The sequence below is a fragment of the Macaca nemestrina genome, chromosome 5 (genome assembly GCF_043159975.1).
Source record: "Macaca nemestrina isolate mMacNem1 chromosome 5, mMacNem.hap1, whole genome shotgun sequence".
Lineage (NCBI taxonomy): Eukaryota > Metazoa > Chordata > Mammalia > Primates > Cercopithecidae > Macaca > Macaca nemestrina.
Window position 1 is genome coordinate 89487803 of NC_092129.1, and position 72089 is coordinate 89559891.

Sequence of the window (72089 nt, forward strand, 5' to 3'; positions counted from 1 at the left end):
AATGGGTGTCGCACACCAACATGGCACATGTGTACATATGTAACAAACCTCCACGTTGTGCACATGTACCCTAGAACTTAAAGTATAATATTAATTAAACAAAAATAATAATAATAATACTCAAAACCCAGTAACATTACTTCATAACTTGGAGTTTGAAACACTCTTCTAAACCATGACAGTACAGGTTTCATTTCTGTTCCTGCAAGTGGCAAGATCTTTTTCCCATCAATGCCTTCTCATTTTGTTTGCTTTCTTGCTTGGAAAAACCTTTCCTTTTTTCTCTGCATTTAAAAAAGACCATCTAATTGCTTCCTCGCTAGAAAGTGTTTCCAAGACTATTCCAGTCCATGGTGTCTCCTTTTCTGATGTCTATTTTTAACACATAAGAGATCATCACACATTTTTTACACTAAATTATATGATATATTGTGATGTTCTATAATTGTCTTATATCTTAGATAGTTATGTCTCTTTGACAGTGACTACATTCTATGTTTTTGCTTCTATATCCTTTGAAATGTCTAACAAAAGCACACGTGTGTTAGACACATCACAGATACTAAAAAACAGCTATGTACCCTACACAAGTCAACCTCTGAGCTTTCATTTCTTCAGCTCTGAAATGTTCTATTATTCTAAAGTCTCTTCCAGTTTATTAGTCTATATTTCTATGATATATGAGGACTTCTATAAAATGCACAAATGAAGAAAAAATACAAAACTGTTTTTTTTTATTAGCAACTACTGTAAAAGAAAAGTTCTTGTATGAGACAAAAAAGTCTGAAACTTTTTGTCACTTTTTGGTAGGCAAAATATAAACACCTTTTCAGAGATAAAGACAACATCTTTATCTCCGAAAAAATAAAGTTACTGAAGTTTAAAAACGTAGCTGGGTTCTTTGGCACTTGGATACTGAAATGTGATTATTTGTAGGCCACTTTTTCCCCCCTAAGTTGAATGAATATATATACATATATGTGTGTGTGTATATATATACAGTGTGTGTATATATATACAGTGTGTGTATACATATGGTGTGTGTGTGTATATGTATCAGGGAATTTCTATGAGCTCTTATCAAACTGAGTTGATTGCAGAACTAAAAAAGGCCTAACAATGAATGTGGGCTTGAGGTACATGGAGGCAGGGTTATTATTTAGGGACAAAAATAATTGAATACAATTATGGTTTATATATCGTTTGTTTGTTTACAGGTGGTTTGTGAAATGTCACAAAAATCACTTAGGATCTTTTCAGTGGCTCTGGAGGCCAAAGGATGTGGCTGGTTGGCTCGATCACTAGCACCTCCATGACCATCTGCATTCTCATTCTTCTGATCCTGAGACTATGGTAAAGGAGCCAGAGAGGTTGTCAGTCCCCTTTGTGACAGTGGTGGTGATGTGTGTATACTGGGGAATGGGGATTGTAGTGGGCATTTATAGTCTTTATCTACTCAACATTCTCTTTCCTTCTTTATTAACAACACTTTAATTTTCCTTTGGGAAACCTTTTTCTTTCTACTCGGTCCCTGTGGTTTGGGTATATATGAGGGGTACATACAGCTATTTCCCTTGACCTTTTTGTAGCTACAGGCAAATGACCCCAGCCTGGCAGTGTGCATTCCATCCCATAGTTACAATGGTTAGTTCAGAGATGAGCGCAGGATCCACATGGGTCTGGTGAAACATTCTTCAACTTGCTCTCTTTCTGATGCAACTAATTGCTAAGGAGGTTGGATGTTAAGACCGGGGATGTAGGTTTTCCCTCTGTTTAGAGAAAGTAAAACCAGTGCAATGAAAGCACAATGAAGACAGTGAGAGAAATTGAGTCCTGACGCTTTTTGAGCATCTGGAGGAGAAAAAATGATTTCTAAGAACATGTTTTTGTGTGTGTTTGTGTGTGTGTGTTTGCCAGTTCTACTTGTGAGATTTATAAACATATGAGCCAATAAATTCCAATACCCTTTGCTGTAGGTTTTGCTAACTCAGTTTGGGTTGTGTGCCGGGCACATCCAACTATCCTGACTTCACTTTTTCTCACTGATAATCTCTTTTTCCATCTTAAAAGTTTGGTGCAGGCAAGATCATGTCTCCTGCTTTTCTAGAGCCCAGGGCTTATTTCCTCTCCATCTGGTTACAGAAGTTTCTCCAACCTTTTGCATAGTCTCTTCTTGCCTTCTTCTTCTTCAAGTTCAACACAAGTGCTTGTTTCACAGCTGTAGGTGGCAGGAGACAAAGAACTGAGATGTTCTAGTCCAGTCTCAGGGTAGTGATGGCCCATGCAAGTGCCTTTGTGTGAATGAAGAAATGCCACTCTCTGAGCTTTGTGCTAGGACTGGTGCTCTGGAACCCAAGCTAGATCTTAACTCCAAATTGCCTGCCCACCTCCTGAGCCAGGGGACATAGTGCAGAGTACAAACGGCACAACACTATGCTGAAGACCCATAGGTCCAAGAAGCAAGGGTTGGAACCATGAGGTAGAAAAACAAGTCCGTGGATAGTAGCAACCCTCTGCTGCTCATGCCCACTGCTGCTGTGGTCTCTTCCTAGGGTGATGATAGCTGCTGATGCTGGGAGCCTCCTGGGCATCACCACCGGAGGCTGTGGCCTCAGTAATGATCACATATGTTGGTAATAGCTGAAAATATCACTTGTCACTGAAAGCAGCATTTCCCACTGTCTCAAGGCGATACTTTTTCTAGGGGGTCTTCCTGAGTTGTTTGGCATCTTTACAGCCCATCTGTTGATGAAAGTGAATCGTTTTAGAAATCCAGTGGGAGGCCAGCTGGCAATTGGCCATTGGAAGAGAACAGAGCACCAGAGAAAGAAGGATACCTGGCAAGTCTCCCCTGCCACACATCACGGACACCTTCAGGGGTCCGTCTAGGGGCCCCAGCTGGCTTTCAGTTATTTCAGTCTTCTGGGCGCCTAGGTGAGACCCTCATGATTGTGTTGGAAATGAGGAAGAATAACCAAGGCAGAAACGCAAGCAGCCTCGGGGAACGCAATTCCACTGGGCAGTCGCCACTGGAGGTGCACTTTGGGGGCCGTGGGAGCGGGAAACCAGGACCCTAAAAGGACTGCCAGCGATTAGGGGCGGAGCGACCCTCTAGGAGAGGGGCGTGGGGTTGAGGGCGCTGGCCAACGGCGAGGCTTGCCTCAGTGCCAGGTGGGCGCACTTGCGGTACCCTCCATGCCTTTGCCCAGGTAGAGGAGCGACGCGAGCTGAGTATAGAGGGAGTCAAGGCGGGGAGCGGCGGAAAGGGGCCGGCGATCCGCCCTAGGGCAGCTGGGGCGTGGCCTCCCGGGATCTCTCAGTCTCTACTTGCCTACTCCCTCTTTACTTGCCTCCTCCCTCTTTACTTGCCTCCTCCCTCTTTCTCCTCTCCTCCCACTCACCTCACGGTCTAAAACCGGGGCCTGCGCCTTTAAGAGGGAGCGTTGGTTACCCTGGGGGCGGGAACCCCTCGGTAGCTCGCGAGGCGGCGGCGGCGCTCGTCCGCGATGCTCCTCACTTTCAGCTCCAGCTCCCGCCACCGCCGCCTCTATAGCCGCCACCACCTCTTCCTCGTCGTCCTCCTTCCTCCTCCGCCTGGCAGCGTTGTTCTCTGCAGCGGAGGAGAGAAGTGCTATGTCAGGAAAGTTCCGGGAGGGACTACATGGGGCCATGCTCCCTGGGCTCTTCCGCGGGCGCCCGCGCGCTGCTTTTCGCTTGAGGTGAGGCTGGGGGTCTCTGGCCCGCGGGACAGGTAGCCGCCCAGGGCGGGGAGCGCTTGCATCCGCCGCGCTGGGCAGGGCGAGCGGTTTGGCAGTGTGCGTGGGGGGAAATGAGGCTGGGGAGACCGAAGTTGTGCCGGAGAAGCTTGGGTTTTCGGGAGGATTTTTGCAGCTGGACTGGAGTTATTTCGGTCGGCGCCACACGGTGGGGGCCCGCAGGGACTCGGTTTCTCCCGGGCCGCCTGCCCCCCTCCCCTGCCCGTCTGAGCGGTTAGGCCTTCTAGGAAAACGGTCGCCTGCAGAGGTGCACCCCGCGCCGGCTCCTTCCCTGCTGGGCTGTTCTGGTCGAGAATTCAGTGCTGGGAGTAAGAGGAAGGAGATGGGCTCCACTTGAACTTTTACACGGTGGTCTCGCTGCTTGAGTGCTGAAATTTACCTTGTTGGCGGGAGCGAAAGGTGCCTTCGCGCTCCAACGGTTAAACGAGAGGTTCCCTCTTCCATGTGGTTCATTCTGCAGCGCTGTGTGTGTTGGCTGGTTTTCAGCGTCACCCTGATTTCAGTCTTCTCTCCTCTGCCTCTTTTCGGAAACATTCTTCTTTTTAATAATAAAATATTCGTGGAGGCTCAGAGTGCTTAAAAAAAAAAACCCAACAACATATCTTTATGAAAATTTCCCCCAGGGCTAGCCCAAATTTTCATTTATTGTTTAGTCTTTGATGGAATGTTTAGACTCAGTCTCGACACTTAGGGAATACAGGCATCCCTGTAGTAGCATGCAGGTTTTTAGTGAGGTAGGATGAAGTTTAAACCATATGTTTTTAAAATAGGATTTCTCTTTCTTTGTTGGTGAGCTTGTTTTTCATTATGTGTTGGATTAAGAAGCCTTCAACCAGTTCTAGGAGTAGTGTTTCTAAGAATCATGGATAGAACCTCATGTTTCTTGCATAAGCTGATACTGCTTCAGACATTCTAATCTATGGACGAGGTATGTAATACGTGTTTCATTTGATGAAACCTAACATAAAAGTACATTTATCGCAGACGTGGTTAAGTTTTTTTTTTTTTTCCCCACATGTCCTGTGGGTAAAGGAAGCCCCATTTTCTCACACCCCCAGGTCTCTGCCACACCACTATTCCTGTTTGCCTTATTCACCACATTGCCAACTACAAATCAAAGGTGCTGATGAAAAGTCCCTATGTTTTGTAAAGTGTTGCATAGCCAAAATGTTAGTGACATAATTGATTTTACATCAATTATGAACATGCAGATCATTTTGAACAATAACAGAATGTGGGAGCTTAAATAAAAGAGTGCCTTGAAGTATTTCTGGTATATGCATTACATACAATTTTGTGTGTGAAAAGTATACTACCAAGGCAGACAGGGGATAGTGTAGGAAACATTGTTTGCAGTGGGAAGTTTTCGAAGAAAATCGTCCCAGAATAACCATTAATACTGTCAAATTTTGTTTGGGATACAGACTTCTCATCTCTAAGTACAATTTTGTCACTTTACTGTAAAATATACCAGTACCAAAACTGAAAAAAAAGAAAACAACTCACCATCTCAAGCATTTTCTGAAATTTTTCAGCAAACCGAGCATTCTTGGAGAAAATTTGCTTAGGAAAAATAAATATAACTAAAACCCGAATGTAGTTACTATTTTACCTTAAGTTTGCTGGACTACAAGCAAGAAAGTAAGAATTTAGTGTTCTTAGGTGGATGTGACTTAGTTTCTAGAGTTATTTGAGCACCTTGAGATTTTGTATATGGTGTATTTAATTTGGGATGATTGTTTTGTGAATGAGTCTTTTGGAAATGATACACACACGTGGATTTATATATGTATATATCCATATCACACATATACCTATATTTATGTATCCATATTATATATAGTATAATTATATATACCATATCTATATATACTATTGAATATATAAAAAACACGAGAACCATTTTAGGAACCTAATAATACGTGTGCACCAAGAACAGCAGGTCTAAAAGATCAGCTAAAAATGGTTATTGCTAGGGCTTGTCATCTTTTCAGCATTTTAGTCAATATCAGTTAAGTTAAAAAGCACTGGTTTTCAATATGTTCTTGAACTCTTAACAAGGCTTGGATCAGGGAGCCATATCCTAACCACATTTATCTATTCAAATGGATTGAATTGCCCCACTAATGGATAATTGAACCAGGTATTTCTTAAGCTTCAGTAGGCAAATTTTAGGTAAAATTTAGTTTGTCAATATAGTGTTTTCTTTTTTTTAACACTTCAAAAATAACCTTTACGACATTCTTCATAGGTCTGGGATTTAGAGAGTATGTCTCAAAGGCATGAGAGGCAAACCTTGGGGAAGTTCTGGTACTCCAAATTTGTGAAATGATGTCTTAAGTGCTTGATTTGAGAGGTGGACCCATTAATGCTTGGAAAAACAATGTGTATAAATACAGTGCTCCAGTTACTGCAAGCAAAACTATTTCATTCACCTTTGGTATATTTGTTACCACATTTCACAGCTGAAGCTGCTACATTTCAGCATATGTATGAAAATTAGAAATGAAATGAAATAATCTATTAGGCTGTTTTTTTTTCTTTAATTTGCTAGCTGTTTACCAGAAATGTGTTTATATTTGCTGCAAATGACCTTTACTTTGTTGCAGGTGGCAGTTTTTCCTTTTTTTGCAACTATGACATATGTATATTTAGGATGAATTCTTAGTGTTTACTTGAAAACATTAATGAGTTTCACAGAGTTTATGTTGTATTTCCTCACCTTTCGAAACATAACATATGACATGTTTGACTATGAGCCTGAGATCATGGACCTTCAGAGCTGATGTGATCCTGGTCAGTTATAGTTTCAGTTTCCTGGGAATTTTCTGTTTAAGGTTAGATGTGCCCTTAATTTGAACTAGATGATCCACGAAATAGGTACTTTTGCAACCACAAAACAAGAGAATATTCCAAATGATTTGAAGTGTGGGCAGCCCAACATGCTTTAGTATTTGGTTGGCTTGAGGCAGTATGCCATACTTGTAAAAATGGTTTCCGAAGCTGACAGCAAGCTGTTTCAGGCTTTGAATTTGACACATAGGATAAAATGCATTCTAACCTCTGCACCAGTAAATATGGACAAGATTTATATTCATTGCTGTTTGTATGACAGAAGATTCAGAAAACTCAAGCATGAAACTCTAGCTTAATATACAGGAAAGTTCATTTATATTTGTTATAAACATAATGAAGAGTTAGAAAAGTTGGATTTTGACACAGCCCTCAGGTCTTGGGGAATAGATGGTATATTTGCAGGTATGGGGGTAATCTTGTGGTTGCCTATTGAAATTAATAATAGGATTATTATTATCAGCATTTCCTTTGAGTGATATGCTAAAGAATTACATCTTCCCAGATCCAATTTAGATTAAAAACACCCCCAGCCAGATACTGTACCAATCACCTGGCATATATATTAATTGATTCTTAGATCTTTTTCAAATTCTTAGATCATTTTCAATTTAAACCTTTATGTGTTGTTATAGTTATAAGCTTTACATACCTTTTAGGGTTTTTGAGCAGACCTTCTTGGTTAACTTCTTTCTCTCAATTGACTTAGCTCAGTCTGTGTTATTAAAGTGTTTGAAAAATATTTAAGGCAAATTCTTTTCTGTGGAAACTTCTAAGGATCTGCCTTGGGGAGGCTGGTGAAGAAGGGACATGATTCTGTATTCTAGCTGTTACCTTTCTCCTAAAGTGAGGCATCTTTACATCTTCCTACTTTATACAATAACAATATAAAACAAAACGAAAACAAATGCGTAGGTAACTTTAGAGAGAGAACATTTGTAGACATTTAAAGAAGCCTGAAGTTTAGATCAGAGTAAGTTTCAACTGAAAATTATATAAGAATCAATTAAATCTATCCCATGTGTTTGGTATGGTATTTGGCTGAGGCTGTCTGGTGCAGGATTTTTTGCTCTAAGTTGATCCTGGGAGGATGTGGATACAAAGGGAGTTGGGTGTAGGCATAACATCCATTGTCTTCCAGAGGGAAAAATGTTCAGATAAGTGTGCTTTTGTAATAAGATCCATTCTTTTCATCATTTTAACTTACTCCATTTCCCTTGTATTTGAAGCACACAGTCTTCCTACTCCATTTTGATTAACCCTGCATAAACCATGATACCTTGTAAAGTTTCACACTGTCTAGCACTAGCAGAAAGTCTCTTCTCTCAACTTGTTCCCACTCAGCACTTCTTCAGATGTTTTTCCTTCTTTTGCATTATTCATTTCTTGAATGATAGGAGATTTGAGTATAAGTTGAGTATCAGGTTTCTCCATTTTCTATAAGTTACATAAATTTGCACCCACTTACAGGTTTGGTAATGTTGGGAACTTCTTGTTTTGTTTCTATAGTTCATGTATAGTTACTATTTCAAGGTTTCAAATCTGTTTTTTTTTTTTTTTTTTAACTTTTATTTAAGTTCAGGGGTATAAGTGCAGGTTTGTTACATAGGTAAACTTATGCTGTGGAGCTTTGTTGTACAGATTATTTCATCACCCAGGTATTAAGCCTTGTACCCATTAATTATTTTTCCTGATCCTCTCCCTCCTCCTACCCTCCACCCTCATGATATAATAGATTTTTTCTTCCTTTATAAGTTATTCTTGTTCATTATAGGAAATTTAGAGGCCAGGCATGGCCACTCATGCCTGTAATCCCAGAACTTTGGGAGGCCGAAGTGGGAGGATTCTTTGATCCCAGGAGTTGGAGACTGGCCTGGGAAATGTGAGGAGACCCTGTCTCTCCAAAAGGTAAAAAAAAAAAAAAAAAAAAAAAAAAAAAGTTAGCCAGGTATGAGTGGCACACGGCTGTGGTCCCAACTACTTGCGAAGCTAAAATGGGAGGATCACTTGAGCCCTGGAAGTTGAGGCTGCAGTGAGCCGTGATCATACCATTGCACTCTAGCCAGGACAACAGAGAAAGACCCTGTCTTCAAAAATAAAAAGAAAGAAAAGAAAATTTAGAAAATCCAGACAAGCAAAAAGAAAAGAAAAGAAGAATTACACCCAGTGATAACTATTATTAGCATTTTGGTATCTATTTTTATATACATATAGAAAAATACTATGATATTTTAATTTCTAAAAATGGCCCTTAGTGTATATCTATTGCTTTGTAATTTTCACATAAAGATGAACCACTTCCCTTGTCATGGAATGATCTGTAACATTTTAAATTCTGAATCATATTATTCTATGGATGTATCATAATTTATTGGGGATATGATTTTTTTTCTTCAGCTCTACAGTAATGACTATCTTACAGCTCAATTTTTTTATATTTATTTATTTATTTATTTTGTGATGGAGTCTCACTGTGTTGCCCAGGCTGCAATGCAGTGGCGCGATCTTGGCTCACAGCAACCTCCGCCTCCCGGGTTCAAGGGATTCTCATGCTTCAGCCTCCTGAGTAGCTGGGATTACTGGTGCCCACCACCATGTCTGGCTAATTGTTGTATTTTTTGTAGAGACGGGGTTTTCACCATGTTGGTTAGGCTGGTGTTGAACTCCTGACCTCTAGTGATCCGCCTGCCTCAGCCTCCCAAAGTGCTGGGATTACAGGTGTGAACCACTGTGCCTTGCTATAGCTCAATTTTTATATGCATCGATGGTTATTCCCTTTGGGTAAAGCCCTAGATGTAGAATTTTTGGGGAGGAATAAAAGAGCATTGATATTTTTCATTGCCTTCAAGGCACTTTATTATTCCCAATATAAAATCTGTAGAGCTAATCATTGTCTTCCCTGTTTATCTTCTACAGTTTTGTGTGTGTGTGTGTGTTTTTGGTAAGTGTAATATGAAAGAGTCAAATCAGATAGGGTTTGAACCCAGACCTGATTGCTTTTTCCAAATGAAGTAACCTAGTTGTTTATAGAGATTTAGCCTCAATCCCAAACCATTCATGAGTGCTCAGTTATAACTATAAATGTGACCTCCAGCTAAACAGGTACAGTAGTTGAGTGTGCCATGAGAATGCCGTCCCTTTTTCAATTTCAGTTTACTGTATTGCCAGCTGCCCTCTTGCCCACATATTGATACATAATTGTGGAATGATAGAGTGAATGAATGTCATTTTCTGTATAGTCATCTCTAAAATGTAAAAATATTCTGTTTTCTGCACTTTGCTGCCAACTCCTGGACTCTTAACATTTAAAATAAATTTGGAAGGTTTAAATTTACAAAATTTAGCCTTGAGCTGTGTGTGTATGTGTATGTGCATGTGTTTGTTTACATCTGTATTTTATCTATATATTTGTATCTTTCTTCCTTTCTGTCAATAATACGAAACTTCTTCTTAGCCAGAAATTCCCTTTTGAAATCAGTTGAGTATCACTCTGGCTACTACAGAAGCATGTGGTCACTTCTAGGAACAAAACTAGAGCTATAAAATGAGCAAAAGTCAGGAAAAGATAGAAACTTAAACACTGACGGCTAAATGTAGAGAGAAATTCTCCCTTTTATTTTTGAAACTAAAATTATCTTTAGCTATCAAACATGATCCGAGTGAATGCAGTTATATTTGCATTTTTCATTTTTAGAATTTGGTTCTGAATGTAGAAGGTAAACACACGTGTACTCCCAAACATGCTTTCTGGGACAATTACTGTTTTCCAGACATTGTTTTCTTCACTGTGGAATAGTTGCCTTTCCTCCTTTAAGTCAGGCTTAGGTTATCTGTTCCCTTAATACCTGGTGCTTACCTCTGTTTTAGCACTTGGATAAGTGCTAAATACATTTTTTTGTTGTTTGTTTAGATAAGTATCATTTTCCTTTTTACTATCTCAAATAACAGGAACTATATTTTCAGTGTGGAATCTAACAGACATGAATAGGTTAAACAGGTAAATTTTTTTTCGTGAGATCTTGTGGATGTTCACTGTTTATAGGAAAGTTCAGAATATCCTTTAGAGACTGATTTTGCCATGTTATTTTTAAAGAGTATTTATTGTGAAGCACATTGTACATTTAAAATTGCATAAAACATGCCTTTAAGTTTAAAAAATTGAATACTCATGGACTTACTACTAAAGTTAAGAAATATACCTAGCATTCCTCTGTCTACTCATTCCTCACATGGAGGCAACTCTTGCTTTATCAACCCTCTTTGTGTGGTTATTTTTGGCCTTTACATAAAGGGAATTTTACTACTGTAAATATTTATACTTTTATGCTTGCTTCATTTGCTCATTGTTATATTTTTTAAGATTCATCAGTGTTGTTTGTAGCTGTAATTTGTTTTTTGTTGTTTAATGTATTGTATATAATATATAATATATAGTAGAGATGATCAGCAAAGCCAAAAGTTGCTTCTTTGAAAATATTTATATATTTGTTTCTAACATGTTTGGTTTTACTCTTTTGTTTCCATGTTTTTATGTTTATTCCTGCCTTTATTCTAATTTTTTAGGTTGAGTGCTTAGCTCAGTTTTGAGTCTTGCTTTTTCAGAGTATAAATTTCTCTTGAATCATCACTTTAGCTGCTTATCAGAATTTTTTATGTTTTCATACAGTTCTAAGTATTTTCTTTGTTTTTAGGACAGGTTCTCGTTCTTTTAGCCAGGCTGGAGTGCAGTGGTATGATCATGGCTCACTGTAGCCTTGACCTCCTGGGCTTAAACGATCCTCTCACCTCAGTCTCCTGAATAACTGGGACTACAGGTGCATGCCACTATGCCTGGCTAATTTTTTTTTATTTTTATTTTTTGTGGAGATGAAGTCTTGCTATGTTGCCCAGGCTGGTCTTGAACTCATGGGCTCAAGCCATCTTCCCATTTTAGCTTCCCAAAGTGTGGGCATTCCAGGAATCAGCCACCGCATCTGCCCTAAGTATTTTCTATGATTTCTTTAATCCATGAGTTAATGAGCATCATGTTTCCTAATTTCTAAGCATATTTTGTTGTGGTTGTAGGTGATCTCTAAACTATTTGTGACATGGTCAGAGGATGTGGTCTGTATCTTACCAGTTCTTTGATTCTTGTTAAGGTTAGCTCCATGGACAATGGCAAGTCTTCTCTACAAATAAGTGTTCCATGTGTAGCTTTAAAACAATATGTATTCTCTAGTTTCTGGATGCAGTTTCATGTGTTCCATAAGATGAAAATTTTAAATGTGCTGTTTAAGTCTTTATCCTTCTTGATGTTTTAATCTACTTGATCATTTAATTACTGAGAGATTATAATTACGGATTTATTATTTTCATCTGGTTAATTCACCTTTTACTTTATATGTTTTTGAGGTTTATTATTAGATGCATACAAGTTTAGATTTTTAAATATTTTTGTGGGAAATTAACCCTTTTGTCATATGTCATACCTTCTGTATCTCTAATAGTATAATTTGAATTAAAGTCTCTTTTTCTTTGATAGTAATAAAATGATATAGAGTCCCCTATAGATTATGATGGGCTTGACACACCTTTCCCTACTTGTTGGCTTTAATGTTGCATCTATATCCTTATGATTTTAGATGTGTCTCTTGTAAATAGCATATAGCTGGATCTTTGCTTTTAACTGGAGAGTTTAGAATGAAGAGTGACTTGGATTTATTTATCATATTATTATGTATTTTCTATTCTGCTTTTTCATTGTTTTCTTTCCTGTCTTGCCTTCTTTTGGATAGACTGACCCCCTGCCCCACTTTTTTTTTTTTTTTTTTACTATTTTTATTTATTTGGGGGGTCAGGAGATTGGCTATAAGTTCTACATCTATTATTTTAGTGGTTACCCAGACAATTTTAATATGTACTCATCTTTATCTAGTCTAAAGTTAATATCCTTGCCTTCTATTACGGAATTGAATTGTATCCCCCAGAATTCATATGCTGAAGCCCTAATCCTCAATATGACTGTATTTGGAGATAGGGCTTATAAGGAGGTAATGAAGATTAAATGAGATTATAAGGGTGGAGCCATGATCCAGTAAGATCTCTGTGGAGATACAGAGATCTCTGTCTTCCCTCTGCATAGAGAGGGAAGGCTATGTAAGATCATACATGTCTACCAACCAGGAAGAGAGGCCTCACCAGAAATGCATCCAGATAGTACCTTGATCTTGGACTTCTAGCCCCCAGAACTGTGAGAAAATAAATTTCTATTGTTCAAGCCACCCAGTCTGTGACATTTCATTTCTTAGGAATTGTTTAACTCTTATAATACCTTCCTCCAACTTACATGTCATTGTTGTTGAGTATTTTAGTTCTAGCCTGTTTTTTCTCTCTCAAGTTAGATATTACTTTTATTGCTTTATACAGTGTCTGTTATATTTAGCCATTTATTCATTAATATCTTTCCACCCGGTTTGTTCTTGTCTATCAGACCTTCTATCTGGGATCATTTCTCTTTTGCCTGACATATCCTTTAATTTTCCTCTGTTGAGTGAGTGTGTGTATGTGTGAAAGAGAGAAGGAGAGGGAGAGAGAGAGAGATTTTTGTTTGTGACAGTCCTTTTAATTTGCTGAAAGGAAGTATCAAAAATATCATTTTATTGTCTTCTGAATTTTATTATCATTGAGAATTAAGCAGTCAAGCTCATTTTTTTCTTCGTAAGGGAACTTATCTTTCCAAACTCTGGTTCCTTCTAAGATCTTTTGAAGATGCTCTCTTTCTCCTTAAAGATATTCTCTCTCTCTATTCTGAATTTTTGATCTGATGTTTTTGGGCATGAATTTTAACATATTTGGCATTAGATAGGCTACATTGAGGACTAGCATTTTTCAGGAATTCTGGAAACCTATTTACAATCCTTTTGAATATTTTCTCATTAATTTTATGATCTCCTTCTGGAACTCCAATTCCATGTCTGGTAGACTTTCTATGTTTTTCTTCCTTAGTTCATCCCTTTTATCTCTTACCTTTCATTGTTTTTGCTTGATTGTATTTGGAAAAATTTCCTATGTTCTAACTTGCAGTTTATTCACTTTAACTATGTCTAATATGCCACTTTGTCGATTTAGTTTTTAATATCAGTTATAGTTTTCATATGTAGAACTTTATTTGCAAATCTGCTTGTCTTCTGGTCATAATTCTAAGCAGTTATTATTTTTATATTCCTTGTCTAATAATTTTTATAACTGAAGTCTTTTGTGAGTTTGTCTTTTGTTCCCCTTGCTCTTAATCACTCATCTTACTTTATTTTGAGGTTTTTGTGATTTTTTTTTTTTTTTTTAAGGCTGTGTTCACTTGCCTTGGAATTTTGCGGTAATTATTTCAGGCCTGTGTTGAAGGTGAGTTCCTCCAGAGGGGAAATATATTTCCTGTTGCCTACTAGCTTGGGTGGTGTACTGACTTCGGCACATTTTAAATTAGATTTCTGTTTGATGATGCCTTATTTCTTAAAATGTATCTTGTGGTTACAGATCTTTTGGGAGAGATTATTTTCTTTTTTCCATGGTGTACTTTGTTCATGTAATAAAATATAATTTTTATTTCTGTTTCCTTTGACATGGTAGAGTTTATTTTCTGTTCACTTTTTCCCTAGCAAATATTGGTCCCATGAAGTCCCTGGTTGCCATTGAGGTATTCTGACAAATATTCTAATTCTATAATCGCAACTCAAATGATTTTAATTTGACTATACTAAAGACACTGTTTTATTTCTGAGATCATAAACATGTATAAAATAGAATATCTTTGTTATTCAGATTAATAAGCAGACCTTAACTAATCTTACTGTAGAGCATTTGCTTTTGAAAAGAAAAAGCAGCCATTAATGTATTACAATATGATAGCAAAATACCTTTCTCTTTTTAATTTCAATTTTTAATTTGACATTTTTCTCTGTTAATAAATTAGAAATTTCTGTATATAATGTTGTTGTCAGCACTTTCTGTTCTTCAGTCCCAAACTTCATTTTTACAGTCATTTAGTATTTAGTTTTGTGTTTTGTTTTTTAGAAAGTTATTACCAGCTCCTTGTTTTAAATTTGGTTTCATCTTCCAGCTGGAAAGACATTGCCAGTCACATTTAGCTTTCTGTTCCTTCATATGTCTAGGCTTTGCCTTTAAAATGGTAGTAGCTAAAGTTAAAAAGCCATCCATGGTTCACAGATTCCTTACTTATATTCTCAAAAGCAAGTTAAAGATGGCAAACTGCAGGGTTCTTCTGGGTACTTGACTTTTAAAAAGGAACAGTTATTTTATGCTTATTTGAAATGGTCCATCTTGGTAAATATTTTAAAGTAATGTTTGTTTTTATTCTTTTTATTTTTTAGTTTTTATAACATCTTCAAATTTTTACTTTTAATCCTACGTGATATGGTGATGTGGATGCAACCTTGATTGTGATGGACAGTTAGTTACTAGAAAGGTTGAAGAACTTCAGCATTATATCTCTCAATACTCAGTTGCTGTACGTTAGCAATAAAAGCAGATATAGTAGCAAACGAAGCTGAATAAATTTAAAAAAAAGACTAAGGTAATTAGCTTGATTATCTTTGGAGAATGATTCCATTCATCAGGTGATGATGGAATAAAATTAAGCTTCCATGTCATAAAATTAAGCTTTTACTATTTTCTGTGCTGTTTTTACATTTTCAGTTTTAAAGTTTATCTTTTTGTCCTTTTACTTTTCCTCACCTTGAGTAAACAGGCACCAAAATGGAAATAATCTTTGAAGCATACATAATAGAATCTCACTTTGGTAAGATCTTTGCTCATATCTAGATTCTAGGTTGGAATAAACTTCCTGCAAACAGTCCCTCTAGTAGCTTTTTTTTTTTTTTTTTTTTTTTTTTTTTTTTTTTTTTAGTAGATAGAAGACCCTCATATCAAAAGCCACATTTTATAAAGAATCCATTTAGTCTGTGGCCCTTGTAGGAGGGAGAATTTTCTTTTTTATCTTATACAAACTTGAGACTTGATCATTTCACTGAATGTTGTTTCTCCCAGACCCTATGTTCAAGTCTGATTTTTTTCCTGCTCAATTCCAGTGTAATAAATACTCTGCATATAAGAATTTTCACATTTGTTTCATCACCTGTTATACAAACTCAGCATTTGGGTCACATTGTTGCAGTGGTTCTTGCCCTAATTGAATATATATTGAATATACACATACATACACATATACACATCACTTTCTGGTATTAGTCAATCTCTCATGGGCCCTATTTGCTAGATGAAATAAAATGAGTAAGCATGAGTGAGGTATAATACAAATGGAAAAGCTTTACATAAGTATAAGCAGTGATATTTATAAACAATATTTCATACTTTTCATTCTGTGCCTTTGGTTTGAGAGAAAATCCAGGAATTGCATTTCTGACTTTTGTGTGCACAGTTAATGCTGAGCCATTGAATATCCTATGGGTCTTTGGTCTTACCAGTCTTAATATCAGTTGCATCAGCTCTTTGTGAACTTGCAAAGCTTTTACTGGTGCTTTAATCTTTGAGCAGAGAACTAGAAGACCAGTGGCAGGTGTCTTACTGTGTGGGGACAATAACTTGCAACACTATCAGTGGGAAACACCACAACCTCCCACTGGACCCTTTCTCCCTTATGACTGTGGTGCATGATGATAAATTGTTCTTTGGTGTTAAGAACACAGCCATTTTATCATCCTGATTTTTTTTTTTTCATTTTTAAAAGTTCAAAATGAATAGTGCAGATTTTCTTTAAAACATTTTTTTTGCTAAGTCATTTTTGGTGGGGAGTGAGCAGGGTTTATGTTGGTAGGTGACATGCAGTACTTTGAATTTAGAATGATAATTATGTAGCCCTTTTACTTGGAGTAGTCCTTTCCAGTTGTTGGTTGCACAGAAAACTTGACTGAATATTAAAATTTAGAAATAGTAGAAATGGGGTTGTTTTAGAGGATTTAGTTTTTTGTTTAGATGAATTCTGCTTTATAACAGGATTCAGTAGAGTCTTTCAGCTAGTAAGATTTTAAGAAATATTAAATATTGTTGAATTTAAAATGGTTTGCCAGCAATTTGATTTTAGAAGACATTTTTTCAGGACCACATGCATATTGTAAAATTTTATCTGTTCTTACAGTGAAAGACATCTGTTTTTGGTCTTTATTTTCTTTCTGCTCTTATTCCTCATGACCTATTCTTTCCCACTTTTTGCCTACCAAACTATAACAAATAAACTATAACTTGAAAACTAAAATATGCTAGTCTTTAGCCTAGTACTTAGAGATTCATCTTAGTAGATAATACCATGCTATCATAGAGCATGAGCTTTAGAGAGTGTTATAAGAAGACATGGACACATAAATGTTCTGAGAAATGAGTCATTGGGCAATTTCTTCATTGTGTTAACGTCATAGAGTGCACTCACACAAGCCTAGATGGTATACCCTGCTCTACACCTAGGCTATATTATGGTGTATACTATTGCCTCTGGGCTACAAACCTGTAAAGCATGTTACTGTATTGAATACTATAGGCAATTGTAGCACAACTGTAAGCATTTATATATCTAAACATAGGTACAGTAAAAATATGGTGTAAAAGAGAAAAAATAGTACCCCGTATAGAGCACTTACCATGAATGGAGCTTGCAGGATGGAAGGTTATTCTGTCAGTGAGTGAGTGGTGAGTTAATGAAAGTCTGGAATGTTAACGTACACCACTGTAGACTTTATAAACACAATATACCTAGGTGACACTAAATTTATTTTTAAAATTTCTTCAGTAATACCTTACTGTAAATTTTTTACTTTATACACTTTTTAATTTCTTAAAACTTTTTCATTTTTTTGTAATAACATCTTAAAACATGAGTGCATTGTACATTTGTATACAAACATTTTCTTTATATTCTTATTCTATAAGCCTTTTTCTATTAAAAATTTTTTTGTTAACTTTTAAGCTTTTTGTTAACTAAGACACAAACACACAATAACTTAGGCCTACACAGGGCCAGTATGACTGTCTTCCACCTCTATAGCTTGTCCCACTGGAAGGTCTTCAGGGGCAATAACACATGGAACTGTCATCTCCTGTGATAACAATGCCTTCTTCTGGAATACTGAAGGATGTGCTTGAGGCTGTTTTATGTTAACTTTTAGAAATCTTAATAAGTAGTACTCTAAAATAACAATAGAAAGTGTAGAGTAGTAAATACATAAACCAGTAACATCCTTTATTATGTTTGTTCAGTATTGTGTGCTGTATGTGCTAGACTTTTATACAACTGGCAGCACAGGAGGTTCGTTTATGCCATCATCACTTCAAACACATGAATATTGTGTTGTACTACAAAGCCGTGATGGCTACGATGTCACTAGGTGATAGGAGTTTTTCAGCTCCATTATAATCTAATGAAAGGAATTTTTCAGCTCCATTATAATCTTATGAAACCACTGTCATATAGTGGTCTGCCCTTAGCTAAAATGTCATTAAACAGTACATGACTGTAAATGAGGAATTATGTTTTCACTGTTTTTCACTCTTGTAGCATCCTGAGTTTTTCTTCACAGCACATACATCATGGCATAACCCAGGAGTTACCATATGAGTAGTGTGAGTCTCCCTGATGAACTTGTAAGTTACATAAGATCAGGAGATATATCCAGTTTGTTTCCCATTGTAAGTAGTGCTTAGTCAGAAGCTGGTTTAGAGCAGGTGCTTAGCAACTGTTTGTTAAGGGAAGGATGGAAATGTATTTAAAGAAGTGTGTAAGTCAAGTTGAAAAGTATATGCCAAAGATTTATATAGTATACTTGGATAGCGTGGTGGAAGACTGAGTATCAGGGAAAGATGTGCAAGTGAAGGTAATTTCGGTTGGCGCATGATGACGCTGTCAACATTTCTTTTGTCTTTATCTGGTGGTCACTTCGAATACTAAAACTGAAGTCTTATTTCATAGATTTTAAAATTCTAAGTATTTTTAGTATGATCTTTAGAACCTTTTCTTCAGAACCTTCTTAAGTTAACCATAATTATTTTGATCATAGCAGTGAATCAAGGTCAAAACAGATTTGCCGTTATTTTTGAGGATGAGTCAGCGTTGCTCTTCACCAATCCTATTTTGAAATGGTGTACGTTAGAGCAGAATGATCTTTATTTCAGTGATGTTTCCCTTGTGTTATTTTGTGGTTTCCCACTCATGAAAAAATTTCATAATCCTATATTTTTCTTTGTGTTCATTATTGGAATTTGCTATGGTAATTCATTACATTTACATAGTACAGGACCAAAGGACTGAGGATCCATCCTTTGATTTTTTTTTTTAAGTATGTGTGTATGGTTGACTGTTGTATATACAATCATGAGGTTATTTGAGGTATCTGATGGTGTTGTGAAGGTCTTCTGATTCTATGTTCTATGAAATTTCTATTATACCCTTGGAAACGAGGTACCTAGTTGATGGGGGAGAGGTAGGGTAGGGAGTCTACCAGATGTGTCTGTTGTACCAAGAGATTATGCTTGAACTGTCTCAGATAGTGATGTTATCTGGTGTGGGAAGAAAGAGGAGACCGTGGTATATGTATATGTGTCCTTCACTTGTTTTTAGTAGATATCATGTCATATATGGGCTTGGTACATGATTGTTGCCTGAGACCTATTTGTTGAATTGACTTGGTTGGAGCTCTCAGGGATAATCACAGTCAGCAACAAAAAGTGTTGTTATGAAAAACAAGTAAGCTAGACTACAGATGCATCTGGGGATAGAGGAATACTCTGGGCATAGTTGTAGTAGACTATTCCTAGAAAGTTGAGTAAGAAATATGTAGAATTCTGACGCTGCTTAAAGTCGTGAAAAGGCAAAAGAAGCTGTACCATTTTTTTTTTTGTTCTGAAAAGAGGTATTTGAAAGTCACTTTTCTGAAATAAAAGGGTAAGTTAGAGGAAGAGAAACAAAGGCATCTTATCAAAAATCACAGCACAGAATCTTGAAGTGAGAAAGAGGTTTAAACTCAGTTTGAGGTGAGGTATGGAAAAATAGTCATTTGCAAGGGTGAAGGAGTAGAATCCTAAATGTCACTGAAGGGTTGGTGTCGTAGAGGATGTGATTTTCTTTTCTGACTTAAGTGAAACTGCGAGTGCATACTTATTGAGCACTATGTGTCAATACTTAACATTTGCTATCTCGCTTAGTCCTTGCTATAGCTTCATGAGCTAAACTGCACTATGATCATCTCCATTTTTTCTGATGAAAAACCCGAGGTTCAGTAACCTGCCCAGTGACACACAGTTTGTAAATAGCAACCAGGCACTCTGACCACTGCCAAGGTGGGCACAATGAGCTTCTGGAGGAAGAGTGTGGAACTGCTCAATAGATAGACTATTGTTTCCCCGACTGACTTTTTATTCCCTCCAAAGAACACGCCAAAATCATTTGTAGTGAGATGCGGTGAAGAGAGTACCAGCATTTTTAGAAGAAATACCACCAGTATGATGGTATAAACATTTAGTTTTGATTAGATAAACTAATTTTAAGTCCTTGGAAATTCGTGCTAGATTTGTGACTATTAAGGAAAAATTAAATGTCTAATTGTGAAGATAGGCATATGGGGTCAGATGAGTACAGAGTTGCTAAGGGAACAGGTTAAAAAAGTGAGTGGCATGCTGAGCTCTACCCAGAAATTCAGTTCAATGCTAAAGCTGGATGAAAAAAAATTCTAGTGGAATAGCATGAAATTAACAAAATAAGCATGGTTTTTTGGCTCGTTTTGCTTTTTTAAAAAAATTACATTGATTCTGAGGGAATATTTGTGGAAACTGGAAAGATGACCTAGAGTTTAATATGAAAAGACAAAGACTTTTTTTTAGATTACTAGGTAAGTAATTGCAGGAAATATGGGGTACACTTAAAAGTAGTGACTAGGTAAAGTACCATATTTAAATTTTATTCATTAGGGGATAACAAAATCCTATTCTCATAAGAAACATGTGCCCTTTACCGATGAGAGTACATTTCTTGCGTAATAACAGTAACACTTACCTAACAAGGTACATTTGAATAGTTCCTCCTGTCACTAGTTTCTAAATGTTTAAATACCTTATTTCATTTTATCCATGGACAACAGGCATGATGAGATAGACAGGAGAATGCTTATCTTGCTGTCTTAATGTATTTCCTAACGAACAAATTTTTTTTAAGGAATATGTTTTATGATCATTGAAAGGAAATATTAACTTATATTTATAATATATGAAATGTTCAAGAAGATTTTTTTTTTTCTGACTATAAGAAAACTCATTTTACAAGATTTGGAAAATAAGGAAAAGAAAAGCTGGAGAATAATGTACCACAGACTGTCCTACTGGTCAGAAATATATGTTTGTTTTTTGTTTTTTTGCTTTTTTGTTTTTTTATTTTTTGAGACGGAATCTTGCTCTGTCGCCCAGGCTGGAGGGCAGTGGCACGATCTCGGCTCACTGCAAGCTCCGCCTTCCGGGTTCACTCCATTCTCCCACCTCAGCCTCCAGAGCAGCTGGGACTATAGGCGCCTGCCACCACACCTGCCTTATTTTGTTTTTGTATTTTTAGTAGAAACGGGATTTCACCGTGTTAGCCAGCCATCCCTGACCTCATGATCTACCCGTTTTTTGTTTTTTCGACAATTTAGTTGGGTTTTCCTTTTTCTTTATTTTAGTTTAAGTTCTGGGATACATATGCAGAACATGCAGGTTTGTTACACAGATATACATGTGCCATGGTGATTTGCTGCACCTATCAACCCATCATCTAGGTTTTAAGCCCCGCATGCGTTAGGTATTTGTCCTAAAGCTCTCCCTCCCCTTTCACGCTGCACCCCAAACAGGTCCCAGTGTGTGATGTTCCCTTCCCTGCCTCCATGTGTTCTCATTGTTCAACTCCCACTTAAGGGTAAGAACATGCAGTGTTTGGTTTTCTGTTCCTGTTAGTTTGCTGAGAATGATGTTTTCCAGCTTCATTCATGTCCCTGCAAAGGACATGAACTCATTCATTTTTATGGCTGCGTAGTATTCCATGGTGTATATATACCACATTTTCTTTATCTAGTCTATCATTGATGGGCATTTGGTTTGGTTCCAAGTCTTTGCTATTGTAAATAGTGCTGCAGTAAACATATGTGTGTGTGTGTCTTTATAGTAGAATGATTTATAATCCTTTGGGTATATACCCAGTAATGGGATTGCTGGGTCAAATGGTATTTCTTGTTATAGATCCTTGAGGAATTGCCACATTGTCTTCCACAATGGTTGAACTAGTTTACACTCCCACCAACTGTAAATGTGTTCCTAGTTCTCCACATCCTCTCCAGCATCTGTTGTTTCCTGACTTTTTAATGATTGCCATTCTAACTGGTGTGAGATGGTATGTCATTATGGTTTTGATTTGCATTTCTCTAATCACCAGTGATAATGAACTTTTTTTCATGTGTTTGTTAGCTGCATAAATGTGTTCTTTTGACAAGTGTCTGTTCATATCCTTTACCCACTTTTTGATGGGGTCGTTTGTTTTCTTTTTGTAAATTTTTTTAAGTTCCTTGTAGATTCTGGATATTAGACTTTTGTCAGATGGGTAGACTGCAAAAATTTTCTCCCATTCTTAGGTTGCCTGTTCACTCTGATGCTTGTTAATATTTTGATATGTTCTCTTCTAAGTCTTTGAAAAAATTTTCAAAACATAGTGGGAACGTATTATATGTATACAGCTTTTCTTCACTCAATATGCTAGCATAATATTTTCACGTGTCATTAAATATTCTTCAAGAACAGTTTTAGTTGCTGTGCAACATTCTATTTTATAAATAATATAATTCTGTTTTTTAAATGTAAACCTTTAGATTGCTTCATATTTCTTACTATGACGTACATGAATTTTTTTTTTTTTTTTTTGAGTAGGAGTTTTGCTCTTGTTGCCCAGGCTGGAGTACAATGGCGTGATCTCGGCTCACTGTAATCTCTGCCTCCTGGGTTCAGGTGATTCTCTTGCCTCAGCCTCCCAAGTAGCTGGGATTATGGACATGAACTACTACACTTGGCTAATTTTTGTATTTTTAGTAAAGAAGGTGTTTCACCATGTTGGCCAGGCTGGTTGCAAACTCTTGACCTCAGGCGATCCCTGGCCTCCTAAAGTGCTGGGATTACAGGCCTGAGCCACCACGCCCAGCCATGAAATTTTTTTAACTTTTTGCTCAGGATTACTCTTGCTATAAGGGATCTGTGGCTCCATAGAAATTTTAGCATTTAAAAAAATATTTCTGTGAAGAATGTCATTGACATTTTGAGAGATTGCTGTGAATCTATGGATTGCTTTGGGTAATATAAAGTTATTTCTTAAGTATGGATCCTGAGGAGTAAAATTTCTAGAAAGTTTTAATATTTAATTTTCATAAACTTTTTGAAGTTTTGAGTAACAGGCAGAAAGATGTACCAATCATAAAGGCACAGTTCAGTGAAATTTGAAAAAAACTGAATATATGAACCTCCCAGAAACCCTTTCCCAGTCATAACTCCTACTCTTCCCCAAAGGTAACCAATAAACTGCTAACATCATAGATGAGTTTTGCCTGTGTTTGAATTTTATATAAATTCAATAATACTGTATATACATATTTGTATCTGTCTTTTGTTCAGTGTTATATTTGTGAGATTCATCCACGTGTTGTGTTATAGTAGTTTTGCCCATTTTCATGGCTGTGTAGTATTAGATTATATGAATATAATGACATTGATTTATCAGTTCTATTGATGGACATTTTTGCTGTTCTCTTATTTCAAATAATTCTTCTAGGAATATACTTGTATTGAACTTTTGGTGTACAAATCTAAGTATTTCTGTTCATTACTCAGGAGTGGGATTACTGGGTAACAGAGCGGGCATAACTAAATTTACCACAGACAGCATACTGTTATCTAGTTACCCGTTTCCACTCCCAGTGAATGAAAGTTTCATTTGCACCACATCCTGGTCAATATTTGCTATATTTTATATTTAGTTTTTCAACTTTAGTCATTCTGTTGGGTTTTTATTTTATTGTGATTTTCATTTGCATTTTCCTGATGAGTGGTGAGGAAGAACACGTTTACATATGTTGTGGATTTTGTTTTGTATTGTTTTGTTTTAGCTGTTTGGATATGTTTGTGAAGTTTTTGTTCAAATCCTTTGCCTATCTTTCAGCCTGGGTTGTTTATCTTTTTCTTACAAATTTGTTGGCATTTAAATATATATATTCAAAGGATGAGTCCTTTGTCAGTATGTGATTGCAAATGTCTTCTGCCTTTTGGCTTGCCTTTCTGTTCTTATAATTTCACCTTTTGGTGAATTTATCATTCTTTATAGGCAGTGCTTTTGACATCCTGTTTGTGCCTTAAAAATATATTTGATTTGGAAACTTAATAAATGTTAAGAAACTTAAACTTGAGCTAATTAGAGGCTGATATTTGGTTGTTATGAGAGCTATTCATGCTTATTCCACGAGTGACGTCTTTCAGATGTTGTTTCTCCCAACCTTTCCATGAACCCAGAACGCCAGCTTCCAGCCCACTGAGACTGTGCTCTACCCAGCTTCCCAGCCTTTCAGCTGCCTCTTTTACCAGACTTTCAAGCTTTTCAGTAGCTTTTAATCCTTTCAGCTGCCACTTTGCAGGCTCTTGGTTTCTCAGCTGCCTTGAGAAAACCTCTGAGCTAGCATTTCAGAATTAGCTCATGCCTTCAGGTGAAAAATTACCCGAATTGCAGAGTGCCTCACTTTTCTATACTTCATTTCTCTCAGATCGTAGCCTCTCAGGTTCTCCCTGCTTTGGTGGCTCTTAGATGTCTTCAAAGAGATGTAAAAATGTTATCCAGCTTTTTTGGTTGTTTTTGGTGGGAGTGTCTGTCTGCTGCAGGCTTGACTTTATTTGCTAGAAGTGGAAGTCTCTAGGAATGTTTTTAAGGCTTTTGAAATAGCTTCCTGAATTACTATAGGCTTACATTCCCATTGGTGGAGTATCAACTTGCTAGAATTATTTTCATCTTGTTTAAACCTTTGAAAATCTAGACAAAAAATTAATATTCCATTATGTTTGAATTCTCATTTTTACTTGAGTGAGACTGAACACTGTTTCAAACAATGGTTGGTTTTTTGCACCTTCTATTTATGATTTACTTGCGAATATACATTATTATTCGTTGATTTTTAAGAATTTTTAATGTGTAATATTGCCTGTATTAACAAATAAGAATCCATCCATTTGAAGATACTATATTAATTGACCAGAATAATTAGCCTTTTCATTAATCTTTATAATGTTTTAATATTTTTGAAGGCAAGGGTTGTGTCCTCTTTTCTTTTGTATTCTGTCTTAGTATCTGGTATGTGGTACAGGTCATATTAACATGAACCGGATTACATTTAAAAAATAATGTAGAGAGAAGAGCAGGAAACCCTTGAGGAATGTTTTCTTATGTCATGCTGTGTTCAGTGGTTTATCTGTATGAAAGTTTGTCTATTTAGGAGCATCATCTCAAGTCTAAGTTCATGAGGCATCACATTTTTTAGCTTTATTGATATATATGATACACAAAAAATTGTACGCCTTTAACATATACATCCTGAAGAGTTTGGACATATGCGTACACCTGAGATATCTTCACCACAACCAAGGCACTGAGCATATTCATCACCTCCAAAATTTTCCTCATGTTGTTTTGTATGTGTGTGTTCTTGTAAGAACACAACATCAGATCTGTCCTCTTAATATATATTAAAATACACAATACTCTATTGTTAATACAGGTACTATGTTGTACAGCAGATTATTAGAACTTATTCTTCCTGCATAACAAACTTTATAACCATTGAAGAGCACGTCCCCATTTCTCCCTCTCACCAGTCCCTGGCAACTACCATTCTGTTCTCTTCTATGAGTTTGACTATTTTAGATACCTCCTATAAGTAGAATCAGAGCCATTCCAATTTTGAGTTGTTATTTTCTTTCTCACGTCCATGCAAATCACTAACTTAAGATGAAATTCTCCTTTGTGATATATCAGAAAGTACCTGTTTTATAAATCTCCACAAATTTAAAAGGGGAATTGTATATCTTGGCTTCCTCACATGAAGTTAAATTAATCTCGCTCCTGGAAGCATTCATATAAATGGTGAGTGTCAACCTTACCAGTTGCATTTTGAAGGAATTGAAGTGTTAGACCACTTTAAACTGATTTCAGAGTTCTAAAGCATGCACATAAAAATTTAGAAAATCTAAAACATTCTCTATTCCCATAGTTTATCCAAGTCTTAAGTGTTTGGATTTTAAGAAATCATCCAGTGTAATTTTTAGTCAGCAATATGAAAATTGTGTCTGAGGATAAGGGATAATGGAATTTTCCTTATCCACATTTTGGCTCTATTAATTGTGAAAGTATGATATAACTCACAGAAATGTCCTTGTTTTAGTCACTGCCCTACATTTTTTTTTTTTGGGTCATTTTGTAAAACACATTATTTGTGCTCATGCTGCCTCAGGCCCTCAGGGAATGGTGTTCTGTAGAAAACTTGAAGCCTTTGGGGAAGGCTGGTCTAAAAATAAAACCCTCAAGGTGTTAGACCAGGGATGAGGGACAGCATTTTTAACATTGCAAATTGCTATATTAAGTGGCATAAAAGTCCGTTCTCTTTCATAGGTTATGTGAGAAGCAGTAAAATCTTTTGGAAAGAGCAGAAACTGTGGAGCCAGGCACCCTGGGTTCTAATTCCAGCCCTCCCACCAGCTGTGTGATTGGCGGCACATTGCCCTCTAAGCCTTGGTTTACTTCTCTTGAAAATGGGGAACGTAACCTCTATTTTTGGGGTGGTTTGTCAGGATTAGCAATAATATATGTTAAGGTCTGGTACATGGTAGACATTTAAGAATTGATAGCTATAGTAATTGCACATCTGAAATTTTGTTTCTTTTTCTGGGATAAGACTTTTTTCTGCCCCTAGTATAATGATAACTCAAAGATGAGAGGCAGTTTACCTGAGTTCCAATCCTTGCTCTACTGTTTACCACCTATGTGACCTTGGGCAAGTTACATAGTTTGTGGCTCAGCTTCCTCATTTATAATTTACATTTCCTCCTTTGCTTGAAAACTTACTAAGGTTTTACATGTATATACTATTGTATGAGATATAAAGTTGGAGATTGAACAAGTACGTACCATTGAATGTCATTTACAAAAAATGACATTTTTTGTATTTTCTGAGTACGTACCATTGAATGTCATTTACAAAAAATATTTTTTTTCTTTTGCTTTGAAGTAACAATACTAGAATTTTCTTTTTTGTTGCATTTTTATAGTAATTTTTTAATATCCTACATTTCAAATATACCACTTTTTATATAAGGTTTTGTTTTACTCATAGTTTAGTATCAGGTAATCTTATACAGATGTTCATATGATGCCATCTTTATGGCTCACTCTTATGTTAATAAACCATAGTTATTCCTCAGAGACAGAGAATATATAATTGTAGCCACTGCTCAGAGATACAGATAAAAGAATATATGACATCTCAAAAGTAAAACAAACTTGTAGAGGAGACTAAAGACTCTGTAGGGGACTTCAACACTACATTCTCAGCGTTAGATCATCTAGACAGAAAATTAACAAAGAAACCTTGGACTGGACCTAACAGACATTTTCAGAGTATTTCACCCAACAGCTACAGAATACACATTCTTCTCATCAGCACATGGAACATTTTTCTAGGATAAACCATGTGTTGGGATGCAAAACAAATGTCAACAGAATTGAAACCATATCAAGTATCTTTGCAGATGACAATGGAATCAATAACAAGAGGAACTTTGGAAACTTCACAAATAAATGGAAATTAAACATACTCCTGAATGACCACTGGGTCAGTATGGAGTTTTCTCTAAAAACAAAGAGTAGAACTACCATACAATCCAGCAATTTCAGTACTGGGTATGTATTCAAAGCAAAAGGAATTTGTATATCCAAGGATACCTGTGGTCGCATGTTTATCATAGCAGTATTCACAATAGCAAAGATATGGAATCAACCTAAATGTTCATCAACAGACAAAGGGCTAAAGAACATGTATATGTACACAATGGAGTGCTATTTAGCCATAAAAAATGAAAGCATGTTATTTGCAGCAAGATGGATGGAACTGGAGGTCACTATGGTAAGTTAAATAGTCTAGGAACAGAAAGACAAGTACCACATGTCTTATTCATGTGGGAGTCAAAGGAGATATGTCCTGGAGGTAGAGAATAGAATGATAGATACCGGGAGCTAGGAAGATACCAGAAGAGGAAGAGAGGATGAAGAGAGGTGGGTTAATGGATACAAAGATACAGTTAGATAGAAGGTATAAGTTCTAATGTTCAATAGCAGAGTAGGGTGACTATAGTTAGCAGCAATGTTCTTTATATTTCAAACTAGCTAGAAGAGAGAACTTGAAATGTTCCCAACACATAGAAATGTTAAATACTCTAGATGATGGATACTCCAGATACCCCGACTTGATTATTACACATTCTGTACATTTAACAAATGGTCACATGTACCCAACAAATACGTAAAATATGCATCAATAAAATAAAAAAATAAAAAGAAATAGAAATAGGAGACAAAGGGAATTATGAACAAAACCTATCACCCATAGGACTTATCACTTCTTTTGCTTTTTGCATTTCTAAAAGGTTAATCTTTTAGCCACTTAAAAATACATTTTAAAGTTTTCAATTATAATTAATTTTCTCTTTTATTAAATATTGACCTTTCCTGCCACTTGAGTTTCAGTTTTAATTGTCATCAGAAGTCACTTAGCATATTCTCTGAAACAGAGCCCTTGCTGGCATTTAGTTTCTTTTTAGTATTTTTGGGATAAAGTAACAGGAAGGCAAATAAATCTTTGTGCTTAATAATCTAATTTTTTAAAAGTCCATGGAAAAACTGAGTGTTCCTTTGAACATCAGTGAGAAAATTCTTCTTTTTTTGTGGTGAATATTCTGGTTGGAATTAGAAATATATTAGGAATGGAATGGCGTTATAAATAGAATACTACTTGTGGTTCATGCTTAAAATGTACACACAGCATTTTTTCCGTTAGCTTTATTGCATATAGGTTTTAGGTTAGATATGCCTTGCATATAAGGTAATTTTGATGCCATGATGATGTGCTCTATATAAAAAATAACTTTAGATAAGCTCTTCCTTACCCTGTCTCACTCTATGTGATTATTGTGTATTCCTTTTTGGTTTGTTTTCAAAGCTTCCTTTGACTCTATTCAGGTAAACCAGAGAATAACAGAATTCAACAACAAAAAAATGTAGACATTGTTATAGTGATCTAAATTTATGGACTGTTCATTTTAATTGCAGAGTAGGTTGCCCAGTGAAAGTGATTGCCTTTAAAAAAAAAATGAAATAAAGTTGAAAGTTGCATTGCTTCTGAAGTGAAATGGTTGGTTCTTAATTTCTGGTTCCACCTTTTTCATAACAGAACTCAGGAGTATACTTCCATCCTGGTGTGTCCTTCAACTACCATTCCCCCGGTTTTAATTAGAATCTCTGGATATGTAGCAAGGGCCTAATATAGGAAGGAATATAAATTTATATGTGATACGTTTTTTTCTTTCCTCTCTTAGTTTGCAATTTTCTTTCTTTCTTAGATGAGAGGAAAGATGGGAATGAAGGGAGAACCAAGTGAAATTCTTCTTGGCTAAGAGTGTGGCAAATAACAGAAGAACATGATGTGACATCTTTTCTCTTCAAGTGCAGCCTCTGGCCCAGAATCAGAGAGAGATGCTCCGTAATGTCACAAGAGCTCTGCTTTCTTTTAGGCATTCTTTCTTTTAGACTTCCATTTTGTTCAAGACAAAAGCAGACACTCTTGAGTAACACCAGTATTTCAGATTTCTATCTGTTTTCTTCTGCTGTCAGTGATGAGTTGGCTAGAAGACGTGGGTTGTTCCCTTAGTCCTCTCCTAGGCTTTACCAGCGCCAGTTTCTGTTTATCCGTTAGGGTATAGAAGGGTAATTTTAGAACAGCAATTTTTTCATAGTGTTGCCACTCATTTCTTCCTAGCATCCTGGGATCAGTGGAATCAAGGCCAACCTTTAGAGCATATGCAGTGAGTACAGCATTTTAGAGGATTGGACTGGGACTGGGGCTGTTGGGAGGTCTTTACTGGGACCCCTGAGATGCTTGAGCCCAGGTCCTGCAGAATCTGCAGACTGGTTTGCTTCTTACCTTCTTTTCCATGGTTAGAGTGACATAAATGGTTATCATATCTTAAGCAACACTAGGATACACAGCTTTGTGTTAGGTCAGATAGGTTGCAGCTTGCATCCTCAAGGAATTTTATACAGGAAACAGGAAGAAAAGTGTGACAGAATAGTACAAGATGAATATTGATTTAATGTGAAAAAAATTATACAAAACTGTAAGTGTATGGGTAAAATAATATTTTACTCCCTTAATTTCATACCAGAAAAGAAATCCCTTTTGTCCATTTGGTCTGTTTGTCTATACATATGTACATATGCACAAACACATGCATGTATATATATACACACACATCTACATACATACATAACAATGGGACTATGTTGTATGTCATTCTGCATGTTAATTTTTTTTTTTTTAGTATATGATGAACATTCTCTGATGTCACTATTCTAGATTGACATATTGTTTGTGATAGCTGCATGGTATTTCTAGTATGTATGTACCACACTTTATTTAACTGTTATCTTTTTTTTTTTTTGAGATGGAGTCTCACACTGTCGCCTGTGCTGGAGTGCAATGGTGCGATCTCAGCTCACTGCAACCTCTGCCTCTTGGGTTCAAGTGATTCTCGTGCCTCAGCCACTGAGTGGCTGGGATTAGAGGCACCTGCCACCACACCTAGCTAATTTTTGTATTTTTACTAGAGACAGAGTTTCACCATGTTGACCAGGCTGGTCTCGAGCTCTTAACCTCAAGCCATCTTAACCTCAAGGCTGCCTCAGCCTCCCAAACTGCTGGGATTACAGGTGTGAGCCACTGCGCCCCAGCTTATTTAACTGTTATCTTACTGATGAGTATTAAAAAGATGTTGAGTTTTTCACTATGAAGTAATGCTACAATGAACATTCTTATCTGTATGTTTATGCTAGTGTTTTTATCATGTAGAATTCTAGACAATATTTAAATTGTTCAATATTAAGAAATACTGCCTACTCTTACTCCCAAAATGTTGTACCAGTTCATACTCCCACCAATAGGCTATAATAGAGATATTGATTGCATAACATAGTCAAAATTTATCAGGGTAACCAGCCCCCCATATTTCAATGTAGGTTCTTTTCTGTTTTCCTTAAGTATCAGCTGGTCTGAGAAGTAAAGAGAAAGAGTACAAAAGAGAAATTTTACAGCTGGGTCTCCAGGGGTGACATCACATATCGGCAGGTTCCGTGATGCCCCTTGAGCCACAAAACCAGCAAGTTTTTATTAGGGGTTTCAAAATGGGAGGGGTGTACGAATAGGGAATGGGTCACAGAGATCACATGCTTCAAAGGCAATACAATATCACAAGGGCAGAGAGGCAGAGTGAGATCACAAGGCCGGGGCGAAACTAGAATTACTGATGAAGGTCCATGCCCTGCTGGGCACACATTGTCACTGATAAACATCTTAACAGGAAACAGGGTTCGACAGCAGACAACTGGTCTGACTAGAATTCACCAGGCTGGAATTTCCTAATCCTAGCAAGCTTGAGGTCACTGCAGGAGACCAGGGCGTATTTCATCCCTTGTCTACAACTGCATAAGACAGACACTCCCAGAGCGGCCATTTTAGATACCTCTCCCTGGGAATGCATTAATTTTCCTAGGGTTATTCCTTACTGAGAAAAGAATTCAGCGATATTGCTCCTATTTGCTTTCTAAAGAAGAGAAATATGACTCTGTTCTGCCCAGCCCTTCAGGCAGTCAGACTTTATGGTTATCTCCCTTGTTCCCTGAAAATCGCTGTTATCCTGTTCTTTTCAAGGTGCCCAGATTTCATATTGTTCAAACACACATGTTTTACAAACAATTTGTGCAGATAACGCAATCATCACAGGGTCCTGAGGTGACATACATCCTCAGCTTATGAAGATGACGGGATTAAGAGATTAAAGTAAAGACAGGCATAGAAAATGAAAAGAGTATTGATTGGGGAAGTGATAAATGTCCATGAAATCTTCACAGTTTATGTTCAGAGATTGCAGTAAAGATAGGCATAAGAAATTATAAAAGTGCGTGAACCCGGGAGGCGGAGCTTGCAGTGAGCTGAGATCCGGCCACTGCACTCCAGCCTGGGCAGCAGAGCGAGACTCCGTCTCAAAAAAAAAAAAAAAAAAAAAAAAAAAAAGAAATTATAAAAGTATTAATTTGGGGAACTAACAAATGTCCATGAAATAATCACAATTTATGTTCTTCTGCCATGGCTTCAGCGGGTCCCTCCCTTCAGGTTCCCTGACTTCCTGCGACAGAAGTCTGTAGAAGATTATGGTTATAATATGTTGTAATTTGATATCACTTTATAGTTTATAATTCACTTTCATCTATCTTATTTAATTCACCAGCCTATGATGTGGTTTTATATCTGCATCTTTGAGATAAGGACATTTGAGAGTCAGGAAAGTTCACTGACTTGCCTGAACATCTTAATTAATAAATGGAAGGGCCAAGACTATTACCCAGATATTTTTTCTCTACTTTTGACATCCTTATAGTAAGTTAATTTAGGAAAGGCTTGAGGTTGGCCATATTTAGATGACATTTTCTTAGCATTTGTGAAAGTTGATAGGTTTTATGTAGTACTGGGTTACTATGGATTTGAAGGAAGAGAAAAATACAGAAAATGATTCAAATCAAATTTCATATAAAGAGAACATATTTATTGAACCATGAAATAATTTTTTGGTTGTATATATACGTAATATCTATCTGTAGATATACATACATGCCTATATCTATATCTATCTGTAGATATAGATACATGCCTGTATCTGTATCTAATCTGTATATCTTTATGTCTCTGTCTAGGCAGCCTAATGAATTTTAACATCAAGGCAGAATTGTGTATAATGAGTTTCTTTCTAAGTTGTAATATGGTGGTCCTATCTCTTTTGTAAGATTTGCAGTCTGAGTCATGGTAGAGATAACAGGCAGTTAGACACATTAGTTAGCATGCACTCTGAATACAGGGCCATTTGAAGGCCTAACTGGTGAGGCAAAGATAGCAGGATTCTCCTGGAAGGGTTAGAGATGGAAGTTGTAGAAGAGAGGCTATGATTCTAATGGGCTGGTAAAGCCAGTATACTCCAGCATGTATGTGGATCCAAGGATGGTCTTTTATTGGAAATTAGAAAGTGAGGTTGGTTTTGAAAATTTTCAGTATAGAGATACAGTCAAAATAATATAAAAGAAGAGAAAAAGGAAAGGAGCAGAAAGGAAGGAAAATAAAACCATTTTGAAGAATTAGAGATGGCAGGACGAGATAAAGAAAGAAGCTGGCCCTGTTTAGTTGACTGGAGTTCAGTGTAGGTGTCCCACTTTTTTGCTGCTTTTCTCTGCAGTCCCAGTTTTGATGAGGACTGCTTTGCAGAGTTTTATGGACGCCCTCAGGACTTCAGCCTGTGAAACTCTTCTGAAAAACAGCCAGCATTTATATTACTGCAGCATTGGGAAATCCTTTTGGGCACTGAAAGAACTGGCCTGAAGAAGTCTTTCCTTTTACTCACTAAATATTCACTTCTATTGGGATTGTAGAATTTTCATTTTGTTTCATGTGAAATTGTGATTAAAAGGTGGTCACTCCAGTTTTAGCAACCGCATGGGAAAACTAATCTCGTTACTTTGGAGCTTTATTGTATTTTTACCAGATATTTGTATCATCTGCATTGGGAAACACCGAGCAAATTCAGCACTGTTAAGATTTTTTTTACTGAGTCTTATTTTTTGAAAGGAAAAAAAAGTATTTGTATTTTTCATGCATATTTACATTCCATGTGTCATATATTTTTGGCAGACCTAGACTTCTGTAATCAAGGCATAGAGCCCTACATTTACATGAATATCCTGGTAAAATATATGGATATAATCCTGATTCATTTCCACATCATTTCTAAATTTATTGTAATTGCTTTTTAAATTTAGCAATATGTTTTTGAAAATATACAAGTGATATGTAAAAGAAAACAAAGTGTTATGTTTTTCTTATACTGGTGGCATTTCTGTACGTTATATTCTCTGTTTTATAGCATAGCATAGTGACTGAGAACAGACTTCCTGGGTTTAATTCTCAGCTTTGCCCGTTATTAGTCGTGTGACCTTGGACATGTTACTTGACCATTCTGTACAATCGTTCTGTCATCCTTAAAATGGATATTATAGCAGCAGGAATATCATAGTTGCTGTGAAATTTTTAAAGCTAACATATTCAAAGAGCTTAAGGCAGTTCTTTGATATTATACTTCCTAACAAAACTCAGGAGATAAAAGGTTATTCTTAAGAATGCAGATTGCCCCTTTGAATACTGAATATCTTGATATGTCTGTTCCTTTATGCTTCTGGATACTTAAAAAACAAAATTTTAAGAGTTTTTTTTTTTTTTTTTTGAGTTCCCACTGTTTTTATTTGAAATCTGTAACCACAGTGGAGGTGATTATTAACTTTCTGATTACTTTTTTCTGATATGTGTAGGATATTGTGTGAAAGGAAGGAGGCACAGGATACTAAATATATTGATGTTATGCTTGATGGCCTAATTTGGTAAAATCCAGCATATGGATATATTCTAATAAAAACAAAGTCACCAATCATGGAAGTAGTCCGTGTAATCCACTTGTCACCAAGTAGCTGGCTAGTGTCTCCAGGAGATTATGTCATATTCAGTAAGTTTAGTTTTGGTCCCTGTGTTCCCACGTTGCATGTTCAGTGGCTATAGCTAGATTGATCTGGGTGAGTGAAAGTCCATGTTGTTGAGCACATGTACAACCTCTGTCCCTTCTGCCATGGCTATGTTGTTCACGAACTCTTTAGGGAAGGACAGGAGTGACTAGAGAAAGAGATTAGTTGATCTCAATAGAATAGGTCATCTTGTCTGCCTGGTTATCAAGCTCTTCTATTGAAAATTGCTATTTGGTGAGCATTTACATGACTAGCCAGTCAAACCATTAGCTACTGTCTATGATGAATGTAGTTTTTCATCTCTGGCATGAATTCTTCAAAATGAACAACCAAGTATAGTATTCAAAATGTTGCCCACTGGGAGATTTTCTCTGCTCTGCCCTTAAGGGCTTCCAAGTGGGGCTGTAATGCTACAACTCGGCACAATAAATCAGGCCTAAATTTTTTTCTTCTTTAGTTAACTGGTCATGAGAAACTCCTCTCAGTGAGGTCACAGGTGAAGTTTAAAGAGAGGATCATTACAGCAAAAATAGGAGCTGTGGGAATCTCAGCCATTTGCTCATGTAACCGAACTGTGCCCTGAGCACCTGCCAGGTCTGATTTCATACATACCCTTCTGCATAAGGCTGAAATGCTCCATGCAAACCCAACTGTATGGCTTCAGAAGGTCAGACAGCACCAAGTTTATGTGGAGCACTCATGTTCCATAGCTTTGTTCCAAAATACTAAAGATCTGGTCTGACCTTTAAGGGGCCTGCCAAATGCTATACAGAATCCCTGTGTGCCACAGACACTTAAAACACCAGTGAATCTTTCGGCTCAGTGGCAGAGCAGGTTTCATAACAGCCTGGACCTGTTGTGGAGCCTTCTCTTATTATTACTGATTACTCAAATATGGCAGCTTTTCAAGCTACTTGATCAATAGGTCAGAATAACATACCCAAATGAGGTGTATGTTGCCTCCAGAGTCCAGAAAAGCCAACTAAATGCTGTGTCTCTGTATTAGTGGTAGGCAAGAGAGCTATCACTTTGAAAGGGATATCTTGAAATACTATAAGACCCCTAGAAAATTTAAAAGATGTAGTCAGCATGTAATGGACAGCATGACATTCTATGGACTAGAAGTACAACCAAGGTCCCTGTGGACTAGATTATGATAGTGTGCAGGAGACTTGACAGAGCCCTGAGGTAGGACAGTAGGGTAGGCAAATGCTTCAAGTAGTCTGCTAACACATATAGAGAAAACCAGAATTTGACAGATCAATAGCCGTATACCAGATGCCAGGAAATACATTGATGTGCTCCATCAGTAAAACCACATCTGATACAGCATCTGCACTCTTCAGAATCCATCTGTTTTCTACAAAGCCAAAGAGGCAACTTGAATAGAGATATGGCAGAATTGATCACCTTCTTCTTCCAAGTCCTTGATGGTGACTCTAATCTTTGCAATCTCTGCAGGAATTAAATGTTGCTTTTGGTTTACCATTTTCACAGGTAGAAATAGATAGTTCTAGGGGTTTGCAGTTAACCTTTCCTACCATTATAGCCCTTGCTCCACAGATTAGAGAACCAGTGAGGGAATCTGCTGAGTTTGTCTGTTCTAACACTGCATTTCAAAACTGGTAGAATAACCATGGCATGAGTTCTGGGATGAGTGGGAGTTGTACTGAGCCCAAACTTCATTAATCATGAGATTTCCATAAACTTCTGCTCTGAATAGAAGCAGTACCATAGAATATGATACTGACATGGTTGGGATGTTTGTCCCCTCCAAATCTCATGTTGAAATGTAATCCCCAATGTTGGAGGTTTGGACCTGCTGAGAGCTATTTGAGTCATGGGGTGGATCCCTCATGAAAGGCTTGATGCTGTCCTCCGAATAGTGAGTGAGTTTTTGCTCTGAGTTCACACAAGATTTGGTTGTTTAAAAGGCTGTGGCACTAACCCCTCTTGCTCTCTTTTCCTGCTCTCACCCTTCACCTTCCACCGTGATTGTAAGCCTCCTGAAACCTCTCCAGGAGCAGATGCTAGCACCATGCTTCTCACACACCCTGCAGAATTGTGAGCCAAAATAAACCTCTGTTTCTTATAAATTATGCAGCCTCATCCTTTGGGGAAAAAAGTGTGTGTGTGTGTATGTATATATATGTATATATAAATGCTAACAAATTTATAAGAAAAAGATAAACAACCCAGCTGAAAGATGAACAAAGGACTTGAACAAAAACTTCACAAAAATATCCAAACAGCCAAAACAAAACAAAAAAAAAATGGAGAATAAATATGTAAGTGAATTATTAATTTTAGGATTTCTAAAAGTTAAGAAAGGAAAATATTCTACTGTTGGCTTATCAGTAAATATACTATTTACATAACTACATTATTACAGTACTGTAACTCAAAAGTTTCAAATAAAGATTTTGATAGTACAAAGGGAAGAGAAATAAATTGGGCAATGCTGTGACAGCTAAATCTACATCTATACTTACAGGAAATCAGGAGTTAATATATATAATTGATAAACCAATAAGTAATTTCTTCATGTTATTTAGATATATAAAGAATATATAAAGAATAAAAATAGGAAAAAACCTTTAATTAAGAATGACTATTACTAAAAACAGGAATGGGGTGGTGAAGGTTGGGACAGGGTTTGATGATCACCTTAAAACTTATCTAATTATTTTTAAAATGTGTGTATTTCACGAATATTAAGATGAGTAAACAAAAAATTGATCCCACAAAACAGTGCAAATGAATTTAGTTATCTAAATATTTATCGGACTGTGTGCAAAGCATAGTGGTTGTAGGGAGCAATGGGATTAATAAAATCAATGGCTGCCTTCTAGAAGAATATAGCCTTTTCAGAGAATAAAACAAGTATTTAAAGCACTCCAAAGATCACTTGAGCTTGGGAGGTTGAGGCTGCCGTGAGCTGTGATTGTGCCACCGCACTCCAGTCTGGGTGATATACCCTGCTTAAAAAAAACAAAATAAAGCACTCCAGTGGCAGATAAGACTAAGGAAAGAGAACCAAGAGAATACCGCAACCTCCACTGACCATTCTAGCTACTGAAGCCCTATAAATGTGACATTCTGGCACACTCCAAATATAAAACACTCCACTCATATCATTAACCTGATAACCCCAGCATTGTTTCTGTAGATGCAATAAGAGAGAATCATAAATCCAGTCACTTCTACCATATGTGAGTTTTACAAATGTACATACATGTGGTGTGTTTGTATAAACATATGTGTATTATGTATGCATATATCATGTGCACACATTCACACATAATTTAAAATTTTTCTCACTTGGAAGATTTGTTAAACATTTCCGACAAATGGCAAATAAAGACTAGTCTAGATTGGATTTAACATTAGGACTGCTGTGTAAATGTTACCAACCTAAGCTAATTGTCTGTTGATCTCATGCTGCTACTGTCCTATTTCATTTGGAAATACAAATTTTAAGTATGAAACTTTTTTACTTAGTCTTATATAAAATTCAAAGAAACTTCAGGTCACAGTGATATTTGATGAGAAATGCTTAGAGGAAAGAATATTTTAATGTAGTTACTGTGAGCATTCAGGAGCACTGCTTTGGTTATTATACTTCGTAAGAAAAGGAAGAAGGCCAGGGAATATTTACATTCCAGTGAGCCAGGAGTGAAGTAAGACCACTGTACAGATACTGAATGAAGCAAAGGCATTATTAAGTCTGTTCATGCTATGTTCCTTAGTATTTTAAATTCAAGTTATTTCCCTTAATGTTTAACTACAAAAATGCCTTTGTTTAATCTCTTTGTTACAAACTCTTTATTTCTTAGAGAAATTGACCATTTATATTTAATAGGCACCGAAAAGTTGATTAGAGTCTCTGCTTATGGGCTGGTTTGACAGTGGGTGGGCTTCCATGTACAGGGTGACTGGGCACCAAGCTGGCATTCTACCATCAGATATTAGTATCTAGAGGTTTTTCCTCTGTGGCTATTTAGTTACAGTCTTTCAGTCTTCTGCATAGGCAATATGTTCCTGGCTTCTGGCAGTCTGAGAGCAGGATGGCGAAAGGAGCTGTGTTCTCAAATTGAATATGCATTCACTCAGTTCCCCCGTTTTCAGCCTTGCACTGATATTTTCGACTTTGGTGCTTGTCAGGTTCAGTTGTGCCACAGAGTTGGGCTACTGAAATGGAGATAGATGCTTTCATATGATTGTTCAGAGAGGAGGAGAACTAGGTGTGCAGTGGGGTTCCAGTGTCTCTGATTTTCAGTCAGTTTTCCAGTTTTCAGCTCTACCTATACTCTCTGTGGTAACTGGCATCCACAGATTCTCTGGGGATCTACAGGATCGTTTCAGTTTTTTTGAAGCATATTTCCCTGGAAGTATTGAGAATAAATTGTTCTCTGTTCTGCTTTCTTAAGTCAGTTACCACAACACCATTTGCTTTTTTTTTTTTGCCTTAAAACATTAAAAAACATCCTGGCTAACCAGGTGAAACCCCATCTTTACTAAAAATACAAAAAAAAAAAAAATTAGCTGGGTGTGGTGGTGGGTGCCTGTAGTCCCAGCTACTCGGGAGGCTGAGGCAGGAGAATGGTGTGAACCCGGGAGGTGGAGCTTGCAGTGAGCTGAGATCGTGCCACTGCACTCCAGCCTGGGCAACAGAGCGAGACTCCGTCTCAAAAAAAAAAAAAAATAAAAAAATAAATAAATAAATAAATAAAATGAATTTAAAAATTTTTTTTATCTACTAATGTGTCTTTCATTTATACCTCTTGTCCTTTTGGTTTATATACTTTGTTTAAAAAAAATCCCTTTACTGTCATTTCAGTGTGATTTTGGGGATGTGGACTGTGGTCAGTCTGCATTTTTAACCAGAAATTTAGAAGCCTTTTATTTGCTCACCATTTTCGTTTTAGTATCTGGCACGTAGTAGGTTCTTAAACAGATATTTGATGAAATATTAAATGAATTGTTAGAAGTTTTTATAGTTGTGGGAGGCTTTTATGGTAGAATGATGTTATGACTATGCAAATATAACAAGTTAAAAGGCATCTTTTAAATTATGGTTTTACTTTGGCTTCATTCCATTTTTTGTTTTTGTTCCTTAACATGGTCAAGGGAATGAAATACTTTGAACAGTGTAGTAGTGCAGGATGGATATATGTTAGTTTACTTGGTCAAACACAATTTTAGCTGTCACATTAGGCTTAAGATACACAATTGTCTATTTATAATTTTTCTAGAGAAATTACCTCTACCTCTATAGAGGTAGACTTGTATTGAGATTAATTTATAATTATGCACAGCCTTTAGTCTTAATTATATGTATATTTAGGGTACTTCTGTAGAGGCCGATGGTGATTATGGTGTAAAAATCTTCCAACTACCACTGCTGTCTTTCCACTGGCCCCTTTGTGGTTAATAAAGTTCAAGAGCAGCTGGCTTAGTGTGGCATCATATCCAGGTATGTTTTGTATTACAAAGTGAATATGTGAGGATGGATAAAATCTAGTAAGGGCAAAGAAATTAAACTGTAGAAGTGAAAGTAAGTAGTAAAGTTGATATTTTGAAGGAGTAGATCAGGATTCTTCTTTTTTATATAGGCAGCCCTGGACAAAGAAAGATGGGATTGTAGAGCTATAGGTATAGTAGAGAGTCCCTGATTTGGCTACATTGCTGGATCTTAGATCTTAGAAATGTGATATTCCTGCCCATCATACACTAGTAAGTGAATGAATGAAATTTTGACAATGACCCTTAAAATCAATGACTAGGCTGGGTGCAGTGACTGATGCCTGTAATCCCAGCACTTTGGGAGGCTGAAGCAGGTGGATCGCCTGAGGTCGGGAGTTCCAGAACAGCCTGACCAACATGGAGAACCCCCATCTCTACTAAAAATACAAAGTTAGCTGGGCATGGTGGCACATACCTGTAATCCCAGCTACTGGGGAGGCTGAGGCAGGAGAATCGCTTGAATGTGGGAGGCGGAGGTTATGGTGAGCCGAGATCGCGCCGTTGCACTCCAGCCTGGGCAACAAGAGTGAAACTCTGTTTTAAAAAAAAAAAAAAAAAAAAATTCAGTGACTGATTCTAAGTCAAAATAATGAGTAAACTGCAATTTGTTTTAAACCGCTGTACATTTATGTTTTCCCAGTCTTTTAAGAGCTTATTAAAGGAATCTTGCCAGAAATTCAGAGACTTCTTTCTAACTATAAAGAGGTTAGCTGTCCAGTAAAGACCTACATAAGGAAAAACCCATACCACAAAATGTGTAAGACAGCAGATTAAGAAAGTCCCTTACAGAAAACTCTAGAGCTACAGAAATCTGGTTAAGAAATTGGGGGTTAGGATAAGAGAAATGTGATAAGAAACTCTTTGGAGTAGATTCTTTGTAAGTTTTCTGGAGTAGATTCTTCATACCTGAATTTTTTTAGTCATCTCTCCTTTAACATCTCTAACTTTGTTATTTGGTTGACACATTCTGATCAAGTTGCTAACACAAAATAAGATTGGTTATTTAGGGAGAAGAAAATAGAGAAGATAGATGTATATATATCAGAAAAGAAAGGATGAAAGTCAGTGGACTTGGGAGAGAAGAGAGACTATGAGAAACAAAGAGAGCTTTAGTAAAATAAAACTTCTGAAAATATTACCAAGACTTCTTACTTAGAATTTTTCTCTCCTCTTGAGTAAATTCTCCAGTATGGTTGGTGGTGGAACTTCTGGAAAGAAATTAAAAATGAATGAATTTTTAATTCAAAAACTAAAAATGAAAAAAAATTGATGAATTAATTGGATAAATAAATAGAAAGCAAGCCAATAAAACGTTTCAGATCTTCATTGACAATTACCTAGTACCTACTTAATAAGGATGTTAGAACTAAAAATTGTTATGTGTGAAATAGGAAACCTGCTTTAGGTTTCTTTGTCATCCGGTTTTGTGCTAATGTAAAATTAGAGTAAGAACTTGTACCAAACAACTATTAACTAAAAAAAATAGTGCTCTCAGGAGAACCAGGTAATAAAACTCTTTATTAATAGTGACTATAGAAAAGCATGAAAATTAAAATTAACATTTAATTAAAATTAAAGCCACTGGAAATATTTTAAAAATTAACAGTAAGATTATAACTTTTGTCTTTGGGGCAGTAATACGTTTTGAGATTCCTTGCACTTTTGCTTTATATATGAATGTCATGAAATTTCCACCATGGTTGACGAAAGATAAAATAACAACAGTATTTTAGTGTTGACTACACTGGAGGCTAAAATATTTTTAAAGGATCAAAAAGAGCAAAACTGATCCTTCATAATGAAAGGCAGCCCTGGAGTTAAATGTTATTTACAAATCTCATTTCTCATTGATTTTTTGTGTTTTGGTTTTGTTTTCAGGCAAAAGGACTCTTGTGGAAGATGGAACTCATTGTCCATTTTCCAGAATGTATTTCCAAGCCCATCAATGGAACCTGATACTGCTGTTCTGTGTTGAAATGCTTGAAGAACACCTGCATCTCTGCTTGCATCTTCCATCCTACCGAAACCATGGTCTTCTCGGCAGTGTTGACTGCGTTCCATACCGGGACATCCAACACAACATTTGTAGTGTATGAAAACACCTACATGAATATTACACTCCCTCCACCATTCCAGCATCCTGACATCAGTCCATTGCTTAGATATAGTTTTGAAACCATGGCTCCCACTGGTTTGAGTTCCTTGACAGTGAATAGTACAGCTGTGCCCACAACACCAGCAGCATTTAAGAGCCTCAACTTGCCTCTTCAAATTACCCTTTCTGCTATAATGATATTCATTCTGTTTGTGTCTTTTCTTGGGAACTTGGTTGTTTGCCTCATGGTTTACCAAAAAGCTGCCATGCGATCTGCAATTAACATCCTCCTTGCCAGCCTGGCTTTTGCAGACATGTTGCTTGCAGTGCTGAACATGCCCTTTGCCCTGGTAACTATCTTTACTACCCGATGGATTTTTGGGAAATTCTTCTGTAGGGTATCTGCTATGTTTTTCTGGTTATTTGTGATAGAAGGAGTAGCCATCCTGCTCATCATTAGCATAGATAGGTTCCTTATTATAGTCCAGAGGCAGGATAAGCTAAACCCATATAGAGCTAAGGTTCTGATTGCAGTTTCTTGGGCAACTTCCTTTTGTGTAGCTTTTCCTTTAGCCATAGGAAACCCTGACCTGCAGATACCTTCCCGAGCTCCCCAGTGTGTGTTTGGGTACACAACCAATCCAGGCTACCAGGCTTATGTGATTTTGATTTCTCTCATTTCTTTCTTCATACCCTTCCTGGTAATATTGTATTCATTTATGGGCATACTCAACACCCTTCGGCACAATGCCTTGAGGATCCATAGCTACCCTGAAGGTATATGCCTCAGCCAGGCCAGCAAACTGGGTCTCATGAGTCTACAGAGACCTTTCCAGATGAGCATTGACATGGGCTTTAAAACACGTGCCTTCACCACTATTTTGATTCTCTTTGCTGTCTTCATTGTCTGCTGGGCCCCGTTCACCACTTACAGCCTTGTGGCAACATTCAGTAAGCACTTTTACTATCAGCACAACTTTTTTGAGATTAGCACCTGGCTACTGTGGCTCTGCTACCTCAAGTCTGCATTGAATCCACTGATCTACTACTGGAGGATTAAGAAATTCCATGATGCTTGCCTGGACATGATGCCTAAGTCCTTCAAGTTTTTGCCGCAGCTCCCTGGTCACACAAGGCGACGGATACGTCCCAGTGCGGTCTATGTGTGTGGGGAACATCGGACGGTGGTGTGAATATTGGAACTGACTGACATTTTGGGTGATGCTTGTTCTTTATTGACATTGAAGTTTCTTTCTCATAGCCTCTCCACTTATACTTTATTTTTTTTTATGGACTTTGTGTATGTATGTGTGTGAGCAGTGTAAAGAAAGAATGGTAATTATGGTTCTGTTACCAAGAATAAACAATAGGAAAGTGATTACAAATATTACCTCCAGGGTTCAATAGAAATCCTCAATTTAGGGTGAGGAGATGTTTTTTTGGTTTTGGTTTTTGGGTTTTTCCTTGATTGATTTTGTTTTCATAGTAGGAATCAGGATTGTGCTTTATTGAGCCTGCAGTTATATTGAATTGTAGGCATTTTATGTGCTGCTAAGGTATGCTTAGTTGAGTTTATTAAGACTTTTTTTTTTCTGGAAGACACTGCTGCTTTTTACCATCACATTGGAGCCAAACATCTCAATCAATATATATTTAGATTTATTTTAAAAACTAACCCAAGAAGGTTAGTGACATTTTAAAGGTCATTACTATTTTCTTTGGTGCACTTTAAGAGACAATGTACAAATTAATTCAGTCTTATTTTTCAGAATTGTTTTTATACATGATACGTGCTTTAGGAAACGTGCATTATCATTTATGGGAAGATAGTTTTAAAAAATGTTTTATCTGCATGTACAGTTGTAAAAGAGAGAACATAAAATGTAGAAATTTTTCTAAGCACAATAGCAACTCTTCAGAGCAATAGCACAAAATCAAGGAGACAGCATCCTTGCGAATTTAAAAGGTGAATGTAGTGAGGGGGATGGCAGGTGGCTGGTGCAGGCTGTGGTGATTCCTTTTACTCAAGGGTTTTTGTGGAGTATAGGGAGAAGGGGTTGACATTTATGGACCTATGTTTCAGGCACTGTACATCATTTTATCCTCACAAGATGCTGTGAGGTAGGTATTATTGTTTTCATTCTTAGAGGTGAAGAAAGCAGGTCTCAGAGGGACTAAAATCCTGCCCAAGGTTAGTGGTAGAGCTGGGATCCAAAAATCTGTCAGAATCCTGAGGCTGCGCTGTTCCAGTATGCCACACAGACAGTTCATTCAGTTTAGACGTCTCATAGTCAAGAGGGAACTCTATGCATCCTTTAATTTTTTTAGACTATAATATTCTTTTTAAAAATTAGCCTTTATTTTCTTACTACCAAAAGAAATATGAAGGCATTACAGAAACACTGGAAAATAGAAAAGAAAAAATATAATCACTTACAACTACTATTTGTTTTTTGGAGACAGAGTCTCGCTTTGCCACCCAGGCTGGAGTGCAGTGGTGTGATCATGGCTCATTGTAGCCTCAACCTTGCAGGCTCAGGTAATCCTCCTGTCTCAGCCTCCTGAATAGCTGGAAACACACACACACACACACACACACACACACACACACGTGCTGGAAACACACACACACGTGCTGGAAACACACACACACACACACACACACGTGTGTGCCACCACACCCAGCTAATTTTTTGTATTTTCTTTTGTAAAGACAAGGTTTCACCATGTTACCCAGGCTGGTCTCAGACTCCTGAGCTCAAACGATCTGCCTGCCTTGGCCTCCCAAAATGTTGGGATTACAGGCATGAGCCACCACACCTGATTTACAACCACTGTTTAATGTGAGACTTAAAAATCTTAGATAAATAAGGCTATGAAGGAAATCCAGTGATTTTTTTGTTTTTGATTTGCAAAACAAGTGACTAACAATTATTGAGAAATTAAAGAGCTGTGTGTAGGTCTTGAGCCTGTGGGTTTGGGGGTTTCTAGTTGTCCACCTGTGTTAGTTCTAAGTGTTCTGGGTAAAACAGTATTGCCCCAATGCTTGCCCTAGCAGAGCTGGAGTTTGTGAACGTACTCAGATGTGTGTCTCCTACAAAGAAGGGAAAATGAACCCTGGTCTGAGCCTAGAATAAGTTTTAATGGGGCATGTCTGACATTTCAAATTATTTTTCTCTTGCTGACAGTCTGCTCCCAGGTACATCTAAGGCCTTGGTCAGCTTCTCTGTTACCAGTGGCTCACTTTATAAAACAGCCCACAGGGATAAGGGCTGAAAGTATTGCCACTTGGCTACATCACTGATTAAGTAAGTTAACTGTGGACTTACAGCATCTTTTCAGGATGTTAGTGCTTTGTGAGCCAGTGGAAAAAAATAAGCTTCTATTTCTTCATTTGGAAAACCAGAGAGTTGGATTAGATGAATCTCTAACATCCTGTCCAACTCAAATGTGCTTTCCTCCATACTAGGGTATAGATTTTTGAAGAGCCAAGCTGACTTCAGCATCACCTCACTCTTTGGTCTCTAGTATTACTTCTTTACATTTTACTTCATTAGCTATTTCTTAATATTAAATATCTGAAGAGCTTGTGGCACTGTGTCCGGAGTTTAGGGCATTGAAAGGTTGATGACATCATGAAAGACCTGGGAAACCCTGCTCTTAAGGAAATTGTACCGGTGTTGGAACTCATTGACCAGTTAAAGAGCTCTTTGGAGACTCAAGCATATTATTCAACATGTTTTTGGGATTATCTTCAAATGATAGTCACCTACCTCTTTCATTTCTAATTTTTATTCACAAGTAAAATTGTTTTTGTCCATAGGGATTTTATAGGACATAAGCACTGTAGTAGATACTAGTAGCATGTTGTATTTTGCTTTCCATTTTCAATATAAACTAGATTTCAAGCAGATATCGATACGGACTTTTTTTTATTAGACTTTCTCTGAGGAAAGTCAGCATGATCTGTATTCATCTTACATATTGGTAGGTCGTGAAGACTCCTTTTTGGCTGGAGTTGAAACTGAGCTTTGTTTTCTTTGTTCCTGTTTTATGGGCAGTCTTTAGGTACTTTCATGCTACTTAATAGGCAGTGCCTCATTTGGTGAGAGTTCTGGAGTGCCTGCCGAGACGCTCCCTGTTTGTGAACAAAGATTATGAAGGGGTCTTTGTGAGAATTCAGCAACAACACTGAACAGCAGTTTTTTTTTACACTGGATTATCTTGATCTGATGAGAGTTTACAAATCATTTTGAACATTTTTATTATGTATACATTTTGAAAGCTTTAAAAATAAGTACTACGGAGCACCTTTGAGAAATGTAGGAGCAAAATCATTTGTTGCCTATTCCCCCATATTTTCTTGAGGCAGGGAAAGATACCACTACTAATTCTCACTGCTGACAGGCATAATCCGAAATGGTTTTTGTTTGCCTATTTTTCCTTCTGGCTAGTAAGAAGCATGACCACAAACGAAATATTTGTGGTCAAAAGAAAGATGCAAGAGAAATTCCAAATAGTATGAAGTCATGTTTTTTAAACTTTTAATACGTGTTTAAGCATTCCCAAGGGAGCTTGTTAGCAGTACAGATTCCTGGGCCCCCAGAGGGTCTGTGGTTGAGCCCAGGAATGTGCATTTTTATTTTATTGAGCACTCTGCCTGACTCTGGCTCAGGTAGTCCCTGGGAAACACTTCAGGAAACATTCCTGTAGAAAATATATCTATTTAAATATTGTCTGTTTTATCCCACAATGTTTGTTTTGCGTCGCAAGCCATTATCTTCTAGGCATGGGTAATCCACATTGAGAGGAAAATCTACACAACATTGTGCCTAATTTGCTGCCACCTGTGTTTGTGCTGGATCTTGCCAGTGTTAGCTTTATTTTCTTTCAACTGGCAAAATACTGATAAAAGCATATAGCTTCACAGTAGAGCAAAAAAGGTGACTAAATTGAAAGTCATGACTGTCAGCAGTCTAATTATGCTAATATTTTATTTTCTTCTAGAGAGGTATCTTTATTGTATGTAATTCCCTGAAGAAATGTAAAGATTTATCTAATTCCCATTGCTCTGCCAGTTGTGTTCGATGGAAGCATTGAAGTAAAATAAAATAACCTTTTTAATCTCTGTATTTCTGTTGCCCACAAAGATATTTAAATTTTTTCTTGATCTTTGTTTTTGTTTATGTGAAAATATTTACGTATGTATCATTTCTGTATATATCACAGAAAAGTTTTCACTTGCTTGACATTTTATTCTACAATGATTTTTAGTTTAAGTTTAAAGAATGGCTACATTCAGATTTATTTTCACAACTATAGTCCTGCTAAACTGCCTTCATTGAAAACTCAGTTTTTATAATAAAAAATGTCAAAGCACAAGTTTGTTATTGGAGGTAAATTATAAGTTTCTCAGATATCTATTGGTACTAGACCTTTGTGATTAAAATTAATTTATTTTACAATAGTAACTGACCTATATGGAGAAAAAGAAACACCTTGAATTATGGGTTCTAATATTTAAATATAAAAAAATAAAAAAATATGGTTATTTGTGCATATTCTTATCACAACCAAGCAAACAGCTCCTAATAAGAAAATAAATAAATATTTAACATTTCTAAAGTGGAGTTTTTTTAAAAAAAAGGACTACTGCATCTCATTTAGAAAAGTTTATCATGAATAATAATTTCTGTTAAAAGCTGAATTTAGCTTCAGATTGTGCTTCCTTTGGGTTCTTATTTTCAAATTAGACCTCAAGACCTGTGTGCATATAACTGTATTCTAGTTTTAGAAGTTCTCAGAGTAGTTCAAGATGATATGACAAAAAACTAGTAGTATAGTCCACAATTGTTAGTAGAGTTATAAAGCTGTTAAACAGCTTTAAGAAATTCTGTCTAGGAAAGTGATGAAAATTTTACTGCTGAATTATTTAAAATTAGATTGTCAGTTTGGCAAAGCAATGATAATGTCTGCTTCTATTTTGATGAAATGATTTCATACTGCATTTCCATTTCTAAAAGCAAAGGCCTTTCTGTACTTATAAATCCATAGGAAACATCATTTATTTGTATGAGAGTTTCAGTTTTGTGCCAGTTAAACATGAGGGTTGTAAGTCACAAAAGAAGGTTGATTTACAAAAGCAGGTTGTTATTGAATCTACATTTGATGTTTCCTTCTGACACAAAAAAGTAAGAAAGATACAGCAAAATAGATATTAAAGCAACATGTTGAATTAAAAGAATAGTCACATCTACTATGAGACTAATGAACCCCACTCAATTCATCCATAATAAAGAGAACCCTTATAGAGCAATTTCTGCCTTCACTATCAAGGTGCAGTCAATTAGATTTAATATAAAAACGGAAAAAAAAAGTAAGTTTCATGGCTGTATCAGTCAAGGTTTAAGCAGAGAAGCAGAACCAGTAGGAGAGAATAAGATTTATTGCAAAGAATTAGCTTATATGATTGTAGGGCTGGCTAGGCAGGTCCGAAATATGAAAGGCAGGCTTTCAGGAAGGGAAGACTGGAACTCTCAGGCACAGGCTGAAGGTGCTGTCCACAGATGGAGTTTCTTCCTTAGGGAAACCTCAGCTCTAATCTTTGGGCCTTTCAACTGCTTGAATCAGTCCCATCCAGATTATTAATCTCCTTTAGTTAGTGTGGACTGATTATAGACTTTAATCACATCTACAAAATACTTAACAGCAACACCTAGATTAGTATTTGATGGATGTTGGGACTCCTTGGGAAGCTGTCAGCCAGAGATACCTTTCTGTACTTACCACCTCTCTGTGGACTCATTAGCAAGGTAACTGCAAATGGCACAGAAGACATTTCTCTCTGACAGGAGAGAGAAGAAAAGATTTTTCTTACACAGTTTCCCCAAAGGTAATCTCAAAAGCGATGATTAACCTAGAATGCAAGACATCACTATATGTGAATCTGTATGAAGGCTGCTATTGCCAAGCAGTGGGTTCTATTTGATTTCTCCTGAGGGCAAAAGCCTTCTCATGAAAACAAATCTACAGTGAAACAAGAGGCATACTGAAGGGAAATATAAAAAATGTAATCTAACAGATGTGATGCCAGCCACCTCTTCCCACCCCTCTAACCCAAGACTTCTTATATAGACATAGATCTTTATTTCTAGCCCCACCTTTCTCCTTTAATTACACTTTCTCTCCTACTGGATGCTAAGCTCCCTGAGGGCCAGGCGCTAGGCTTGTGCGTGGTTTCCCTAGCATCTACCATGGTGGCTGACAGAGAGCGGTACCCTCTCAAAGTCTGGAAGTGGAACTTTTGATAATAGAATCTTGCTAATAAAAACTAGAATGGACTTTTCCAAGCCAAATAAGTTCTAGCTAGCAAGAACTGAGATCAACGCCCATGTTTTCAGTCTCTGGTGACTCACCTACTGTTCTAACCTGCTTCCTGAACTTAAGAGAAAGTAATCTGGGGGTTTTCTTATACCATCTAGGCAAGTTTGGGGATTAATGTGTAGAGTGAATAAGATTGCTAATTTGTACTTGCTAAATCCGGCAGCCCTGAATTCTGAACCATATATATATATATATATTTTGACCCTATGATTTCCAATTCATGTCATGCGGGAGGTCCTGCATTTCACTTATTTATAAGGTGGCCCTATGACTGCATCTTGTGGTGTCGACTAAATATGCTCAGGCTCAGGCTCTTCACGGGGTAGAGGGAGAACATGACTTATGATGCAGATGAAGAGTGCACATACAGATGGACTGATAACACCAGCATGTAAGGTGTGTTTCTGTGACTGTTCTGGGTAATCAGAATGAATGATGATGGGGATATGGACAAGTCATATTCCATGACCACCTCCGTCATGGAAATTTGGGCTGGGAAAAGTTTTCTGTTGTTGGAATTAGATATACATATGTCGAATGCCATTTTGAACACTTGCAACAGATCTTCAGAGTTTAAATCACTTTCACCACGGTTTTGGCAGGACCGTGAACACATTTTTTTAAGTTGTTCTTCCTGATGGGAGCTATAAATAGCTTTGTGGAAGGATATAATTATCCCAAAGTAGAAGCTAAAGATAAAAAATCTGCTTGAGATTTTTTAAGGAACATTTAATAGTTATTATTATGTAACATTTATTAAGTATGCTCACTGTGTTCATTGTCTTTGCCAGGAAGAAACTGGGAATAAAAAGTCAATCCAAGATGTGACACGTATAAATAGACTAAAAGGTACATACTTTAACATGGTGCCAGAACAAACAGTTGGCTTAATAAAAAAAGAAAATTTAGAAGAACAAAAAGGCAGCCAAATCAGTCTACTATTGTATAGAAGTGAGGAAAACTTAAATTTAGTAACAAATCTTTAAAACACTGACCATTTAAAACAAAGATGGATAGTCTGTAAAAACAGGAAACACTGGCTGGGTGCGGTGGCTCATGCCTGTAATCCTAGCATTTTGGGAGGCCGAGGTGGGCGGATTGCCTGAGCTCGGGAGTTCCAGACCAGCCTGGGCAGCACAGTGAAACTCCATCTCTACTAAAATACAAAAAATTAGCTTGGTGTGGTGGCATGTGCCTATAGTCCCAGCTACTTGGGAGGCTGAGGCAGGAAAATTGCTCGAACCTGGGAGACAGAGGTTGCAGTGAGCCAAGATTGGCCACTGCACTCCAGCCTGGGCGACAGAGTGAGACTGTCTCCAAAACAAAACAAAACAAAACAAAAACCAGGAAACATTATGGTATGTGCTTGGGGTGGGGGTGGGTAGAGCTGTGTTTTTGGCACCTAGCTCAGACTTTTACATATAAAAGGTGTTTACTTTGCTTAATGAAGAAGTTCTAAAATACGTAAATGCTAAATAAAGGTTCAATGTTGGTTGAAGCAAGGTCAGTGTTACAAATAATAATTTTGGTTGTCAGTTCCTGGTTAAGACTTTTATTGCTGTTTAAGCCCATAGAAAGTCCACAACCAAATAATTACATTAATGGAAGTCATTTATTTGACTCCTGCTAGGTGATGCAAATACTTTATCTTTAAATGTATAATCGCCAGTCCTTATAATGACTCTGGGAGGTAGATATTATTCTATTTTATAAATCTTTAAAGCTTCAAGTAGTTAATTGAATTTTAAGAGGCTACAGGACTCATAAAGTGGGGGTACTGTTACCAAAACACCAGGGGTTCCTTCTAAGTCCTGCTGAAAGCCCGTCACTGAGACAAGTATCACTAGGGAAGGAGGCTTCTAGTGTTGCAGCCAAGAATGGGAGATCAATCTCAAATCTGTCTCTGCAAGTGACTAAAATTAGGGGTTTATATAGCAGGGAAGAAATGGAACTCCACATGGGAAAACAGGAATTGGAGAAGGGGATAAGGAAGAGGAGTTGGTTACCAGGCAGCAAGTGGTTGGCTAGGCGATCATGACAGGTGTTGGGTCTGACGTCTCGTCCAGATGCAGTGATAGATTGGAAAATTTCAGTTTCTTGACACTGTCTGGGAGGCCTGATGGTTGGTTTCCTGAGAAAGGAACTCAGATAAGACAATGCAAGTTTCTCAAGTTTTAAAACTGCAAGGGTCAATTTCTAGGTTTTTTCAAAAGAAATCATAAACATCAGTTCTATGGGACAGTTGGGCTGGTTTCAGAACAAAAATTTAAACCTGTGTCTGTACAGACACTGAAACTCAGGTGTTTTTTACATCGTAATACTGCCAATCCAACCTCTTACCTGTACTTTTTTGTTTCCTTCACTTTATTCTTCTTCATTCATGAAGGATTTTCCTTTAGAATCCAATGGTCCCAATCAACCTAGCTTGGGCCTCATGACTCATCCTGTTGCCTCTGGCCCTGCTCAGCTTGTCCTCAACTCCTCCATGGTCGGCTGGCTCTAAGCTTGTGATTTGTCTACATTATTCATCACTTCTTCATCTCAGTATATACCAGGTTCAGCATTACTAAACCCAACTCAGCGCTGGTAATTTGCAGCAGTGCCACCCCACAATTTCTGACACAGGTAAAACATGCATAACCACATTGTGGCCTAAAGTAAAATGTTTCTCATTTGCAAGCAAGAGACACAGGAAATGAATTCAAGATCCCTATTAAGCATTATTGGCTCTTATATCTTCAGAGAAGGTCTGACTGTAGGGCAGAAATCTAGGCAGGCCAGGCAGGCATGCAGCTTCTGGAGGCCAGGGCAATAGAAGACTTTTGAGATCTAGATAATACAAACAATGGTAGTTTCTTTGTGCTAGGTTATTCCTGGAAAAATTTTCAGACATGGTGACCGTCAGAAAGGCAGAAAAGATTTAGGTAGTGAGTAGGGACTCAGGCTGGTGAAGTTCCTACTCAGGTCTTTATTAACTGAAAGTCAGATACCTCCTTTCTCAGGAATGCTAGCTTGACCATGGGATCTCAGGAGATCTGAAGGCCCATGGCTCTGGTCATGAAGCCCTGATTCTCAGAAGCAGAGCCTCATGGAAATTTGACCCTTTCTGTAGCCTGGGTGCTTATCTGGGTGCTTTCAATATAATTCCCAAAGTAGCTGACATAGTACTATGGAGTTAGAATGGTTAGGAGTAACACTAGAGTAAAAACAGCAGTTCCTTCCTCTTCTGGAAAGGAAACCATTATGCACAAGGGTATACTCAGCAATCATGCAGATGACAAAAATTAAAATCTGGGACATGGGATATGGTGAGGGCTAGTAAATGAACCATGAAAACACTGTCACTGTGGGACAGGTTATAATATAGCTATTCAAATGCTGTCTTGACCTAGTTTGGGGGACCTGGTTAGAGGCTGGCCAGTTGCCCTTCTTGAACAGCTGATTAAGTCCATACCCACAAACACCTTCCCTATCAAGCTTTTATTCCCTAAGTCAGCCATAAACCCCACCTGCCCTAATTCCCCCATTCAGACAATTAGGAACAGCCCTTAGGCTCTAGAGCTCGCTGGATTAGTCACACTAGCCAATCCCAAGTCTGCATACCCTGCCTCACCCCTGAGCAATGCACAATAGAAGCTTCAGCCCACAGTTCCCCTTCTCTCTCTGCCCTGTGACAGATCCCAGTATAGCCTCCTATGGCGTGACATGTACTCTTTCTTGGGAACTGTTAGTAGCACAAACTATCTTTTCAATGGCAGTCATCTCCTGATGTGTTGGCCTTACCACACAGAAATAATAATAAAATCTATTACAACACAAGTGCACACCAACGGTAGATGAGAGAATTTGGGAAATGACCCAAGAATTTGTAAACCTTAAGAAATGGACTTTATAAGAATGCCAGTGTGTAAAGACCTCAGGAAGTTAATGGGGTGCAGAGCTGGCTTAAAGGTAGGGGCTGAAGTTACCTGGTTTTACATAGTTCTTTTATGCCTTCAAATCTCTCTCTATTATCATTTGAAGAAAACAGACTTTTGTTGCCCTCACATCTCCTCTGCCCTTGTTCCATACCATGTGCTCTGATTGTCTTCATGCTCTGCAACTTGACTTGCTCACTGGCATCCTGGCTAAAGTCTTATTGCTTAGTATCTTGTGAATGACTTCCTCCACTGACTCTGACTTTTGGGGCTGTTTTTCTAGCAGTTAGTTTTGCTTCTTTCTTAAAGGAATTAAAATTCTTTCTCTAGCCATGCTTCCTCAGGCTGCCTGGGTAATCACTGGTCCAAACATTATTCTAGGTGTATTACCCTGACCCCACAAAGGTGACATGAAAATCAGTCTGTGTATTCATTAAAGTAGTGATAGCTTTTGTGACAATAAACCCCTCAAATCAATAGCTTAATATAAGAATAGTTGATTTCATTTTCATATAACAATCCAATTCAAATGTCCCCCGTTGGTTCCAAGCAGTCACCCAGGAATCCAGAATGATGGAAGCTCTAGTATCTTCAGCATGCAGATTCCAATGTATTCCAATATACAGCTAGTATTCCAATATACAGCTGTATTACAATATACAGCCAGTGATAAAAGAGATACCATGCCTGGACACCTGGAAGATTGTTATGGGCCAAACTTGAAAATGGCTTCCATCATTTCACAGATATTCCCATGGATAGAAGTTGGTTATGTGGATATACCTTCCTGCAGTGGAGGCAGAAATATGGTGTAGCTTGTGTGCACCAGATGAAAAGGAAATGAATTTTGGTGAAAACAAAGTCATTTCTGCATAGTAGAGCCAACAGTGGCCACTTGTTTGTGGCCACAGCATCCCAAAGAGAGAAAACCTTCACCTGAGACTGTGGGTTTCCCTCACTGTTTGATAGTAGCCCAGGAAAGTTAGTCCAGGTACAGCTCCAGCTTCCATTTTCAGACCCATGCCAGAAAGATTTCCTCTGACACAGTCTGAGTCCTCACTTCCTTATGGCATTGATGATCTCTGTATCCCAGGCTGTGAAATTTATGGATGAGGCAGAATGACTGACAGTCTTGATATCCTGGCTGAGAAGAGAGACAAACAGATGAACAACCCCACACTCGTGACTAAACAGACTTTCCCCAGATCAGCATGAGGATTTCTCACAGTATTTCAGGCCATGTTAGGTCATTCCAGCCTGGCACCAAGTGCCTTCACACCCATCTGGCCGCCTCTCCCGGGGCATCAGCTAATGCATTGCTGTATCTTGAAGTTCTGGTTGCTGGCACAGGTTTCATTCAGGGTCAGTGAGAACCAGAGTGTTTGACACCAGGAAGGCTTTCAAGACACGTCTATGATTTATTACACTAGGCCACAAAGTTAACTGTCTGTGTATAGAAGGTCAACTGACTAGCCAGCCATATCTTCTCATTGGCGGAGGGCTGCACATAAACTATGTGAGTGGAGGAAGAATGCTGCTGCAAAATCAGTGGGTACATTTACAGTTACATCCCCAGGAAACCAGCTGCTTTTGTAAATATTCCTCTCTGTCTATTCAAGGTGCCCTTTATCTGATGATTTGTAAATGCTGTAGTCTGCTTTAGTAAGTGCAACTGCTAGTTTTCTTCTTCTCTTTACTAGCTTATTCTTTTCTTCTTGTCTTCTTCCCTCTTCTAACTATTCCAATAAGACAGTGAACACTGGGTGCTCATAGAATCCAGGTGGGCTGGACACAGTCCCATAGAATAGTAGTTGGAGAAAATCCTGTCCTCTGGGTCCTGGTGCATAGGCCCAGCTACTTTGTTTAAGTCTGAGTAAATACCACTGATTACCACTGATGGATGTACACTAGGATAGGGCTTATGGCTCAGAAATGTTTGGGTGGAGGATCACATGGAACTGGTACTGGAGGTCAACTGTGATAAACAGGCATCCATATAAAAGTGCACCTGAAACATTCTATGTGTCTCAGGGCCCTCACATACTCATAAATGAGATTTTCCCATCTTCTGAGCTCATTTCTTAATTCTTCAATTTATGATTTCATTTTACTCCCAGGATCTGATGCTTGGCTCTAAATTTGTTGTATTTTCTTGACTATAATTCAAATTATGCCTCTGGAATCATGGCTGCAAGTTTCCTGGGAAGATATTTCACCTGGCCCAAGATTTCCTCCAGATTCCTGTACACCACCCAGACCTTAATCTGCAGTTCTTCTGAGGCTCCCTTGCCTAGGCTGGAGTGCAATGGTGCAATCATAGCTTACTGCAGCCTCAAACTCTGGGCTTAAGCCATCTTCCCACCTCAGCTTCCCAAGTAAGTAGCTAGGACTACAGCCACATGCCCCCATTGCCCAGCTATATATATTTTATTTTTTGTAGAAACGGGTTCTTGCTATATTGTCCATACTGGTCTCAAACTCCTGGCCTCAAGCGATTCTCCTGCCTCAGCCTCCCAAAGTGCTGAGATTGCAGGTGTGAGCCACTGTGCTTGGCTGAGAAGTCAGATTCTAATACTATTTTAATTTGCTTTTCACTCAGTAACAATTCCATTCAGTATTGCTTTACAATATTACATAAAATGCTGTGATGAACATCCCTGAACATATTTACTCACACTCGTGGGTTTTGTTGGTTTGTTTGTTTATTTGAGATCAATTCCAAGGGGTTGAATTGTGAGGTTCAAAAGGCAGTCAGTCATTTTTGAAATTTTGGACTTATTGTCAAATTGCTGTTTAGAAAAGTTGTAGGAGTTTATATTCACTGTAGCAAATGCCTATGTCCTAATTGAAGACTGAACTCCAGAATTAGTTTTTAATTTTTATTTTGGTAAATGAAAAATGGAACGTATTTCAAAATGCTTTTCTTTTATTGTTAGTAGACCAAGCAATATTTCTGTTTATTTCCTTTTTCTATTTCTTGTGAACTACTTTTCCCATTTTTCTGTCAGGGCATTTGTCTTTTCCTTGATAATTTGTGGGAGTTTTCCTAACATACACCAGACGTAACCTTAGCATTGGTTTCTCTAGGCTCTGGCCGTTGGCATTGCTTTCAGTTCTTTAAACATATCACACCCACTGGCCTTCATGTCTTCATATGTTATTAGTAAAAAATTTATCTTTAAGCAGTTTGACTTAACCAGGTAGCAACTAGCATGTCAGGAAATTGCCATAAGCTGAAAAGAATTCTGATGTGCCTTGACTCTTCCCTTAACAGAGATACAAATGATCACAAGTTTCTAGTGAAGCTTTATGGGTCAGTGCAGAGTGAGAAGAATTCAGTGAAATTCTGGTACAAATGTTATTTTACTTATCTAATTTAAGTCATAAATTTTGATTTAGTAGAGTTCCTCTCTCTTCAGGTCTTAAACATTCCTCAGGGTGGTCTTCTGTAAACTTCCGCACCCCCACTTGTCAATGGTAAATCCTTGCTATCTATTCTGAAAGCATAGCACTGTATATACTTCCCTTTTCATAATACTCTTCACAGTTAGAATTTCTTTTTATTGCTTGCCTTCTGCAACAGTGTAAACACTGTTAGGGTAAAGACATGCCACCATTGTTCACTGTTGTTTGACCAAAGCCACAATTTCTTCTTTCTCTTTGCTAATGGAAATTTATTCAGATATTCATCCCTGAATATCTCAGAAGAGGCCATCTTCACACCCCACTCTAACAGTAGTTTCATTTATCTAAATTTTCCTTTTTTTTTTTTTTTGCCAATGAATTTATCATGATTAGGAGTGCAATACAGTTTGAGCTGAGGAAGCACAAGGAAAGATTTCCTGAAAGCATTTCCTTCATCTCCTGGGGTAGCTTCCAAAAAGGAGGTCACTCATATTCTGGACATGGAGATGTATCTCACAACTCTGCCTCTTTTTCCTTCAGACTGAGGATGAAATCAATGCGCAGGTGTCACTCCTAAAATCCACATCATGACTGACTTTTGGTTATGTGTACCAATAAATGTCCTTATTTAAGCCAGTTTGAATCAGATTTTCTATTACTTTAGCAAAGTGTACCATGTGTAATATATATCTAATCAGTCCCTACACTGAACAAATACTTACTGAACTGAATCAAAAATTATTTCTCATGTATGATGCATGTGTCTTCCTTAGTTTAGCTTTTATCCCTTAAATTTTTGTTTTGTTTAATTATAAGATAATAAATATTTATTTTCAAAAGTCAAAGCATTATAGAAATATGACAGAGAACTTTAATTTCTACTTTCTTCTTTCTAATTACACTTTCCTGAGGTATCTAATGCTAACCTTTGGCTGAATGTACCTGTGTATATTCCTCTGGGCTCACAGAGATTTATGAACTTCTATTGTGTTTAGTTTTGTTTTCTTGTTTATTCATTTTTTAAAAATCGGGTCATGGTGTATATATTGTTGTACAATGTCTTCATTTTATTTTCAAATTAATAGATCATGGCTGTTTTTATAGGTTGGTCTACCTGGATACAACTCATTCTTCTTAATAACTATATACCATAGCTGATTTCTTTACATTTCTGCTGTGGTTAAATGTTTCTCAGATTTTTTCTTCTTGGGGCATAAGAAGAAAATAGTAGATAGCCTGCACAACATGACTTAACCTCATCTCTACCAAAAAACAAAAGCAAAAACAAACAAACAAAAACCACGAAAATTAGCCGGGCGTGGTGGTGGTACATGCTTGTAGTCCCAGCTACTTGGGAGCGTGAGGTGGGAGGATTGCTTGAACCCAGGAGGCAGAGGTTGCAGTGAGCCGAGATTGCACCACTGTACTTCAGCCTGGGTGACAGAGCAAGACCTTGTGGAAGAAAAGAAGAAGAGGAAGAAGAAGAAGGAGAAGAAGAAGAAGAAAGAGGGAGAGGGAGAAGAGTGGTTGATGAAGTGGCTTAGGCACTGGGAAGGATGTGTTAAGGCATCTAGCTTACCAGTTTGAGATTTAAGATCCTTCCTTCCTTCCTTCCTTCCTTCCTTCCTTCCTTCCTTCCTTCCTTCCTTCCTTCCTTCCTTCCTTCCTTCCTTCCTTCCTTCCTTCCTTCTTTCCTCTCTCTCTTTCTCTCTCTCTCTGTCTGTCTCCTTCCCTCCCTCTCTCTCTCTCTTTCTCTTTCTTTCTTCCTTTTTAAAGCAGGGTGTTTTTTCTTATAGTAACTCGAAATTTGTTCTTTGTGCCCTTTGCAAGAAACCATACCTGGAGAACAGCCTTAGGGAGATTTTTTTGGCTGCAGGTAATAAAGTAATGGATTCATGAGGGCCTCAGAAATTAGATGAAAACCAGAAAGATCTAAGATTTTAATCCCAACCCAGAAAATCAGGACTGGTGTTTTCCCTTTGAAATGAAAATTTAACTCTTAGGTATACAGATTTATTTATTATCAGTGTGGGATATACCTTTTGTTTTTGATAACTCTATTAAATACTAATTCTTGCTGATTGGGGATAGCTTAATTTCTTGTTAGTAGATATGCTATAGTTGAAAGGGTGAGTGGTAAATGACTTTATAAGGATCAATTCTTCTCTCTACCTGCCTTCAAAGACACATAAGAAGATAAAACAGTGATTTTAAATTGAGGAAAAACTAAAATTACCTGACACTTACGTTCAAGGTGACATGGAATCAGAATTTTTACCAGTTTCCCTAAGGAACAGTTAGTTCATTCTTGGCAACAGCAAAATCAAATTTCAGAGGCAAAGAGAGAAAGAGAGAGGTGGGATGATCTGAATCAATTTGGACAATATAATAAGGGTAAAATGTGGGTAGTCACATTTCCAAGCAGTTTTTATCAGCTGAATAATACCAGAGAGGACCAGACAGAACATCCTGTGGCAAATTAACCTATAAGGCACATAGATAAAGGTGGGTATGGTTTCTGTATAAGTTCAAAGCACAGATGGAAATTAGCTCCTTCCAGGTATAGTAATTTTAGACTCCAGGAACACTGTAGTTTTCTGAGGTTAAAAATAGTGCAAAAGTCTAAAGCTCAAATTTTCTCAAGGTAACTCAACTCAGCTTGTCTAAGTATACAGTGATCCAAGGCTTAAGGAGAGTAAATACTGAGTCGCTCACAGAGCCACTGAAAACAAGATCAGAAACACAATAAAAACAAATGAACAAATAGACAAAACAAGAGGAAGATAACTTTTTGCTTTTATTCTTAAGATAGATATAAACATTTGTGTTATCTTAGTTTTGGTTTTTTAAAATCACAATGAGCTAAGTTTTCATTTTGTATAATACATCTTTTCCTAAGTGGAATATACGGCAACCTTCCATGAGTGGAGTGATATAGAGAGAAGTTTGAGAACAGAGGGAAATCCTCTCCATTGTACTAGATAGTTCTGTAGAAGGAATTCACTGAAGGTGAATAGAAAAAGGATACCAATGATATGATTTAGAGTAAATTTGGATTTTTAAAATACAATAATAAGTTTTCTGTTCTGTAAAACGTAATATTTTAAAATAATGTTGCAGGTAATTTTAGTTAGCTCTTCGGGTGATTTTATTTTTTTACTTGTTTGAGACAGTGTCTTACTGTGTCGTTCAGGCTAGAGTGCAGTGGTACGATCTCGGCTCATGGCATCCTCTGCTTCTCAGGTTCGAATGATTCTCATGCTTCAGCCTCCTGAGTAGCTGAGATTATAGGCGTGCACAAACATGCCTGGATAATTTTTTTGTATTTTTGGTAGAGATAGGGTTTCACCATGTTGGCCGTCCTGGTCTTGAATTCCTGGCCTCAAGTGATCTGCCAGCCTTAGCCTCCCAAAGTGCTAGGATTACAGGCGTGAGCCACCACGCCCGGCCTCTTTGGGTGATTTGATTGCAGCAACAGGGGCTCAAAAATTTCTAGGAAGATTACGTTTTGAGTATCAACTTCTACTTTAATTTAAAGTCTCCATGTCTGTTTGGCTTCAAATAAATTATTAGTAAAAAAAAAAAAAAAAAACATCTTTAAGAAGTTTGATTTAACCAGGTAGCAATTAGCATGTCTGACGATTGCCATAAGCTAAAAATACTTCTGATGTGCCTTGACCCTTCCCTTAACAGAGATACATGTTTTCATTTTTAATTTTTTCTAATTTTATTTTATTTTATTTTAAGTTCCAGGGTACATGTGCAGGATGTGCAGGTTTGTTACATAGGAAAATGTGTGCCATGGTGGTTTGCTGCATCTATCAACTCATCACCTAGGTATTAAGCCCAACATGCATTAGCTATTTTTCCTAATGCTTTCCCTTCCCCCACACCCCCTCCCATAAGCCCCAGTATGTGTTGATCTCCTCTCTGTGTCCATGTGTTCTCATTGTTCAGCCTCCACTTATAAGTGAGAAGTGTTTGGTTTTTCTGTTCCTCCATTAGTTTGCTGAGAATGATGGCTTCCAGCTCCATCTGTGTCCCTGCAAAGGACATGATCCCTTCCTTTTTATGGCTGCATAGTATTCCATGGTGTATATATGCCACATTTTCTTTATCCAGTCTATCATTGATGGGCATTTGGATTGATTCCATGACTTTGCTATTGTGAATAACAATAAACATACACATGCATGTATCTCTATAATAGAATGATTTATATTCCTTTGGGTATATACCCAGTAATGGGATTGCTTGGACACATGATATTTCTGGTTCAAGGTCTTTGAGGAATCGCCACACTATCTTCGACAATGGTTGAACTAATTTATATTCTCACCAACAGTCTGAAACCAACAGTATCAATAGCTGAATAGACCAAGTGCAGCAAAAGATCCATTTTGTTTCTCTGTAGCCTCAGCAGCGTCTGTTGTTTCTTGACTTCTTAGTAATCAACATTCTTACTGATGCGAGATGGTATCTCATTGTGGTTTTGATTTGCATTTCTCTGATGATCAGTGATGTTGAAATTTTTTTCATGTTTGTTGGCTGCATAAATGTCTTCTGGTGAGAAGTGTCTGTTTATGTCCTTTGTCCACTTTTTAATTGGGTTGTTTGTTTTTTTCTTGTATTTTAGGTTCCATGTAGATTCTGGATATTAGACCTTTGTCAGATGGATAGATTGCAAAAGTTTTCTCCCATTCTGTAGGTTGTCTGTTACTCTGATGATAGTTTCTTTTGCTTTGCAGAAGCTCCTTATTTTAATTAGGTTTGATTTGTCAATTTTTGCTTTTGTTGCAATTGCTTTTTCCATTTTCATAAAGAAATATTTGTGCATGCCTGTGTCCTGAATGGTATTGCCTAGATTTTCTTCTAGAGTTTTTATAGCTTGGAGTTTTACATTTAAGTGTTTAATCCATGTTGAATTTATTTATGTATAAGGTGTAAGGAAGGGGTCCAGTTTCAATTTTCTGCATATGGCCGGCCAGCTGGTTATCCCAGCACCATTTATTAAATAGGGAGTCTTTCCTCATTGCTATTTATGGTCAGGTTTGTCAAAGATCAGATGGTTGTAGATTTGTGGTCTTATTTCTGTGTTCTCTATTCTGTTTCATTTGTCTGTGTGACTGTTTTTGTACAGTACTATGCTGTTTTGGTTACTGTAGCCTTGTAGTATAGTTTGAGGTCAGTTAGCATGATGCCTCCAGCTTTGTTCTTTTTGCTTAGGATTGTCTTGGCTATATGGGCTCTTTTTTGGTTTCATATGAATTTCAAAGTAGTTTTTTCTAATTCTATGAAGAATGTCAATGGTAGTTTAGTGAGAATGATATTGAATCTATAAATTACTTTGGGCAGTATGGCCATTTTCATTATGTTGATTCTTCCTATCCATAAGCATGGAATGTTTTTCCATTTGTTTGTGTCCTCTTTGATTTCCTTGAGCAGTGGTTTGTAGTTCTCCTTGAAAAGGTCCTTCATTTCCTTTGTTAGCTGTATTCCTAAGTATTTTATTCTCTTTGTAGTAATTTTGAATAGGAATTCATTCATTGTTTGGCTCTCTGTTTGTCTGTTGTTGATGTATAGGAATGCTTGTGACTTTTGCACATTGATTTTGTATCCTGAGACTTTGCTGAATTTGCTTATCAGCTTAAGAAACTTTTGGGATGAGACAGTGGGGTCTTCTAGGTATAGGATTATGTCATCTGCAAACAAAGGCAATTTGATTTCCTCTCTTCCTATTTGAATACCCTTTATTTCTTTCTCTTGCCTGATTGCCCTGGCTAGAACTTCCATTGTTATGTTGAATAGTGGTGTTGAGAGAGGACATCCTTATCTTGTACTGTTTTCAAGGGGAATGCTTCCAGTTTTGACCCTTCAGTATGGTATTGGCTGTGAGTTTGTAATAAATGGCTCTTACTAGTTTGAAGTATGTTTCTTAACACCTAGTTTGTTGATTGTTTTTATCATGAAGGGATGTTGAATTTTATCAAGGCCTTTTCTATCTATTGAGATAATCATGTGGTTTTTGTCTTTAGTTTTGTTTATCTAATGAATCACATTTATTATTTGTGTTTGTTGAACCAATCTTGCATCTCAGGGATGAAACCAACTTGATCCTAATGGATAAGATTTTTGATATGGTGCTGGGTTTGCCAGTATTTTATTGAGAATTTTCACATCAATGTTCATCAGGGATATTGGCCTGAAATTTTCTTTTTTTGTTATATCTCTGCCAGGTTTGATATAAGGATGATGCTGGCCTCATAAAATGAGTTAGGGAGAAGTCCCTCCTTTTCAATTGTTTGGGATAGTTTCAAATGTTGCCACCTCCTCTTTTACTTCTGGTAGAATTCAGCTGTAAATCTGTCTAGTCCTAAGCTTTTTTTATTAGTAGGCTATTTATTACTGCCTCAATGTCGGAACTCATTTTTGGTCTATTCATGGATTCAGCTTTTTCCTGGTTCAGTCTTGGGAGGGTATATGTGTCTAGGAATTTATCCATTTCCTCTAGATTTTCTAGTTTATTTGCATAGAGGTATTTATAGTATTCTCTGATGGTTGTTTGTATTTATTGTGGGATCAGTGGTAATATCCCCTTTATCATTTTTTACTGTGTCTATTAGATTATTCTCTTTTCTTCTTTATTATTCTAATTAGTGCTCCATGTATTTTATTAATTTTTTCAAAAAAAAAACCCAGCTCCTGGATTTGTTGATTTTTTGAAGTTTTTTGTTTGTTTGTTTGTGTGTCTCTATCTCCTTCAGTTCTGCTCTGATCTTGGTTATTTCTTTTATTCTCCTAGCTTTGGCATTAGTTTGCTTTTGATTCTCTGGGTTTTTTTTGTTTGTTTGTTTCTTTTTTTTTTTTGACACAGAGTCTAGCTCTATTACCCAAGCTGGAGTGCAGTGGTATGATCTCGGCTCACTGCCGCCTCCACCTCCCAGGTTCAAGTGACTCTCCTGCCTCAGCTGACCGAGTAACTGGGATTACAGGTGCATACCACTATGCCTGGCTAACTTTTGTATTTTTAATAGAGATGGGGTTTCACCATGTTGGCCAGGTTGGTCTTGAACTTCTCACCTCAGGTGATCTGCCCACCTGGGCCTCCCAAAGTGATGGGATTACAGGCGTGAGCAACCACATCCAGCCGGTTCTCCAGTTCTCTTAATTGTGATGTTAGGATGTTGATTTGAGATCTTTCTAGCTTTTTGATGTGGGCACTTAGAGCTATAAATTTCCCTCTTAACACTGCTTTAGCTGCATCCCAGAGATACTGGTATGTTGTCTTTTTGTTCTCATTGGTTTCAAAGAACTTCTTGATTTCTGCCTTAATTTTATGGTTTACCCAGGAGTCACTGAGGAGCAGGTTGTCCAATTTCCATGTAGTTGTGTGGTTTTGAGTGAGCTTCTTAATCTTTAGTTCTAATTTGATGCACTGTGTTCTAACAGACTATTTGATATCAGTTCTTTTGTATTTGCTGAGGAGTGTTTCACTTCCAATTATGTGATCAATTTTAGAGTCAGTGCCATGTGGTGCTAAGAAGAATGTATATTCTGTTGTTTTTGGATGGAGAGTTCTGTAGATATTTAGCAGGTTCGCTTGATCCAGAGCTGAGTTCAAGTCCTGAATATCTTTGTTAATTTTTTGTTTAGATGATCTAATATTGACAGTGGAGTGTTAAAGTCTCCCACTATTATTGTGTGGGAGTCTAAGTCTCTTCGTAGGTCTCTAAAACCTTGTTTTATGAAACTGAGTGCTCATGTATTGGGTGCATGTATATTTAGGATAGTTAGCTCTTCTTGTTGAATTGAACCCTTTACCATTATGTAATGTCCTTCTTTGTCTTTTTTGGTCTCTGGTGATTTAAAGTCTGTTTTGTCAGAAACTAGGATTGCAACTTCTGTTTTCTTTCTGTTTTCCATTTGCTTTGTAAATTTTCCTCCATTCATTTATTTTGAGCCTATGCATGTCGTTGCACATTAGATAGGTCTCTTGAATATGGCAAACTGATGGGTCTTGTGCTTTTATCCAGCTTGCCATTCTGTGTCTTTTAATTGGGGCATTTATCCCATTTACATTTAAGGTTAATACTGTTATGTGTGAATTTGATACTGTCATAATGCTGGCTGGCTATTTTGCAGACTTGTTAATATAGCTGCTTGACAGTGTCATTGTTTTGTGTACTTCAGTGTGTTTTTGTAGTGGCTGGTAATGGTTTTTCTTTGTCATATTTAGTGCTTCTTTCAGGAGCTCTTGTAAAGCAGGCCTGGTGGTGACAAATTCCCTCAGCATTTGCCTTTATGAAAAGGATTTTATTTTTCCTTTGCTTGTGAAGCTTAATTTTGCCAGATATGAAATTCTGGGTTGGAAATTCTTTTCTTTAAGAATGTCAAATATTGTCGGCCCCCCAGTCTCTTCTGGCTTGTAGAGTTTCTACTGAGTGGTCCGGTGTTAGCCTCATGGGCCTCCCTTTGTAGGTGACTTGGCCTTTCTCTGAGGCTCCCCTTAACATTTTTTCCTTCATTTTGACCTTGGAGAATCTGATGGTTATGTGTCTTTGGGTTGATCTTCTCATGCAGTATATTACTGGGGTTCTCTGGATTTCCTCAATTTGAATGTTGGCCTGTCTTGCTAGGTTGAGGAAGTTCTCCTGGATGATATCATGAAGTATGTTTTCCAACTTGTTTCCATTCTCCTCGTCTCTTTTAGTTACCCAAATCAGTCATAGGTTTGATCTTTTTACATAATCCCATAGTCCTCAGAGGTTATGTTCATTCCTCTTCATTCTTTTTTCTCTAATTTTGTCTGCTTGTCTTGTTTCAGCAAGATAGTCTTCAAGCTCTGAGATCCTTTGCTCCACTAGGTCTATTCAGCTATTGACAAAATGATTGCACTGTGACGTTCTTGTGTTGTGTTTTTCAACTCCATCAGGTCATTTATGTTCCTCTCTAAACTGTTTATTCTGATTAACAGCTCCCATAATGTTTTGTCATGGTTGTTGGCTTCTTTGCATTGGGTTAGAACATACTCCTTTAGCTCAGTGAAGTTCATTATTACCTACCTTCTGAAGCCTGCTTCTGTCAGTTCATCCACTTCAGCCTCAGCCCAGCTCTGTGCCCTCGCTGGAGAGGTGTTGCAGTCATTTGGAGGAGAAGAGACACTCTGGCTTTTTGAGTTTTCAGGGATTTTTTGCATTGACTTTTTTCTCGTCTTCATTGATTTATCTACCTTCGATCTTTGAGGCTGCTGACCTTTGTTTGGATGGGGTTTCTGTGGGGTTTTTTTTTTGTTGATGTTGTTGCTTTGTTTGTTTGTTTTTCTTTTAACAGCCAGGCCCTTTAGCTGCGGTTTACTGGGGACCACTCTAGACCCATTTAACCAGGGTCCCTCCCTTACCTGGAGGTTTCACTAGGGGAGGCTGCAGAACAGTAAAGATGGCTGCCTGCTGCTTCCTCTGGGAGCTCCATCCCAGAGGGCCATCAAGCTATTACCAGCGGGAACCTTCCTGTATGAGGTGTCTGGTGACCCCTGTTGGGAGGTCTCACCCAGTCAGGAGGCACAGCATCAGGAACCTGCTTAAGGAAACAGTCTGGCTTGCCCCTTGGCTGAGCAGCTTTGGCTGCACTGGGGAGAATTCTCGTCTGGACTGCCAGCAGGCAGGAAAGACTAGGTCCACTGAACTATGAGACCTTGACTGTCCCTCCCCCCAGGGGCTCCTTTCCAGGATATCAGACTTCTTTCCCTAAACCTGTGGCTGGAGTTGCTGCAATTCCTGTAGGGAGGCCCCTCCTGGTGAGGAGGGAAGGATCCGGGTCCCACCTAGTGAAGCAGTCTGGCCATGATCTGCCACAGCCACTGTGCTACACTGTGGGGAATTCCTCTTGGTCCAAACTGCCCAGTCTTCCTGACACCGGCAGAGAATAATGGCTGACTGGAGCTACAGTGATGGCGGCCACCCCTCTGCCTGGGAACTCGGTCCAGCCTGCTGCTGTTGGTTGCAGCCCAAGCAGGTTGCACAGCTCTGTGCTTGGGACCCAAGGCCCTGGTGGGGTGGGCTAATGAGGGGATTTCCTGATCCGTAGGATGCACAGATCTATGCAAAATGCATTGTTTCCTGGGTGGGGTAGCACAGTCACTCACCACCTCCCTTGGCTGGGTGTGGGAGCTCTCCTTATCCTGTCTGGCTCCTGAGTCATCACATCACCATGCTTTTCCTTGCTTTGTGTGGGTCTCACCAACTGTCTAGTCAGTCCCAGTGGAGAACCTGGATACCTTAGTTGATGGAGCAGGGATTCACTTGCGATTTTTGCTCTTCTCTAGTAAAGTTTTATGAGTCAGTGCAGATTAAGAAGAATTCAGTGAAATGTTGGTGCAGATGCAATAAACTTTATTTTACTAACTCATTTAATTTGAGTCATAATTTGGATTTAGTAGAGTTTCAATCATAATATTTTTGGAATATTTAAAGGATTTAAAAATGAAGATAAAATACTTAGTTTGAATATATATTTACACTCTTATTAAAGTTAATTTAGGTGATGATACAATACACACAATTCAACAAGATAAATTAAAGAAATACAAGGAAAAGAAGGGTAGAGTAGTAGTAAGAGTCTGGAGTAGTGAGCACACAAATTCCACGTGTGGGTCACAGATTCAAATCTGAGATTCCTTGTATACAACTCAGTGAGGGCCATGTAACCATTTACAAGAGTTTCAGGGTCCATAATGTAAGCAAAATTCAGTCCTCAATGGAACACTTAATGTTAAACCCCATCCAAAGGTCAGCAGCCTCAAAGATTGAAGGTAGATAAATCCATGAAGATGAGAAAAAAGTCAGTGCAAACTGGGGAAATTTATTTCCCTTTTAGTAGTCTCAAATTGTTATCTGTAATGTAAGTGAAATAAATAATCTATAGAGTTGGTGTGAGGATAAAAATATAACCAATGTAAAGTGTGAAATAATTTTATTACTTTTCTGATTTTTTATCTTCATGGTGAGAGGGCAATATGGCATAATGAATTTTATATCATCTTCAAAGTTAGATCTGTGGTCAGATTTGTATGTTTTTGGACAATTTACTTAATATCCCTATAGATTGGAGTCTTCTGAATAATGGAAATAATTGTGCTACCTTCTAGGGTTGTGTAATGTTTAGAAAGGACAATGTAGTCATATTTTCTGAATGGAAATAAAACACCTGAAAACTGCAATAGGCAAAGCAAAAGACAGTTGATAGACAAGGGAAAAATATTTGCCACTGACATCACAGACAAACATGTAACTTTCCTACTATATAAAAGGCTCCTAATACTGTGAAGAAAAAGACCAGCCACTACACAGAAAAATGGTTAAAAGGCAGGAGTGGATAGATACAGAACAAGAAATAGAAATGTCCATAAGCATGTGAAAAGATGCTCAGCCCCACTCACAGTAAGAGAAATAAAAATGAGATAACATTTCTCACGGCCATATTGGTGGAAACTGAAAGGTTTGACAACAGACAGTGCCAGTGAATCATATATTGCTGCTGGTGGCAAGTGGAGCATACCACTCCTGTGGAGGAACATTTGGCAATAATCACCAAAATGATAACTGCACTTTACTCCTTGCTCCAAAAGTCTCACTTCTGGGAGTCTGTTTTACAGATCTATCTACTCAGTTACAAAATAGTGTATGTAGAAACTCATTATGGCATCATCTCCAATAGAAAAAACAAGAAACATTATCAGTTCCCACCAATAGAGATCTGATTCACCACACAGTTATTAAAAGAATGAGGTCATTCATAAAATGCTGGTGTGAGATCTCCACACTGTATTATTATTAATGGAGAAAGCAAGGAATAGCATTGTGTATAAATTAAACTAACAAAGATGAAAAAGTAAAAACAAAAATCTATAATTATTTATATTTGTATAAAGACACTTTGGAATGATAATCAAGAAACAAATAAAAATGACTACCCAGAATGGGTGTGGGGACAAGGTGGACAGGAATGGGGTAGAACTAAGATTTCTCAAGATATACTTTTTTTTTTTTTTTGAGAGGGAGTCTCGCTCTATGGCCCAGGCTGGAGTGCAGTGACCGGATCTCAGCTCACTGCAAGCTCCGCCTCCTGGGTTTACGCCATTCTTCTGCCTCAGCCTCCCGAGTAGCTGGGACTACAGGCGCCCGCCACCTCGCCCGGCTAGTTTTTTGTATTTTTAGTAGAGACGGGGTTTCACTCTGTTAGCCAGGATGGTCTGGATCTCCTGACCTCGTGATCCGCCCGCCTCGGCCTCCCAAAGTGCTGGAATTCAGGCTTGAGCCACCGCGCCCGGCCAAGATACACTTTTTAAAAATGGAGGCCGAGACGGGCGGATCACGAGGTCAGGAGATCGAGACCATCCTGGCTAACATGGTGAAACCCCGTCTCTACTAAAAAAACAAAAATACAAAAAACCAGGCGGGCGCCTGTAGTCCCAGCTACTCCGGAGGCTGAGGCAGCGTAAACCCTGGAGGCGGAGCTTGCAGTGAGCTGAGATCCGGCCACTGCACTCCAGCCCAGGCGACAGAGCGAGTCTCCATCTCAAAAAAAAAAAAAAAAAAATGTTGCTTTGATTTTCAAACCTTGTAAAAATATTACCTAGCCAGAAATCATTACATGTGACTATACTATGTGAACTTATGTCTCTTTCTCCAGGGCCCAAAAAAATGCCTTGGGAAAATTTGGCTTAACATAAATATTCTATAAAAAAATAAAGCACAACAAATATTCTGTTCCTAGATTTTACTTTATTTATAATTAGTCTGAGTTTGGAACCATTAAATTATGATTTGTATAAATTAAACTTAAAAAATTTAATCTCTTCTCTTTAAATATAAAGGTATGCTGGGGTGCAGTGGCTCACGCCTGTAATCCCAACACTTTTGGAGGCCGAGGTGGGAGGACTGCTTGAGGTCAAGAGTTTGAGGCTAGCCTGGGCAACATAGCAAGACCCCATTTCTACAAAACAAAATTTAAAATGTAGCTGGGAATGGTGGTATGCACCTGTAGTCCTGGCTACTCAGGAGGCTGAGGTGGGATAATTTCTTGGGCCTAGGAGTTTGAGATTGCAGTGGGCTGAAATCCTACCATTGCACTTCCCCCTGGGTGACAGAGTGAGACACTGTCTCAAGGAAAAAAAAAAAAAGATAAAGAAAAATAAATAAATAAAAGTAAAGTTTTTGTCCCTCTCTGTGTATGTGTTCCCAGGTTACTTGCTCTTTCTCTGGTATTTAAAGTTAAAAGGGATTAAATATTTGCTTAATTATGAATTAAAGCTCCTAACTCCTTAAGATTAGTTTGAACATTTTTTCAAACCAAATAGTTTCTAAACTACGTGATATTTGGAGGAAATCATAATAAGTCTGGACATTAAGAGAAAGTTTCTAATCGTGAATCTGCCACTGAGGTGCTGTGATCCTCTTACTGGCCTGTATTCAGCTGGTATCCAACAAATGTTTATTGAGTGTGTATATGTTCCAGGCCATGTTATAGAGCAATAAATGAAACTGAAAAACCCCTGTCCTCAATTTCTTATAGTCTCGAGGAAGACACTTCTTGTTTCCAGATGATCCACAAAGAAAGAGGCTGAAGCCTGGAATGTGAAGCTCCAGACACTGCCTGAGACCAGTGTCCGTGACTGAGCACACCTGTGTCACCACTGAAGGCCTAAACAGTTTCTTACTGCAAAGCATAGGTCACTGTGCCCAAGCTGTTCCCCAAAGGCGAGAGGATGAGATATGGATGTGGAGATGAGGCATTGTACTCTTTGGGTAGCCACTGTGTTCCTAGTCCTTCACAAGCACTGAGTTTCACTATGTTGACCTCCCTAGAGTGGCCACAGAACTGCTTTCTCCACTTTCACTCACTGTCTTCTCTTACTTCTTTTCCTCTCATTCTCTGTCACCTGTTCTCCATTTTTCCAGAATTTATATTTCTCTACAGATATAATTTAATCTTAGGTCTTTCTAATGTTACAGATATTCAATTGTATCCTGAATATGAAAAATATTTTTTTCTTCTAGGGTCCTGTGGCTTTACAGACAGGAGGATCAAATGTAAATCAAGTGGAGAGAATTGTGGAAAGGGTGTGTGTGTGTGTGTGTGTGTGTGTATGTGTAACAGTGGTAGTAGTAGTAGTAATAGCCATCCCCTCAGGTATAGCTGGGATCCTCTTAAAGTATTGGAATAAAATATTACATCTAGTATCTTTGGTTATTTTTAAGTTGAGCCTTTGAGTTGCTTGAGAGATTTTTGTGGATCCTCCTATTAACAACAATTTGACATTATTTTTTGAAAAGGAGCAACCTTTGATATTCTTATACTTGGACTTTCCTTGCCTCGGATAATAGTACAGTTGATATTAATTGACTTAAAAGACATCCACTCTAGCTCCTTTAGTAGTTCCTGGTTTTTTCTTGGGTGGAGAGTAGAGGGTAGAGGAATAATAGGTTGGTAGTCAGTGTGTGGGGATGCTAAATCTCCATTTTGGTTGGCCACAATATCAAAATGGAGAGTTAGGTTGGAAATTAAGTTTGGCATTTTCTTTCTTACCTTCTTAAATTATATAAGAGAATTTTCAGTATTCCTCACAAAAACAAACAGAGTCAAAACCAAACTGACAATATACAACAACAAGCAAGCAATTTAATACTGGGAATTGCTAATTTCCTGTGGAGGGTGTAGATCCGTGTATCTTTTCTGAACTGTGTCTTGGCAGTTGTGTCTTTGCAGTCACAAGTTTAGCATGTTCCTGGAATATCCTTTTCAGGGGCAGCAGTGGTGTTCAATAAAGATTAGCGGTGATGTGGGAGAGGATCAGGAAGGAGGTTAGCTTGAATAAGCAACAGAGAGATACGGAAGGAAATTATTATTATTTTTTGAGACTTTAAAGCCTACCCATGAAAACTCCTCTTTCTCTTTTAAGATAGTTTATGGTTCTGACAGATACTGTTTTGTATTTAAGGCGGGAGTCTGAAGTTGATACAGTCACATTCACTGTTCTTGATGCGCTCTGTAATTCCAGTGAAACATCCTTGACAACAAGCGTTTTGAGGCTTTCTCTCTTTAAAGAGTTTTCCTGGCCGGGCGCGGTGGCTCAAGCCTGTAATCCCAGCACTTTGGGAGGC

General features: G+C 37.7%; 1 protein-coding gene across 2 annotated transcripts; it reads left to right on the top strand.

Annotated features, from left to right (window-relative positions):
* The first annotated feature begins 3417 nt into the window (after positions 1-3417).
* LOC105498569 (G protein-coupled receptor 63) lies at positions 3418-47608 on the top strand. 2 transcript variants are annotated; one of them, XM_011770713.3, is made up of 2 exons: positions 3418-3719; positions 42010-47608. In XM_011770713.3, exon 2 carries the CDS (start codon positions 42160-42162, stop codon positions 43417-43419), a length of 1260 nt encoding a protein of 419 aa, XP_011769015.1. In that variant the 5' UTR covers positions 3418-3719; positions 42010-42159; the 3' UTR covers positions 43420-47608. The 2 variants fall into 2 exon arrangements, with proteins under 2 accessions (XP_011769015.1, XP_011769016.1); XM_011770714.3 differs by lacking the exon at positions 3418-3719 and adding an exon at positions 3759-4175.
* Positions 47609-72089: the final 24481 nt, after the last annotated feature.

Bases quoted from the DNA above. Each gene is read 5' to 3' on its own strand.
- LOC105498569 (XM_011770713.3), top strand. From the start codon at position 42,160: ATGGTCTTCTCGGCAGTGTTGACTGCGTTCCATACCGGGACATCCAAC.